At 48.6% G+C, this 64572-nt stretch overlaps 1 protein-coding gene across 3 annotated transcripts; it reads right to left on the bottom strand.

The window, feature by feature from the left end:
* Positions 1-5452: 5452 nt before the first annotated feature.
* On the bottom strand, positions 5453-64079 carry LOC144672288 (ubiquitin-conjugating enzyme E2 Q1). Of its 3 annotated transcripts, XM_078534137.1 has the most exons (13): positions 63589-64079; positions 24463-24567; positions 22859-22963; positions 21501-21551; positions 18398-18538; positions 17398-17482; positions 15139-15199; positions 13709-13799; positions 11663-11721; positions 10760-10808; positions 9103-9198; positions 7998-8064; positions 5453-5978 (listed from the first exon to the last, which is right to left on the bottom strand). In XM_078534137.1, exons 1-13 carry the CDS (start codon positions 63742-63744, stop codon positions 5947-5949), a joined length of 1098 nt encoding a protein of 365 aa, XP_078390263.1. In that variant the 5' UTR covers positions 63745-64079; the 3' UTR covers positions 5453-5946. The 3 variants fall into 3 exon arrangements, with proteins under 3 accessions (XP_078390263.1, XP_078390264.1, XP_078390265.1); XM_078534138.1 differs by lacking the exon at positions 9103-9198 and having other exon boundaries at positions 63589-63786; XM_078534139.1 differs by lacking the exon at positions 22859-22963 and having other exon boundaries at positions 63589-63786.
* Between the last annotated feature and the right edge of the window lie 493 nt (positions 64080-64572).

The following is a 64572-nucleotide window of genomic DNA, read 5'->3' as shown; positions in this document are numbered from 1 at the left end:
CAAATTCACATTACCTCCCGAACCCTGATGGGAAGGGGAAACACCGACAGCACTGAATCCAAAAAAAAAGCCAGAACAAGCACATCAAATTGACTTTTACGTTAAGAGATTCCTATCCCACCAGTCTCTATTTGCTCATGTCTCTCAAAAGACTCTCCAGTTAACCCTTTTCAATACAACTACATTTCATCGCATCGGAGGGGTGGGGAATGGAATGGCTTTCCCATCCTTAAACCACATCCAGATACGTTTGCTGCTGTTTCTTGCTCCACAAGTTTGGGGGACTTCTAGCAAAGATATTTCACCACCCAGTCCCCCACCCTCTCCAGAGTCTCGACCAGCACACGCTGGAACATTTTCAGATCTAAAGGAGAACAGCGACTCAGTCTGGTCAGAATTGGGTTTAAACTTCTTGGCCTAACTATGCAAGACATCCACTGGGGCAGCTGTACCCTTTGTCCCAAAGTGGCGGACTGAATCCCTGCTGTTTCATCCAAAACTGGAGAAAAAAATGTAGATGTGTGATGAACCTTCAAAACTGTTCAAAAATAATTTTTAAAAAGCAGCAAACTAGATGAACTGCTTCTTTAGGGAGCCAGCAGAAACATGACAGGGTGAATGGTCACCTCTTGTGCTGTAGCTATTCTGTGATAATGTAGTAAAATGTCAAGCTCCCTCCATATTATCCCATCAAACACTCCCAGGACAAGTACAGCACGGGGTTAGATACAGAGTAAAGCTCCCTTTACACTGTCCCCATCAAACACTCCCAGGACAGGTACAGCACGGGGTTAGATACAGAGTAAAGCTCCCTTTACACTGCCCCATCAAACACTCCCAGGACAGGTACAGCACAGGGTTAGATACAGAGTAAAGCTCCCTCTACACCGTCCCCATCAAACACTCCCAGGGCAGGTACAGCACGGGGTTAGATAGATGTACAGCTTCGTCTACACAGACACTGCAGTAAAGATGGAGCAAAGGGAAAATTCTAATCAGTCTTTAGAATAGTGATTGAAGAAACAGCCATTTCACAAGTGCTGAAATCAAAGCCCGTTCCCATCACTCTGCAGTTGGGGAAATGTATAAGAATGGGAGCTATAGAATTTACAGTACAAAAATGGGACATTCAGGCCAACTGCTCTGTGGAGTGATCAGCCACAGGTGCCTCCAACAAATCCCATTCCTTCCTCCCTCATGGCTATGCATTTACCCTTATAACTGTTCACCTCAACCACTCTGTGCTAGTGAGTTCCACATTCTCAGGTTGCAGAGTTTTCTCCTGAACTCCCCATTGGATTTATTAGTGAATGCCTTTTAGTTACAACCCCAAGACTTTTCACATTACCTGGTCAGCTGAATGTCTAATGCATTATATACACACACACATATTTTAACCCCCTCCTCTGCCAGTTCCCTCTTGAATTTGCTTATGCTCTATCAATAGCAATTTATTCCCAATATAACCCCCACCACTTAAAACAGTCATATTTAAAGCAGATAGTTGCTTATATGTGGGCAGAAAGTAACAACCATTATCCATTTACTTTAACATCAATGTCAAATTGTATTGTCTCAGGTATTCTGTTTATTTGGGGCAGAAGCCAGGGTTATTGCCCACCCGTGGCTCAGGGTGTAGCCCTCACCTCCGGGTCTGAAAGTCCAAACCCCACTCGAGACTTGCGCACATAATCTAGGCTACACGCCTGTGCAATACTGAAGGAGTGCTGCACTGTCGGAGATGCGTCATTCATTTGAAACGTGAAACAGAGTCCCCTCTGCCCTTTCACCACCATCTACCCTGTCAGGTGGATGCAAATGATCCCGGCCTCCTGGGGCCAGTACTCATCCCACAACCAGTATCACAAACAGATTGTCTGGCTGTTATCATGTTGCTGTGTTTCCAACATTACACAAGTGCTGATACTTCACAAAGCACTTTGGCAGCTGTAAAACGATTTGGGACATCGAGGCTGCCAAAGGCGCTATGGAAACGCAAGTCTTTCTTTCATAGCCTGACAAAATTTTCCAAGCTGCTGATACCACCCTTTCAGGCAGCGTGTTCCACATCGTAACTGTGCCATTTATCTTAAATCTGTAGCCCTCTGGCTACTGACAAGCCTGCCAGAGGAAACAGTTTCCCCTGATGTACTCTATCCAAACTCCCCAGAATTTCGAGCACCTCTGTCAACCCCTTAACCTCCTTGCTCCAAGGAAAAGCTACCCCAGCTTTTCCCCATCATTGAAGTCCCTCATCCCTGTTACCATCCAGGTAAATCTCCTCTGCACCCTCTCCAAGTCCTGCACCTGTTGCCTTTTTGTTGAGCTTCGAAATGAAGTAATTGTGAAATTTCTGCCTGTATAAACTCAAAAGAAAAAAAAAAATCACCCTACACCATTGTAGATTCTGTCTGTTTGTCTAAAGAGTAGGCCTTCAACCTCTTGAGCCAGTTCTATTTTTCATTAAATCATGGCCGTAACACCCTTCCACCTAACAAAAGTCTGTTTTAAATTCCCTATTTTTGGGGGTGGGGGGGCGGAAGAAAAGAGAAAGAATTCCATGTTTGCATTTGTCTGGTGAAATGCTTCCTGACATCACCCCTGAATAGCCTAGCTCGAATTTTAAGGTTATTTACTCCACATCCCCCCCACCCACCCACCCACCCCCCGCCGCAAAGGATATAGTGTCACTATCTACCCTATCAAATCCTTTAATCATCTTAAACCCCTCAATTAGATCAGCCTTTAATCTTCTATACTCAGGGGAATACAAGCCTAGTATGTGCAACCTGTGCTCGTATTTTAACCCTTCAAGAGTCATTCTGGCAAATCTGTGCTGCACATCCTCCAAAGCCGATATATCCTGCAGGAGGTGCGATGCCCAGGACTGAATGCAGTTACTCAAGATGGGGTCTAACTTAGAGGCTGGTACAATCGTTGTAACACTTCCACTTTATTCTTCTCCCTGGCTGCTGTCCGAGGTTGAACCAAACCATTCAGAATCTCGGGTTCTGTGTTTGACCTTGAGGAATTTCCGACCACATATCTGCTCCATCACCAAGATTGCCTACTTTGACCATCGTGACAACGCCCTGCTTTAAACTTATCTGCTGAAACCCTCACCCTGGTTACCTCCAGACTTGACTATTGCAATATTCTTCTAGCTAGCCTCCCACCCATCCATAAACCTGAGCTCAGCTAAAACTCTGCTGCCCGTATCCTAACTGGCACGAAGTCCTGTCTATACACAACACCTCCGCGCTCACTGACCTAAATCGGATCCTATTCCAGCAAAGCCTCTCAAAATTCTCATCCTCATTTTCAAATCCCTCCATGGCCTCTCCCCACCTCCAGCCTCACAAGCCTCAGAGATCTTTGCACTCCCCCAGTTCTGGCACTTGCCCAGATTTTAATTCATTCCACCACTGGTGCCTGAGACTTCAGCTGCCTAGGCTCTAAGCTCTGGAATTTTTTTCCCTCACCCTTTCTGCCCCACTGTCTTCCTGCAAGATGCTCCTTAAAAGTCTACCTCTGTCCTAATTTCATGTTCATTGGCTCAATGTCAGTTTTGGGATAACACCTGTCAAGCACCTTGGGACGATGTTACATTAAAAACACTATACAAATGCAAGCTGCCATAACTTATTAACACTGGTACATTGACCAACTGAGCCAGAGATTACATAATAGGAACACACGCAAGCCCTTTGAGCCTGCTCCACCATTCAATGAAAATCATAGGTGATCTTCAACTTCCTTTTCCCACACTATCCCCATATCCCTCAATTTCCCAAGTAGCCAAACATCAGTCGCTCTCAGCTTTGAATGGTGATCAACGACTGAGCATCCACAACTCTCTGGCATAGAGAATTCTAAAGATTCAGATCCCTCTGAGTGAAGAAATTTCCCCCTCTCTCCATATCAGCCCTCAGTGGCCGACCCCTTATCTGGAGACTGTACCCCCCCCCCCCGCCCCCGAGTTCTAGAGTCTTCGGCTAGGCCAAACAGCCTCTCGGCGTCTAGAAGCACGTCAGAATTTTATGTTTCAATGAGGTTGCCTCATCCTTTTAAACAGCAGGGAATATGATAGATTGAGTTGACTAGGCCTTTCTTCACACGACAATCCCCTCAGTCCAGAAATCCATCCAGGAAACCTATGTTGCACTCCCTCTAAAGGCCTGTATGTTCATCCTTAGGCAAGACCAAACCTGCACACAATACTCCGGCTGTAGTCTCAACGAGGCCCTGCACAATTGTAGTAAGACTAAAAAATTGCTGTGCCCTATACTCTAACCCCTTTGTTATAAAGGCTAACACACCATTTGTTTTCTGGATCTGCACGTTAATTTACATAAAAGGGGACACAAATCCCTCTCGAATATCAACAATCTCAGCCCCTCACCATTTTAAAAAGCCTGCTTTTCTATTTTTCCCTCAAGTGGAAAACTTCACACTTTTCCCACATTATATTCCACCTGCCACGTTCTTGCCCACTCAAAATCGTTGTGCAAATCCTATCGCAGCCTCCTACGTCCTCCACAGAGCTTACTTTCCCCACCTAACTTTGTATCATTAGCAAACTTGGATAAATTACACTCCGTCCCCTCATTAAGTCATTGCCGCAGACTGTAAATAGCTGAGGCCCAAGCATCAATCCTCGACGTACCCAACTAGCTATAGCTTGCTATTCTGAAAATATCCTGTTCATTCCTACTCTCTTCTGTCTATTAACTAATCCCAAGCCCATGCTATTATATTGTGGGTATAATCTCTTATGCAGCACCTTATGAAACCCTGCTGGTTTCAACCGTAAAAATCTCTCGTCAAACCAGATTCTCCTTTGACATCTCTGTCCGGCGTTCTGTTATAACCTCCTGGTTAATGGGTGCAAACGTTTTCCCCAAGTCCTGAGAGAGGTGTCTGTGTTTGCTACCTTCCAATTCACGGAGATCTTCCTGGAATTCCGGAGATACGGGAGAACCAAAAATGTGGCGGTGTGCCCTTAACGGGATCATCCCCTGTGGGAAATGACAGTAGTCGTCCAGGTGGAATCAAAGGTTGGTTTCAGCAGGTACAGAAAGACAAGCTCCAACACCGTGCGATCTCACAGCTACCCTTCAAGCTCAAAGCATCTGCCTCCAGTGCGGGAGAGGAGGAGGAGAATGTTGGCCTTGCACAGAACAGAGATGAGAATCCAGTTCGGGTTGTACGTACCACCTCCCCCCCCCCCACCTTGCTTTTTAACCGTTTGTCACCATCGATCAGGTCACCTCACGGGGCAGTTCCAGTCGCTGGTCTTCTGCAGTCAGGCCATCTGGGGCAAAGAGAGAGAGAGAGGGACACAGAAAAAAACCACTGCATGGTCTTGGCTGCCATGCTTCCCCCACCCCACCCTGGCTCTCTATGTTGCAGACACTGGCACAAGACAGACACCAGGCAGGAAACCATAGACTGCAGTCATTAATAAACTGTAATTATCAATTCAGAAAGATACACATCTTCACAAAACCAGCATACATTTTAAACAAAAAAAAAGATAAAAGGTGCATGTGAAGATAGGGAAAAATAAATTAAACGTCCACATTGATACCTAGTTAGAGTGAGGTGGGGAGGGAGGGGTGTAGGCAAAAAAAAAAAACAAAAACTAGATGCAAAATTGATCCGAATCTATTCGAAATCCAGTTTATATGAAGTGGATTTAAGAGTCTGCAGGTGCAGGATACCCAGTACATGGGGCCTGGCGAGAGAAAGGAGTTGCGGTATTTGTCCATGAGTGTACAGATGTATACTTTTATATACAGGGTTTTATTTTATAATAAGTATATGATCCAAGGTTCCGGCTGAAGCCCGTTCGTCTCTCAGGGAAAGAGGCAGCTATCGATAAAATGGAGTTTTCCCAATTGGTGCAGCTTAAGTTGGTCCTGAAGCACTTGGCACCTGGCATAGCTAGCCATCCTCTTTTGGTGGAGTATACCAACCTGCAGGCAGAAAGAACTCAAAAGTAGTAGATGGTATCAAACAGAGTCTGGAGCTAAGAACAAGACAAGGCCATGATCAATGCAATGTCATATGGAGCAGAATTTTTCTTTTCTGTTCCCATTGTATAAAATTCCCCTTGGCCTAACCTCTTCCCATTCACTCCCATTACAAACATCCTTGATAGACCTAACCCCTTCCCATTCACTCCCACTGTACACAATCCCAATGGACCCAAACCCCTTCCAATTCACTCCCACTGTACACAATCCCAATGGACCCAAACCCCTTCCCATTCACTCCCATTGTACACAATCCCAATGGATCAAACCCCTTCCCATTCACTCCCACTGTACACAATCCCAATGGACCCAAACCCCTTCCCATTCACTCCCACTGTACACAATCCCAATGGACCCAAACCCCTTCCCATTCACTCCCATTGTACACAATCCCAATGGACCCAAACCCCTTCCCCTTCACTCCCACTGTCTAGAATGCTAACGGAGTTCCCATTTCCTGAACTGAGCAACATCAAGATTCCCAATTCCTTTCTTCAATTAACTGAGGGAGCAGAATTTACAAACAGAATCCATTTTCAGCTCAAGCAGCAGGTTTGGGCTTGCTGTGTGTGATGTGCATTAGCCGATGAGTGCCCAAAACAAGGACCGAAACACTGAGCTTAAAACCACCTGACACGTTCCAGAGCAGGTGAACAAAACGGCACATCAGCTTCTGCCACATTACAAGCAGGGCTGTACAGTTGAAGCTAAGGTCACCCACAGCTGCTTATTTTACAGCCAACAGTTGGGAAAATCTGGGCTGGAATCAAAGCAGGACACAGAGGTGAAAGTACAAGTGTACTAACTCAGTGTGCCACGCAGTCTTGATAAGACTTAGCACTTAGCTATAAATCACATCTGGATCTGACAAATCAACCAACAGAATTATTGTTTCTGATCTCAATGTACTGGAACTAATGGGCAATGTGAAACAGATACAGACCCATCCCCACCAGTACTGTCCCCTAGTGTTATTCAACGATGGACCCGTCCCCACCAGCACTGTACCCCAGTGTTATACAGCGATGGACCCGTCCCCACCAGCACTGTACCCCAGTGTTATACAGTGACAGACCCGTCCCCACTAGTACTGTACCTCAATGTTATACAGCAACGGATCCGTCCCCACTAGTACTGTACCCCAGTGTTATACAGCGACGGACCCGTCCCCACTAGTACTGTACCCCAATGTTATACAGTGACAGACCCATCCCCACAATGTACTACACACCAATATTACAAGGCTCATTGTTGTTTCTCCAGGCATGATCAAGAAATATAGTGTAGGGGAAATATAGTGTAGGGTGTTACGTGCTGTTGAAACGGACACTTTGATAATGTCCTACTGTCTCAATGGAATCAGGTTATAACGCTAACATCACACCTTAATGTCAAAAATGCCTTAAAACTCTCTGCATAGTTAATTGTGTTTTTATATCAGTGATGGTTTTGCAGGGAAATTCCACGAACACCAATGTGAACAACACTTGGTAAACTCCATGCTCTGGTACAAATCCCATCCCAAGTCCCTTCCAACCCGGAGCTCCATGGGATCTCTAACATCGACAGGAATCACTGGGAGGGTCCAGCGTTTCCTCTGAGGAACAGTACCTCTGATATCGCAGCACTCCTTTAGCACCCCGCTGGAGATTCAAGCCTGGACAAAGGGCTCAATCTCTTAGCACGAGGCCCGGTCATCAGGTGAAGACAGAACAGGCTGGGGTGTGATGCCTGCCACTGTTGACTATCCCTCCAACACTCAACCGCCTAGCTTCATGCATTGTAGAAAGGCCTGTTTCTAAGAACTGGTTGAGGCAGCCTTAGGACCTGTACCCCAGTGAGAGTTATTGCCCGAAGGGTACAAACACACAGAGACTCTTTGGGGGGAAAAAAAGGGGAAATGGAGAGGGTTTACAGTTTCAAGCACGTTCAGCTTAGAGTTCTCTTGATGATTCATACCATTTTTCTCGTGAATCTGAACCAGTGATTTGTAGGACTGCTGCGCCCGGGTGAGACTGTACTGTGACTGGAAAAGAGAAGACAGTTTGTTAGGAAGGAAGACCCGAATTGTTGTAGCGCTTTTCATGGCCCCCAGGCATCCCAAAGTGGTTTACAGCCTAAGTGCTTTTTTTTTGGGAAGTGTAGTCACTGTTGTAATACAGTGAAGCAGGATAGGCAATTTAGACTCAGCAAGACCCCACAAAAAAGTACCGAGATAATGAGCTGTTGTTTTTTTTGTTAGGGACGTTGGCACAGGGATAAATATTGGCTGCAGGGAGAACTCCGCCTGCTTTTCAGGCTGTGGGATCTTTTACATCCACCTGGGGAGGGCAGCGGGGTCCAGGGTTCAGCTGATCATTCAAAAGACTGCCTGTCCAGAACTCTCTGGGCGATGCCCCTCTCAAAAGGGGAGGCGGTGGTGTAGTGGTATTGTCACTGGACTGGTAATCCGGGGACCCAGGGTAATGCTCTGGGGACCTGGGTTCGAATCCCACCACGGCAGATGGTGAAATTTAAATTCAATAAATATCTGGAATTAAAAGTCTAACGATGCCCATGAAACCATTGGTCGATTTGTTGTAAAAACCCATCTGGTTCAACTAATGTCCTTTAGGGAAGGGATGCCTAAATCCTATGAATGAATAAAAGAGAGGGGGAAAAAAAACTACGCTGCTCTCCCTGAGTGGGAGTGCCAGCTGGGATTTTCTGCTCAAATTTCTCGCATGACCTTCTGACCATTAAATGGGTGGGGCAGAGTCCAGGAGAGCTGTGAAGGAAGTAGGCTGCACAGAGCAGGAAACATGGTGGCGAGAACGATGGGATATTTAATTTACTTAAAGTGGGCTCGGGAGAGGGAGGGTGGTGTCATGATGGTACAGCAGGGCGCAAGTTCACCCCCCCCCAGAGCCCTCGTTACTGTGGGGGTCTGAAAGGAGTGCACAGGGACAGTTACTACTCTCCCAGTGACCACACAATGATACCAGGGATAACAAGTGGACACCACAGGGGGTTGGGTGAGGCGGGAGGGGTTATCCCACCATCTCTCGATGCACAGCTCCCTTACCTTATTGGCTCCAAACTGAATCCTTGCTTTGCCTTTCACCAGTGTCGCACTGATCTGCATAATGACGGACTCGATAGAGTAAGCGCTACTCCAGCCCTGGGGTGGGGAGAGAGGGTAATGACGGCATAAAGGTTAGCCTGGCATGTGTAGGGTACCGTATGCTGTGAACATGCTTATCGCAGGATTAGGCAATCATTCCTCAGATCGATACTGACAAACTAATACCACGATACTCCTTGGGACCTTCAACGTTCGCCTGGGAGAGACCCCTAGCTTTCAGTGGCTCACCTGCAGCACGGCACCTCTGAGTCAAGCCTGGATTATGAGTTGAATCTCCCAGCGTGAGGCCCCTAGTGAATGTGGGGCCATGCTGGGCTGCGTGCCCACCAGAGCTGAATACCCCTCAACCGTCAAGGCAGGTAGAGCCGCCATGGGGACCTACACCCCAGCAGGAGCCATTGCCCGTAGGATGCCAATAAACTCAATGGTCCAAGGCTATTATGATGGGTACAGTGGTCTGGTGGTCGTTTTACTAGCCATGAAAACCCATCTGGTTCACCAATATCCCTTTAAAAGGAAGGAGACCTGCTGTCCTTATCCGGTCATAGCCAATATGTGACTCCAGTGCCCACACACCAATGTGGTTGACTCTTAACTGCCATCTCAAGTAGCCCATCGAGGCACTCCGTTGTAACAAGCGGTCGCATCATTGCCAAGGAGGCCATTCAGCCCGTTGTTCCCTTGCCAGCTCTTTGAAAGAGCTATCCAATTGGTTCCACTATTCCTCCCCACCAACCACAACCCCACTCCTTCTCCCACAGCCCTGTGAATCTTTCTCCTTCAAGTGTTCATCCGGATCTGCTTTTGGAAAGTTCCTATTGAATCTGCTTCCACCGCCCTTTCGGATCACAACAACTCGCTGTGTTAAAAAAAAAAAATTCTCCTCATCTCCCCCTCTGACTCTTTGGCCGATTATCTTCAATCGGTGAACATGAGGGGTCTCGACAGAGTAGGTAGGGAGAAACTGTTCCCACTCAAGAATGGATCGAGAATGAGGGGGCACATTTAATGTAATTAAAGATGAGGGGGAACTTTTTTTAAAAAACTCAGCGAGTGGTTAAGGTCTGGAATGCACTGCCTGAGAGTATGCTTCAATTGAAGCATTCAAAGGGTAACTAGACTTATCTGAAAAGGAAGAATGTGCAGGGTCATGGGGAGAATGGCACTCAGGGAATTGTTCATTCGGAGAGCCAGTGCAGACATGATGGGCTCTGAACGGCCTCCTTCGGCGACATAACAATTCTGTGGTTACCAACCCTTCTGCCACTGGCAACAGTTGGTGCCCCCACCTCGCCACAGAGGGTTTATTAGAACGATGGAGTCATTTTCCGCAAGTGGTTACTGAACGTGGCAGTTGCACTGATTAACCATGTGAAGTTAAGAATATCGAAAGGAATAAGAAAAATGGGATTAGAGTAGGTGAGCTTCAGTAGAAAGAATAGCGTTGACACCAGCTTGCTGGGCTGAATGGGTGGGTAGAGTCAGTGATGGTGGAGGGGAACCAGCTCGATGGCCCCCCCTCTGATTCTATGCAAAGGACAGTGACATTTTTCAGCCAAGACCCGCTAAATGTTTCCCAGTTGAGTAACTTGCTCACCTGTTTCGTGAGGAGTTCCATGCAAATTGCTCCCCCTCCGAGGACATAACTGTGGAAACAAAAAGGCAGCGAGAGGTGAGGGATTGTTAAACAGAGGCATATGGCTGTAACTCTTGGGAGGCTTCAACTCTTAAAGCATCACATCACATCTCTCCGTCCTTCATGCCTTTGACGTTCGAAGACTTGTGTAGACAAACGTAAAAGCTGTTTGCTACACAGCACGATTCCACAATCTGCACAGAGGTTTAAGAAGAAAAAAAAAATGGACATTGCTGCTGTTGCCCGAGATGGGAAATGTTGATCAGGACTCTTGCCGTACGCTCCGCTCTGTTAAATCCAGAGGAAACTTCAGTATCCACCCAAACGTGGGGGTTTTGATTCAACATCTCAGCTGAAGAGCACGTGACAATGCAGCACTCCCTCTGCATCGTGCTGAAGTGCCAGACTCAATTGTGAGCTCAAGCAGGGCCACAACATACCTATTTTTTCCCTCGGGGAGAAAAACTAATGAGGGTGTGTGTGGGGACGGGGGTGGGGTGGAAATGATCAGTCATATTTAGCCTCAATTGTGATAGGCTGGAAATTTCTGGAGAGGTTAAACACCTGGTTAGGCAGGAAAGGGGATGGCTTCTGAGGAATAGTTGTCTCTGGCAGGCTTGCACTGAAACCCTTTGCCTTGAGGCTAGAGTGGGTGCAGAGGAAGACATGGAAAGCCATAGGGCTGCACTGTGCGTTTGAATCAGAGGCTGCGACTCCCAAGCACGAGCAGAAGCAAAGCAACACGTACTCAAAACACCGCCCGGCTCACAGCTCCCATTCCCTGCTAGGATCGCTGTTCCCGAATTGCTTGCGATTCCCGACATTTAAAAACCTGTCAAATCGACCAGAAATGCTACTACTCACCCTCCGGAGAGCACTGGAGATACGACCCTTACAAAGGGTGGGTCAAAAGGGAAATTATCCTAGGAGGGAAGAGAATTGTCAGATACTCAGCCTGAGCTGCATTTTCAAATTGACAAAGCACATTCACCCCATCACTCCTCCCGTAGCCATGTGTACACTTTCCCCCATCACTCCTCCCATAGCCATGTGTACACTTTCCCCCATCACTCCTCCCGTAGCCATGTGTACACTTTCCCCCATCACTCCTCCCGTAGCCATGTGTACACTTTCCCCCATCACTCCTCCCGTAGCCATGTGTACGCTTTCCCCCATCACTGACTCTACCCACCCATTAAATCCCCTCCCACATCCCCATGTACACTCTCCCCCATCACTGACTCTACCCACCCATTAAATCCCCTCCTACATTCCCATGTACACTCTCCCCCATCACTGACTCTACCCACCCATTAAATCCCCTCCTACATCCCCATGTACACTCTCCCTCATCACTGACTCTACCCACCCATTAAATCCCCTCCCACATCCCCATATACACTCTTCACTACCACTGACTCTACCCACCCATTAAATCCCCTCCCACATCCCCATGTACACTCTCCCCCATCACTGACTCTACCCACCCATTAAATCCCCATCACTGACTGTACTCACCCATTAAATCCCCTCCCCATCACTGACTCTACCCACCCATTAAATCCCCTCCCCCATCACTGACTCTACCCACCCATTAAATCCCCTCCCACATCCCCATGTACACTCTCCCCCATCACTGACTCTACCCACCCATTAAATCCCCTCCTACATTCCCATGTACACTCTCCCCCATCACTGACTCTACCCACCCATTAAATCCCCTCCTACATCCCCATGTACACTCTCCCTCATCACTGACTCTACCCACCCATTAAATCCCCTCCCACATCCCCATGTACACTCTTCACTACCACTGACTCTACCCACCCATTAAATCCCCTCCCACATCCCCATGTACACTCTCCCCCATCACTGACTCTACCCACCCATTAAATCCCCATCACTGACTGTACTCACCCATTAAATCCCCTCCCCATCACTGACTACCCACCCATTAAATCCCCTCCCCCATCACTGACTCTACCCACCCATTAAATCCCCTCCCATATCCCCATGTACACTCTCCCCATCACTGACTCTACCCACCCATTAAATCCCCTCCCCCATCACTGACTCTACCTACCCATTAAATCCCCTCCCACATCACTGACTCTACCCACCCATAAATCCCCTCCCACATCCCCATGTACACTCTCTCCTATCACTGACTCTACCCACCCATTTAATCCCTTCACACATCCCCATGTACACTCTCCCCTATCACTGACTCTACCCATCCATTTAATCCCTTCACACAGCCCCATGTACACTCTCCCCTATCACTGACTCTACCCATCCATTTAATCCCTTCACACATCCCCATATACACTCTCCCCTATCACTGACTCTACCCATCCATTTAATCCCTTCACACAGCCCCATGTACACTCTCCCCTATCACTGACTCTACCCATCCATTTAATCCCTTCACACAGCCCCATGTACACCCTCCCCTATCACTGACTCTACCCATCCATTTAATCCCTTCACACAGCCCCATGTACACTCTCCCCTCTCAGACTCTCTCCACCCATAGACCAATTCACATTCCCAATCAGGTAGCTATCCAGCCCCTTTGGGAAATGGTTAAACTAACGGCCTGGGTTATTTAGCTGGGGTCTGCTTCTTTTAACATGGCCTGTTGTCCCAAAACTTGGTTAACTGATTTGGGCAGTTGGTTTGAATCCCCTTAGCAGCTCAACGAGACACGGAGACCTGCAAATACAGGTGCTGACAAGTAGGGTCTCCATACAACGGGTGCGATTTGATGTTGTGTTCACTGGATTACTAGTCCAGTTACACAACCCCAACGCTACGGCCGCCACTGTTGGGAAAGGACACTCTCCTGGCCAGCAGCCTGTTACCCGGCACAGTTCCCTCGCTCCCCTGGGACACCCTTCTCGTACTCACTTTAAAAGAGAAATTTAACAAAATAAAGTCGACGCCTTCTTTTTCTCGGAGGATCTGGAGGTCGTTATGCAAAGCACTGTCCTGATCAACTCTGCGAGCAAAACAGCAAACATCAGTCAAGAGCACCACGACGATGCCTATACCCTCCTTCCCCTCACAGTGGTCACAGTTCACAACACCCTGAATCGCCAGGGGCAGGGGGACTTGATGCATCTGCACAAAAGGATGAATGCAGGACTCTCGATAGTTGTGACACCCCATCGCACACCCCCCACCCACACCAAACTACCCCCTCACAATAGCCTCTTTACATTCTAGTTTCCCCATTTACCAGGAACTGTGTGTGCTCTCCTGCACACTTACTCAGGGCTCACTCGGGTGTGAAGCTACGAGATTCCCCTTCTACTTCCCCAAATGAAAAGACAATCAATCACCATCCCATTATCAGATCAACTTCCCACTCAAAACGCTCCTGAGTGAACGGGATCCTCCTCTCCTTTGTCACAAGTCGAGCACGATAAGGGTTAACCCGCCTCCCCTGTCCCGACCTTGTCTACACTCGCTGACTGGCCCAGAGGGCTGCGGAGGCTCAGAGAGTTCCAAAGATTCACAACCCCCTGAGTGAAGAATTTCCCCCCCCCCCCACTTCTCAGTCCGAGATGGATGATCCCTTATCCTGAGACCATGCCCCCAAATTCTAGACGCCCCAAAGGAGGGGAAAAGCACACATCTACCCCGCCAAGCCCTTGATTAAATTTTAATTTGGGAGGTTTTAACGCAATCGCCTCTGTCTCCTAAACTCCGGAGCATCTAGGCTCATTCTACTCAATCTCGCCTCTTGGGCAACTCTCCCATCCCAGGAATCAATCTAGTGAACTCTCAACGAAACCCCCACCAAGGCAAGTATAAATTTCCTCAGGCAAGGAAACCAAAACTGTACACAATACTCCAGGTGTGATCTCGCCGAAGGCCCATATAATTGCAGCAAGACTTCCTTTACCCTTAAAGTCCAACCCCGCTGCATTAAAGGCCAACATACTATTTGTCTTCCTAATTACTCGCTGTACCCGTGTGTAACCGCCACCCCCCCCCCCCCCCCGCAGCCCTTCAGGGTGACCGCCCAGGCCACAGTTAAAATGGACAGTCAGAATTTGGGGGCCGACCTACCCTTGGACTCCACCAGTCATCAGGCGTCCTTTCAAATGACCTGTGTCCCAACATCCCAGCACCGCACCCCACCATCTTGGATTGGGCTCAAAGAGGCAATCACACTGGAACCAAATTCAAGAGGAGGGATACAGATAGTGATCACATGATAGGCAAGGGACTGTTATCACCCCTTTTTGCAGTGTTACCAGGACTTGATACGCACCTTGTGCACTTGGAATTTTAAACTTTTGAAAAGAAATCAGTCGGGGAGAGTCACTTACTTAAGGATCTTTACGTTCCAGTCATACAAGCTGTCGTTGACAAGTTCAACTGCATAGTTTCCTATTGGGCAAAGGAACAAGCCAATCAGCATCCTTTGCCAAGAGACCGTCTCCAAAAAAGTCAACACCGCCAAATGTATAGCCTTCAAATCACTTTCTCCCCCTCCAACCCTTTAACGATCGCCTCACCTGGAGATGCCAATTCTAGCTGGATCGCAGGTTCCACAGTCAAAAGCTACCCACCGGTACCCCATTCTCGGCATGTGTTTAGGCACCGACTGTTTGACTGTGGTGGGTGTCAACAGTGGACGTTGATCCTGTCTGCGTTCAATTGCCCCCCACCCCCCACTAGTAGTTGAAAGCAAGTGTGATTGTAAAGATTTGCATTTTGACAGCAACTTGCATCATCTCAGGTCATCTCAAAGCCCTCAACAGCTAGTGAAATGCTTTTGAAGTACAGTCACTGTTGTAAGGTAAGGGACGCGAAAGTTTGCGCACAGCAAGCTCTCACAAACAGCAATGTGAGAATGATGAGGTTTTAATTACATTGATTGAAGGATAAATGTTGGCCCCAGGGCACCAGGGAGGAACTCTCCTCTTCTTTGATCTTTTATATTCTTTCATGGCATGTGGGTGTCACTGACAAGGCTAGCATTTTTATTGCCCATCCCTAATTGCCCTCAAGGCAGTGGTGGTGAGCTGCCTTCTTGAACTGCTGCAGTCCACAGTGCTGTAGGGAGGGAGTCCCTGGATTTTGACCCAGCGACAGTGAAGGAACGGCTGATATATTTCCCAGTCAGGATGGTGTGTAGCTTGGCGGGAAACTTCCAGGTTGTGGTGTTCCCCATGTGTCTGCTGCCCTTGTCCTTCTAGATGGTAGAGGTCGCAGGTTTGGAAGATGCTAAGGAGCCTTGGTGAGTTGCTGCAGTGCATCTTGTAGATGGTACACACACTGCTGCTACTGTGCATTGGTGGTGGAGGGAGTGAATGTTTGTGGATGGGGTGCCAATTGAGCGGGGCTGCTTTGTCCTGGATGGTGTTGAGCTTCTTGAGTGTTGTGGGAGCTGCACTCATCCAGGCAAGTGGGGAGTATTCCATCACACTCCTGACTTGTGCCTTGTAGATGGTGGACAGGCTTTGGGGAGTCAGGAGGTGAGTTACGCGTCGCAAGATTCCTAGCTTCTCATCTGCTCTTGTAGCCACAGTATTTATATGGCTGGTCCAGTTCAGTTTCTGGTCAATGGTAACCCCCAGGATGGTGATACTGGCCTTGGAATCTTATGTCCACCTGATGGCGCCCCGGTCTCATCTGAAAGACTGAGCCCCCGACAGGATGGTGCCCCCCCGTCAGTGCTGACCCCTACCCCACCACTGGGCAGCGCCCCCTCCTGATCCTGAGAGCAAGCTACACACTTGAGCCACAGCTGACCATAGAGAGAGAGAGAGAGAGAGAGATCAGGCAAGGGAACCATGGCCACTTTTGTCCATCCTGGCTCAGGACACCGAGCTCAATTTACCACCCCTACTCAGTTATGACGAGGGACTTTAGGTGGGGAGACCAGAGAAGCTGGGATTGTTCTCTTTAAAGCAGAGAAGATTAAATGGAGCAATAAAAAGAAATTAAAATGATGAAGGATTTTAATTAGTGCAGAGAGAGCGAGCGAAACAGTTTCCAAAATCTGGAGGGTCAGTAACCAGAGGAGACACACGTGAATTAACTGGCAAAAGAAACATAGGAAATTTTATTTTCCACTCCAACGTAGAGAGTTATGACTGGGAAGGCGCTGCCTGAAAGGGGGGTGGAAGCAAATTCAACATCAACTTTCAGAAGGGGATTGGAAAATTGATGAAAATGAGAAAAATTTGCAGGGCTGTAGGGGAAAGAGACGGGTGGGGTGGGGAAGAGAGAGAGGGGGAATAATTAGATTGTTCTTTCGAAGAGCGGCACAGGCACGATTGGCACGTGCGTGGAATCAGGATCTGACTTTGCGCAGTGTCACATGGCTGAATAGCCTGTCTCTCACATACACACACACACATCCCCCGAAGCTGAGACACAGATGGCCATGAGAGACTGCAGCATCCCCCCCTCCCCCCCCTCTCACAACAAGCGCCAGTGTCTACGAGAGCGAAGGAGGGGAAATGGTCTGTATTTGTGGGGTGCACAGGGAAGGAATGAAGCTGAAATATCTGCCACTGCATTAAACCCATATGGTCCTGGGCTGGGAACAAACAATTCAATCAGCAGCATCTCCTTACCTGCTTTAAAACTCTCTGACCGGTAAATATCCCTCAGCTCTTTCATAAGTCGGTCAGTGGCCTGAACAGAACCGGACACTGCCCCCTGCAAAACAGTGAGCAGAACATCAAGATCATCGATAAAACCTTCATTCTTGTCAACGTTACCTTGGTTTAATGCCTCTGGATTTCGCCACCCACCCCCCCCTTCACTCTCAATGCTGAGTTTCCCTTTCTCAGCTCCAAGTGGGCAGCTGTTTAGCTGCAGTCTGGTGCTGGCCAGTTCTCTGACACCCCCCCTCCACAACAACTTGCATTTGTATAGCGCCTTCAGTGTGGCAGAACATCCGAGGCACCTCATTGGAGCACAAGTCAGGCAAAATTTGTAATTGAGTCGCACAGGGAGATAATTAGGGACAGGCGACCAAAAGCGCGGGTCAAATAGGTCGGTTTTAAGGAGTTTCTTAAAGGAGGAGAAAGGGAGAGGTTTAGGGAGGGAATTCCAGGGCTTAGGGCCCAGGCAGCTGAAGGCACGGCCGCCAATGGTGGAGCAATGGTTAATCGGGGGATACGCAAGAGGCCGGAATTGCAGAGATCGCATCACCTCCTCACACGAGAGGTAACTCCCCGCACAGATGGTGCTGTCCAAGATCTCCAGGCTGGGGAACAGACGGCTCTGTGACCATCTTCCCGTCCTGGCTGGGGTCTGGGAATCCACGGCCCAGTGAGCCTCGCCCCCACCCCCCCACCGCCAAGCTGCTGACCTAGCCATGGCCAGAGGAGGGCAGAGCACAGGAGGCCCGACACCACCGACCAGTCACCCAACCTCCAAACGTCACAGCAACCAGCCAGGAACGGGAACCCGGGATCTTGCTGTTGCGTTTGGCCCAGTACCGCCCCCAGTCCACGACGCCGTGGCATCTAAAGACTTCACACGCACCAGTAACGGAGCCCAAATGAAGATCGCACAGTAGAAGTCACACAGTAACTCAGGTAGTTCAAGTCCCCTACAGACACGTACATTTAGATAATCTTGCCTCTGGTTCTTCTTTATCTTCTCCAAGATGGCCAGGTTCTCCTTCCCGATCCCTTCATCCTCGGACTTCTTGCCCTCTGCTGGCTCTTCCTCCTTCATTTCGTAATGATCCAGGTCCTCATTGTCCTGAAGGAGCAGACCAAGAGCGGTGAGGCCACAGGAGGCACTGGCAGGGTCAGTACAATACCTTCCAGGCACAGGCAGAAACAAGTGGGGTGCTGGACCCCTCAATGCACCTCCTCCCTTTCCTCCCCTCCACCATCTTGTCTGTTCACCCCAAATCCCCAGCAAACCCACACAGCCAACATTACACAATATTCCCCGACAGGCCACTCGGCCCCTCTGCTCTGTGCTGGTGTTTCTGCTCCACACTAGCCTGTCCCCCCCACCCCAACCACCATATCCTTCTATTCCTTTCTCCCTCGTGTGTTTATCCAGCTTCCCCCTTCAACGCGTCTCTGCTATTCTCCTTGACCACTCCCGGTGGGAGCAACTTCCACAGTCTTTGGGTAAAGAGCTTTCTCCTGAATTCCCCATCAGATTTATTCCTGGCCATCTTATATTTTGAGGACCGCCCTCCCACCCCCCCTGTGTTCCAGGCTCCCCAACAAGTGGAAACATCATCTCTATGTCTAAATTAATCACTATTCTCAAGACTAGCTTGGGTGCAACCCAAATGCTCACGCACAGTGTAAACTTGGAGAGGGGGGCCCAGGGAAGTCAGGAGGGAGGGTTGGAGTTCAATGGGGTTAGAGTTCGATGGGTTAGCACCAACTTTCTCTCCCAGCAGCACCCCCCACCCCGATTTACAGGGAATCTCAAGCACAGCAGAGTCTCATGATCAGCTCAGTGGCCAGTGACTAGTCAAGGCTTGTATTCCCTGAAGTATGGAAGATAAGGAGATGATCTAATTGCAGTGTTTGAGATGACTAAAGGATACGGTAGGGTTGACAGAGAGAAACCATTTCCTCTGGGGCAGGGAATCAAGAACACCACAACAAAAATGAGCAGGAGTAGACCACACAGCCTGTTGAGCCTGTTCCGCCTTTCAATACGATCATGGATGATATTGGGCTTCAACTCCACTTTCCCTCCTGCTCCCCATATCCCTTAATTCCCTGAGACACCAAAAATCTGTCTATCCCCAGCCTTAAATGTATTCAGCGATGGAGCATCCACAACCCTCTGGGGTAGAGAATTCCAAAGATTCACAACCCTTTGAGTGAAGTAATTTCTCCTCCTCTCAGTCCCTAAACGATCGGCCCCTTATCCTGAAACTGTGCAGCCCCGTGTTTTAGATTCTCCTACCAGCGGAAACAATCTCTCAGCGTCCACCCTGTCAAACCCCTTCAGAATCTTGTAGGTTTCAATCAGATCACCTCTCATTCTTCTAAACTCCAGAGAAAATAAAGCCCAGCCTCTCATCATCAGACACACCCCCCTCATCCCAGGGACCAATTGAGTGAACCTTCTCTGTACCGCCTCCAATGCACGTATATCCTTTCTTAAACGTGGAGACCAAAACTGCGCGCAGTGTTCCAGATGTGGTCTCACCAAAACCCTGTACAACAGCAGCAAGACCTCTTTGCTCTTGCACTCCAGTCCCATTGTAATAAAAAGGCCAACATGCCGTTTGCCTCCCTAACTGCTTGCTGTACAAGGACGTGGAACCCTAAGAGCCAGGCCATTCAGGGTGGAGGTGGAGAAGCACTTCTTCACACAAAGGGGAGTGGAAATCCAGAAACCCACACCCACCCCTCCCTCCCTTCCCCGCCCCCCCAACCCCAACCACAAAAAGCCGTTGAGCCAGGGCTACCCGTGTTTTAGATTCCCCGACCAATTGAAAACGTTGAAAGTCATTTTTGTTGAGTAAAGGTACTAAAAAGTTATGGAGCCAAGCCGGATGGAGTTACAATACAGGGATCAGCCAGGAATCAGCTGAATGGCAAAACGGCTGAGACTAGAAGTCGAGGCAACGAAACCAGTCGTCATAATTTAACCCTATCCTCCTCGTGAATCTCTGGTGTACCCCCCCTTCCCAAGCCAATATGTCTTTCCCGAGGTGCTGTACTCCAGATGGGGGGGTCTAACCAGAGTTTCATACAACTAACATAACTTCCATCTGTGGATACATGGAATCCCTCAATCTATCTGTTGCGAGCTTCCCACCGTTTCGAAAATGTTCTGATCTATCCCTCTTAGGTCCAAAGTGGATAGATTTTCACGAGCAACCGACGAGAGAAGGGGGGGGGTGGGAAAAGAGAGAGACAGAGGTTCAGTCTGTTGTCACTGTTGTGCTACAACACCTGTACAGGGCCTTGGTGAGACCACATCTGGAGTAGTATGGGCAGCTTTAGCCTTGTTTCAGAAAAAAACAATTTATTTAGAAAGAGTTCAGAGTAAGTTCACTGGACACATTCCTGTGATAAGACCATAAGACGTAGGAGCAGAAATTAGGCCATTCGTCCCATCGAGTCTGCTCCGCCATTCAATCATGGCTGATAAGTTTCTCAACCCCATTCTCCCGCCTTCTCCCCGTAACCTTTGATCCCCTTACCAATCAAGAACCTATCTATCTTGGTCTTAAATACACTCAATGACCTGGCCTCCACAGCCTTCTGTGGCAATGATGAAGGGCTTTCTTATGAGAGAAGGGTTAGAACAGATTAGGCCTATACCCATTGGAGTTTAAAAGAACGAGAGGTGATCTTATTGAAACACAAGATCCTGAGGGGGCTTGACAGGGTGGATGCCCAGAGGATGTTGTGGGGGAGACTATAATTAGGGGACACAGTTTAAAAATAAGAAGTCTCCCTTTCAAGGGAGATGAGAAACTTTTTCTCCCAAAGGGTTGTTGGGTGTGTGGAATTCTCTTCCCTGGAAAGTAGTGGAGGCCGGGCCTTTGAATTTTCCCCGAGGCCGAGTTAGATAGATTTTTGTTAGGCAAGGGAGTCGAGGGTGATGTCCTGCACACTACCACTTGTGACATCAAGGGAAAAAGTGGTGGGAGCACAAGGGAGACCTCTGAGCCAAAAAAGGCACCTGCACCCCAATAGTGGGGATAAGGCCTGGGTCGAAGCAGCCTCACCTCTGCCATCTCCTCGTCCTCCTCCTCAGATGTCACATCATCCCGTGTGCTCTGCAAGTGAAGAGACAGAGAAAACCTCAAACTCAACACTCGGAAACAGCAGCATTGGCGCATAGATAGCATCACAAGTCAACACATGACAGGTGTTTCACATATTGGTGGCATGGTTGCTGGCTTATGGTAGGTGTGGCCTGTCTTACCTAGAGAGACTGTAGCCTTACTCTTGGCAGTTACTTCAAACTGGTACACTCTGTACAAAGATAGGTTGCAGAGTAGGTATGTCTCTCATGAGTAGAGTGTTCAAACTCTCCCCTGAGAGTCTAGCACATGACTGCTGATGTCACTGTTACCTCATGTTCTGCATCGCTCATCCCTATAATTATTCTATTAACCCATTACACCACGCCAGGCACATCTTGGTGCCAAGTAGTGCGGGAGTGCTGCACTGTCAGAAGCGCTGTCTTCAGATGAGACATTAAACTGAGGCCCCGTCTGCCCTCTCAGGTGGGTGTAAAAGATCCAAGGGCACTATTTAGAAGAGCAGGGAGTGTTCTCCCTCGTGTCCAGGGACCAGTATTCATCCCTCAACCAACATCACTAAAATCAACACAGCAAGTGCCCAACCTTGGTCAAACCAGTGCCGTGTACAAAGCAGCATTACTGCTCACCCCAAGACCTTAGTGGACTAATCAGTTAGAAATTGAGACATGACACATTGGAAGGGAAGGGATTAGCAAAAAGAGAACATTTTTCCTCTTTACCTCTTGTACGTGTCATGTGGGTAAAGCTCCTTGTGACAGGCCTCACATTGATAAGACCACCACACATCCCGCCAAAGCAATACCTCCACAATCCTGCAGCCTCCTGCTTTAACCCAGCAACCATGGCCCAGCGAGTAGCTCTCTCTCTCTCGCCTCCATTTCAAGGTTGTGGGTTCGAGTCCCACTCCCAGTGCCAGTGCCAGTGCCGAGGCGGCACTGCATTATTTGCCTTTTGGATGAGACATTAAACCAAGGCCCCCACCCACCCTCTCGGGCGGACATAAAGGATCCCAGGGCCATAGTTCTGAACAAGAGCAGGGGGCAGGTGTGTCCTGAAGCTGATATTTATCCCTCAGCCAACATCATAAAAATCATTATCTGATAATTATCATACTGTTGTTTGTGGGACCATGCCATGTGCAAATTGGCAAAGCGCTTCAGGAGTCCCACGAAAGACGCTAGAGGGATGCAAGTCCACAGGCCAAGCCTCTCTTTGCATGCCCCCCTTCCACCCCCTGCTCACTCACGCCCGCCTACCCCCTCCCACCCTCCCCACTCGCGCCTGCACTCCTCCCGCCCTCTCCCCTCCCGCGCTACCTGTTCTGTTGGTAGTGGCTGATCCAACATTTCCACATCCGGATGTTGTGGGAGGTTGTAAAGTTTGCACAGGTCAGAGATTATTCGCTTTAAGTGTTGAAGAAGCTGCAGAGGGAGAAAAAGAGAGAGAGGGAGAGACAGAGAGAGAATCAGTACAAGGATAGTGTCCGGCCTACGGAGGGGGTCATTCAGCCCAGCCACTCCATCCACCTAATCATGGGCCTCCCCTCTCCTCTCCTCCTCCCCCCCGACTTGCACATCGCTGTCTCCTGGGTTGATCTTAAGAGCATGTCCAAGTCTATCAGCGAAGGAACTAGAGGAAAAGGACATTCAACCCCACCAGATCCTAAAGTCTCTCTAAAGGATGGATCTACATTCTTCCAGAGTTTCTGTTCTGTATTCCCCCCACCCCACCCACCCAACCAGAGCAGTTTCTCTCCGTCGATTAGATCGACCGTCAATCTCCTAAACTTTAAGGAATGTAAATCTAATCTGTGCAACCAGCCCTTGTAAATTTAACCCTTTTAGCCTTGGTATCATTCGGATGAATCTGCCCTGCACTCTTTTTCCTCCATACCTCTGCTAAAGCCGATATAACATCCCTGTTGTGGTGCCCAGCCCCAAACGCAGTGGTCAAGATGTTCAATTGATATTCTCCTCCCCCCCACCCACCCAAATCTAGTAGTTACTCTGACAGGAACCCGCCTATGACTCCTGGAGCAACTCCATCGACCACAGCAACAAGCACAAATTCAAGCCTTCACCTCAGTCCGAGCAACTGTCCACGATTTGCAAGAGGCCTGAAGCCCAAGCGACTGGGTCCTTCCTCATTGTGCTCACACTTCGTGTTCACCAAGTTGTTTAATTTCCTTGGACTGGGACGTTTAGAAAAAGACAGTTCTTGATGCTATTACCTCAAGTAGTGAAGGAAGCCCCTAAAACGTTTTGGCTACCTAGGAATATCGATCGATTCCTGGGGGGGGGGACAGGAAGATTGTCCTGCACGTTGAGATCGAGTAGGACGGGGTCTATAATTCTCTGCCGTTCAGGAGAATGAGGCGTCACCTCGTTGAAACAGACACGACTCTGAGAGGGTTTGGCAGGGTCGGTGCTAAGAGGCAGTCTCCCCTCTCCTGGCCGGGAAAGTCTAGTATTGAGCGGGGTTGGGGGGGGGCGGGAAGAGAGACGGGGATGGTAACAGCCTCAGGACAAGGGGTCAGCCGTTATGGACGGAGACGAGGAGAGATTGCTTCACTCAGAGGGTTGTGAGCCTTTGGAATTCTCTACCCCAGAGAGCTGTGGATGCTCCATCGTAGAGTATATTCGAGATCGAGAGATTTTCGAGCACTTTGGGGGTGTTGGGTTGGGGGGGGGGGGGGGCGGGAACGGGGCAGGGAAGTGGGCTTGAGGTCAAAGGCCGGCCACGATCTTACTGAAGGGGTGGAGCAGACTGGAGGGCCTCTTGTATATCCCTTTAAAAAGGTCCTTATTCGTCAAGGTGGGTCAGCGATCATTGATGAATAGGGTGTATAGGCAAGGTCTCCCCGCCCACCAGAAGACCCCTCGCCGCCCCCCCCCACCCACCCTCCTTCCCCCAAACTCACCAGCGTGCTGCCTTTCTTTATATCTGCGAGGCGCTCCAAAACTGCAGCCAGGTTCGGGTCATCTGACTCCACAAACCATATAGGTGGCACTGAGGGATAGGATTCCTGGAAAGACAGGAGCATCGGGAAAAAAAAAGTGTGGTCAGCGCAGTGATGACCTCAACCGATCCAAAACCCCCTGCCTCCCCCACTTCCCATTTCCCCACTGTCGCCTCATATCCCTTCCCCTCCCCCCTCGCAGGACATCCCTCCAGTCACCTTGGCTCCCATCCGTTCGCCAACCCTCCCCCCCCACCTCGAATCTCCCCGGAAGGTCCAAACGGCGGCAAACCGGGGTTCATACATGACACAGGACCGGCTGAGACCTCCCCCACCCCCCGACCCCAACGCAATCAATCAGTTCGGCGGGCAGTGGTCACCAATGAGCCAGGGAGGGGTGGATGGTCAGGATCAGAACACCCTGCACCCACCCCACCCAATAAATTATTTTCAAAAACGCCCTCGAGCCGAAGACCTATGGTTTATGAGGAAGTCACTGGCAACCACTCAAATCCCAAAATCCCATTATTGTTCCTTTTTAAAAGTCACCAGGCTCCAGAGAGATGGAAGTTATAACTCCCCCCCCCGGGGATACGAGGGTTAAATGTGCAACAATGGAGTGTTCCAGCCCTGCTCTGTGGCAAGTCATGGCTTACGGGTCACAATTGGGCTGGTCGTCTATTGGGTGGGGGTGTGTGAGGTGTGAATAACTAACAGGGCTCCTGCTGCTCACCACTACCCAGGTAACCTCTGCCACAAAGCACAGGTATAAGGCTCGGGCTCAGCTCCTCCAGCCGAATAGCCCATGGAGCTCCCGGCCCGGCCCGGCATTGGGGAAGCCGCTCGAGGGCGCCTGGAACGGTGTGTCCCAGGAAACCTCTGCTGGGGGCAAGGTACCGAGGGTGGAGGCTGCCTCCACAAGCATGAGCCTGGACTAGCCACGGGGCTTTTACAGAGGAAGTCATCGCAGCTGAACCTGACCAAGCCCTCACCCGACACAGAGATCAGGGTCACCGGATGGCGATCAGGTCTTGGATTCTCTCAAGATTAATAGTCAACTTTAAGTCAGAGTTTTGTTAACTAAAGGTATTAAAGGGATATTGGGGGGCGGGGGGGGAAGGTGGCTAGGCATATGGAGTTGGAGCAGCCATGGTCTCACTGAATGGAAGGACAGGATCAAGGGGCAGAATGGCCTCCTCATGTTCCCATGTCCTGCACATCCCAGAGAGCAAGACCCGTATTCAGCACACAAGCTGGGCAATCGCCTACCAAGTCCGCTGGATGGGTGTAGGAGCAAGAGAAACTGTCACGAGAGACACCATGCACACCTGACTAGTGAGGCAATTGCAAAATGCAAACAATTGGAATTTTGTTGAGCAATACCCCCTTTCCCACACCCCCCCTCCCTTCCCCTCGTTGCTAGGTTCAAGCAACGTAATGAGTTAGACAAGACAACGTAACTGTAAATTCACCAGACTGATACCAGGAGCTAAACGGGTTACAAGAATGGGGCTGCATAGACTAGGCTTGTCTTCCCTAGAGAATGGAGGATTAAAGGGCTGATCTAATTGAGGTGTTTAAGATGATTAAATACGCAATACTCTCCCCCAGTTGCTATCGTCGAGGCTGGGGGTTGGGGGTTCAATTGGAAATTTCAAAACTTGAGACTGACGAATTTTTGTTGGTTAGGAATAACAATGTTGGGATTTTGAGCCAAGATGGGCAAATGGAGTTGAGAGAGAGACAGCCATGATATAACAGAGTCATGGAACAGGCTCAACGGACTGAATGGCCTCCTCCCATTCCTATGTAGCAGGCACAAGGGGCTGAATGGCCTCTGTCATGATAACAGTCGATTGTGGTAGTGGATTCCAGTATTAGATTCTATACGGTACTCTAATATATTGTCATGAAGCTATTAATGTATATAATACTTTGGAAAATATCTTTCTTTTAAAATAGAGGTTTAGTCTGTAGGTGTGTCTTAACTGGATTAAAGCCAACTAGTCTGCGTGCTTTGATATGTACTAGTTTTGATATGCAAGAGAGAGATAGCGTGCACTCGCATTTTTTGAATAGAGCATTCAAGAAGTGGGGTGAAAACTTTGTGTCTTTCTAGCAGGTACCAAGCAATATGTTTATATTACTAATAAAATTGGTACAATTGATGGGGTTTCATTGTTAAAAAGGTAAAGTTCAAAGAGACTGGTGAGACAATGAGAATTTGAATTCAATCAGTGGTGGTAGGTATAACTTCAGTAGTTTTCGGGTATGCAGGCAGAGACATTGAGAGATCAAAAGGTAGCTGTAAGCCTCCAACTGGCTCTGCAGTATAAAAAGAACCTCATTTTGAATTTGTAAGGTGAAAATGCTTTGCCTGGTGTTTGGTTAAGTCTACGGGTTGCTGTTGCCTTAATGGAGATTAGTTTGGGAAGTTGTTAAAAGTTATGATAGTAGCAATTTGTAGCCATGTGTATATATATTTTAACCTGTGTAAATTAAACTAAATGAAACATTTTATTAATGTAAAACCTCAAGAACTCTGATTCCTGAGTCCGGAGTTGCATCTCAAACATAACACTTAAAATTATTGGTTATGACAGTTGTTTAAAAGTTTCCCTCTGGGATTTTTTAAAAAAACTCCGCTTCACCAACTGCATCGGTCATAACAATTGGGGGCTGTGCCTGGGATAAATTATATTTCTAATTCCTCGACTGGCTAGGAATTGGTGAATCTTAAGCTTACGAGTACGAGAGGCTCTTTGAATTCAGGAATGGGTGAGGTTATAGTTGGAGTGGTGGAAAAAATTGCCCATTGCAGGGGTTCAATTTATTCTGGATAATGACATAGCTGGATTGCAAATGTGGGTGATGCCTATGGTAGTTGAGCAGCCTGTAGAAGTGTTTTCAGTGGAAGTGCTACAGAAGGAACATCCTGGATTGTTTCTGGATTGTGTTATAATGAGATCGAAGGCCCACCAGGAAGAACAAAATAAACAAGATAAGCAGGCAGTTCAAAGGTAAGAAGGTGGTGTTGAAATCCAATTAGCTGGCACTATATTCGATAACATTGTTCAGGAGGGAGGGATGCAGGACAGTTCCAGTTAAAGCGTTTAACTCAAAAGAGGTTAGTGGAGTTACAGAAGAACGATTTGCAATTAAAACACTTATATCAGAAAGCTTATTTGGAAACCGAAGGAAAATATATTCCAGTATGTTATTATCTTCAAGGGAATATATTAATGAGAAAGTGGAGGTCGGATCATGTCTCAGCAAATGAAAGCTGGAGGGGGGTGCATCAGATTGTTATCCCATTAGGGTATAGAAATGAGATTCTGAGGATTGCTCATGAAGTTCCAATGTTGGGGGCATTTAGGAATTAGGAAAACACGGGAAAAGATAGAGGTTTATTTTTTTGGCCAGGATTGTGCAGGGATGTAGTCAAATTCTGTAGAACCTGTCATCTATGTCAAATAACAGGAAAACCACAAGCAGTGATTAAGCCGGTGCCTTTAATTCCAATACCAGCATTTGAAGAACCTTTTACCAGGGCCATGATTGATTGTGTAAGACCCCGCCCCGAGACTAAAAGTGGGAATCAGTATTTATTGACAATAATGGATGTGTCTACTTGGTTTCCTGAGGCGATACCTTTAAGAAATACTACAACTAAGATGATTGTGGAAGAGTTAATTAAATGTTTTACAAGATACGGTTTACCTAAAGAAATACACTCCGATCAGGGGTCAAATATCACGTCACAGCTGTTTAAAGGAAGTAATGAACAGCTTGGAGATAAACTGTTTTATCTCCAAACTGTTCTAAGTCAACAGCTTATCACCCGGAGTCACAAGGAGCTTTGGAATGATGGCCACAAACTTTAAAAACTATGATAAGAGCATACTATCTTGATAATGCACAGGATTGGGATACGGGAATTCCATTTTTGTTATTTGCTATTGGCGATACTCCTAATGCATCAACTGGTTTTTAGCCCTTTTGAACTAGTTTATGGTCATGAGGTAAGGGGACCACTGAAATTGATGGGTCAAAATTCAGAAACTACTCTCCTGGATTATGTATCAAATTTCAGGGAAAGATTGAACAGAGCATGAGAGTTGGCTGGGGAACATTTAAAGATCTCACAGCAAGTGATGAAAGTGAAAGCAGATAAGGCAGCTAACATTCACAGCTTTGTTTTGGGAGAGCAAGTATTAGTTTTGTTACCAGTACTAGGGGATTCATTAAATGCAAGATTTAGTGGGCCTCACAGGATTGAAAAGAAATTGAGTGAAGTAAATTATTTAATAAATACTCCAGATGGAAGAAAGAAGCAGAGGGTGTGCCATGTAAATATGCTTAAAAAGTACTTTGACAGGGAAGAGGAACAAAAAGAGATATTAGTGATGGTGGGTGATGAGAAAGAAGTGCAGGACTCTGTAATTGATTTACACAAATTGGATAATGAGGGAGTGCTTGAAAATTTAAATGAGATAGGAGTTCCTTCCAAGCAAGTGTCAAGTGTGATTTGGAAAAGCTATTGCAGTCACACAAACCTATTTGTGGAATTAGGTTGGGAAAGACACATTTAGCTTTACATGTATAGGAATATCAGCTTCAGTGAGGCAACAACCTTTTGATTTCATGCTTCAACATGATACCATTGAGTCTAGTTGCAGTAACTGCAGTTTGCCTGTTGTATTGGCACCGAAACCAGATGGAACACAGACTGTGCGTGGACTATCAAAAGGTGAATGCTGTGACAAAAGCAGATTCATATCCCTTACCACGGTTGGAAGATTGCATTGAGAAAGTGGGACAATCGAAATTTATCACAAAGATCGACTGGCTAAAAAGATATTGGCAGGTACCATTGTTGGAGGGGGCAAAGGAGATATCAGCTTCCGTAATGCCAAGTGGACTATATCAGTTTCAAGTCATGCCATTTGGTATGAAGAATGCACCTGTGACATTTCAAAGACTGACAAAAGTAATTGTGGGTCTAAGCAATTGTGCTTTTTATACTGATGATCTAATAGTTTTCAGTCAGATGTGGGAGGACCATTTACAGCATCTGGAAGAATTATTTACTCAACTACAAGAAGCTAATTTGGTGATGAACTTGGTTAAAAAGTGAATTTGCAAAAGCGCAAGTTACGTATCTAAGCCATACCATTGGACATGGTAAGGTGGCTCTGAGAGATGTGAAAGTAAAGGCTATCATGGATTTCCCAGTGCCGACAACAAAACGAGAAGCTTTGAGATTTCTGGGCATGAGTGGGTTTTACCGGAAATTTGTACCTAACCTTTAGCCAAGTGGTTGCTCCACTGACTGAACTATTAAAAAAGATCAAGAAGTTTCAATGGACACTGGAGTGTCAGAAGTCATTCGATAGTCTGAAAACCGTATTAACTACGACACCAGCGTTGGCAGTACCCAATTATGCCGTGCAATTCAAGTTGACCATTGACGCAAGCGATATAGGCGTTGGGGCTGTACTGTTACAAGATGATGACACTGGAATTGAAAAACCGATAGGGTATTTTTCACGGAAACTGAATGTACAACAGAGAAGATATTCGTCGATCGAGAAAGAGACTAAGGTTTGGTGTTAGCATTGCAGCATTTTGAAATTTCTGTTGCAAACAATTCATCAGAAACAATCGTTTATACAGACCATAATCCTTTGAAGTTTTTGGACAAATTTTGCAAGGCTTTTCAGATAGTCTATTGCCACAACCACTTAATCTACGTATTATGCATCTGGTAGCGTAACAGTGTAATAAGTATAGGAGATAGTGTGAGATGGGTTATTAAAATGAAGCCGTCTTTTAGAATTATGACGGTTCATTTTTCGATAAGGAGGGGGATGTCATGAAGGTGTGTCTAATATTTTGGAAAATATTTTTCTTTTAAAATAGAGGTTTAGTCTGCAGGTGTGTCTTAATTGGATTAAAGCCAGCTAGTCTGGGTGCTTTGATGTGTACTAGTTTTGATATGCAAGAGAGATAGCGTGCATTTGCATTTTTTGAATAGAGCATTCAAGAAGTGGGATGCAAACGGTGTGTCTGTCTAACAGCTACCAAGCAATATGTTTATATTACTAATAAAATTGGTATAATGAATGGGGTTTCATTGTTAAAAAGGTAAAGTTCAAAGAGACTGGTGAGACAATGAGAATTTGAATTTAATCAGTGGTGGTAGGTATAACTTCAGTAGTTGTCGGGTGTGCCGGTAGAGGCAATGTAAGATCAAAAGGTAGCTGTAAGCCTCCAACTGGCTCCACAGTGAAAAGAGCCTCATTTTGAATTTGTACGGTGAAAATGCTTTGCCTGGTGTTTGGTTAAGTCTATGGGTTGCTGTTGCCTTAAATGGAGATTAGTTTGGGAATTTTTTAAAAGTTATGATAGTAGTATTTTATAGCCATGTGTATATATATTTTAAACTGTGTAAATTAATAAAATGTTTCCTTTAGTTTAATGTAAAACCTTGAGAACTAGTGGTCTGATTCCTGAGTCTAGAGTTGCATCTCAAACATAACACTTAAAATTATTGGTTATGACAGTTGTTTAAAGTTTCCCTCTGGGATTTTTAAAATTATTGGTTATGACAGTTCTTTAAAGTTTCCCTCCGGGATTTTTAAAAATAACTCCGCTTTACCAACTGGATCGGTCATAACATATATATGGGGTCACCTGACCTGGGGGGGTTGAGTGTCAGAAAGCACACATTGGAGCCTGTCTTGATAGAGTTCAGACACTGCAGATATATGTGTTAGGAAAATGTGTTATCGATAAAGTTAGCTTAGCTACTATGTCGACAGCCTGTGTGCATCATTAAAAAAAAAGACATGGTATCAGAAATACACTAAAGGAAACAATGGAGGTTCTGAAACCACCGACAGAGCTCAGTTTGGGGCGGCAATCTCGCCGAAAACTGGAGGTGGTTCTGATGAGAAACAAAATTACTTTAAAGAAATAATGGAAAAATCCAAAGCCTACTGCAGCCCTAAGAAAAGCATCACATATGAAAGATACTGATTTTTTTGCTTTATATGCACACAAGGCAGTGACAACATTAGTCAGTACATAACTGAGCTGAGAAAACAAGCTAAATCGTGTGAATTTGGAGAGCTTGAAGAATCACTCATCCGAGATAGAACAATTTGCGGGATCGCAAACGACTCTCTGAGAGAACGGCTTTTGAGAGAAGTTGATCTCACGCTTGAGAAAGTGATAAATAGCTGCAGAGCAGCAGAGACAACGAAAGGCCAGGTCAAAACAGAATACAGAAGGCAAACCGCTCACAGTCAAGCAGTTTGATGCAGTTAAACAGAAACAGCCCCAGGAAAAAGAACAAATAGACAGCTTGAAGGTAAAAAAGGACAAAACTGCTATTAAAACATTTAAACGTAGCCGATGTGGAACAGAGCATTTATCACATAGTTGTCCAACCTATGGAAAGCAGTGTTAAAATCTGTGATAAACTAAATCACTTCGCCAAGATGTGTAAATCGGAGAAAGTGCACACGATTGACACAGACACTGAAACGGAACTTTTCGTTGGTGCAGTAACAAATTCCAAAGATGATGAATGGAAGGTTGATCTCAAAATTGCCAACATGATGGTGAATTTCAAGCTTGACACAGGTGCACAAACAAATGTCATTCCCATAAGTCTGAATTGCAAGATAAGCAAAGAAGAACAGCTAACTAAAACAAAAGTGAAGCCGTCTACTTATACAGGTTAAAAAATTGCTGTAAGGCCCATAAGACATAGGAGAAGTAGGCCATTCGGTCCATCGAGTCTGCTCCACCAATGAGATCATGGCTGATCTGATAATCCTCAACTCCACTTTCCTGCCTTTTCCCCATAACCCTTGATTCCCTTACTGATTAAAAACCTGTCTACCTTGAATACACTTAACAACCCAGCCTCTACAGCCCTCTGTGGAAAAGAATTCCACGGATTGACCTCCCTCAGAAGAAATTCCTCATCCTCTGTCTTAAATGGGCAACTCCTTGCTGTGAGATTATGCCCTCTGGCCCTAGACTCTCCCACAAGGAGAGAGTCTATCAGAGTTGAAGATGGAAACCTGTGTGTAGATGCAGAGGCTGTGGGAAGGGTTTTAAATGAATATTTTGTCTCCGTGTTTACAAAGGAAAGGGAAGATGTAGATGATGTAGTCTAGTCAAAAAGAAGGGAGGGGGGGGGAGTACTCGAAGGGTTGAAATCCTTGAAAGTGGATAAGCCACCAGGGCCAGATGGATTGTTTCCGAGGCTGCTGAAGGAAGTCAGGGAGGAGATAGCAGATGCTCTGAGGATGATTTTCCAATCTTCACTAGATACAGGGGAGGTACCGGGGGACTGGAGAAATGCAAACGTAGTTCCATTGTTTAAAAAGGGATCAAAGGAAATGCCAAACAATTATAGGCCAGTTAGTCTTGCATCAGTGGTGAGCAAATTAGTAGAATCAATCCTGAGAGATAGGATTAACTGTCATGTGAAAAGGCATGGACTAGTCAGGGATGGTCAGCATGGATTTGTTAAAGGAAGGTCTTGCCTCACAAATTTGATTGAATTCTTTGAGGAAGTGACAAGAAGGGTTGATGAAGGTAGTGCAGTGGATGTTGTGTACATGGATTTTAGCAAGGCATTTGACAAGGTCCCACATGGCAGATTGGTCAGGAAAGTAAAAGCCCATGGGATTCAGGGTAATGTGCCAAACTGGATAAAAGGTTGGCTTTGTAACAGGAAACAAAGGGTAATGGTCGATGGATGCCCTTGTGAATGGAAAGTTGTCTCAAGTGATGTTCCACAGGGACCCTTGCTGTTTGTGTTATATATTAACGATTTGGACGTGAACGTGGGGGACACGATTGGGAAACTTGCAGATGACACAAAGATTGGCCGAGTAGTGGATAGTGTAGAGGATAGCCATAATCTCCAAAACGATATAGATGGGTTGGTGGAGTGGGTGGTAAAGTGGCAGATGGATTTGAACATAGAGAAGTGTGAAGTCATACATTTAGGGAGGTCAAACAGTTACAGGGATTATACAATAAATGGGAATATACTAAGAGGGGTAGATGAAGTGAAAGATCTTAGCATACAAGTACACAGGTCCCTGAAGGCAGCAGTTCAAGTAGACAAGGTTGTAAAGAAGGCATATGGAATACTGTCCTTCATTGGCAGAGGTATAGAATATAAAAGTAAGGATATAATGTTGGAATTGTATAAAACACTGGTGAGGCCACAACTGGAGTATTGTGTGCAGTTCTGGTCACCACATTACAGGAAAGATGTAATAGCTCTGGAGAGGGTGCAGAGGAGGTTTACAAGAATGTTGCCAGGGTTAGAAAAGTGTAGCTACGAGGAGAGATTGGATAGGTTGGGGTTATTTTCCTTAGAACAAAGAAGGCTGAGAGGTGACTTTATTGAGGTGTACAAAATTATGAGGGGAATAGATGGAGTGGACAGGATAAAATTCTTTCCCTTGGTGGAGAATGCTAGAACTAGGGGACATAGATTCAAGATAAGTGGCAGAAGGTGTAGGGGGGACATGAGGAAGAACTCTTTTACGCAGATGGTAGTGGGTGTCTGGAATTTGCTGCCCAAGTTGGTGGTAGAGGCAGAAACTCTAAACTCTTTTTAAAAAGTACCTGGATCTGCACCTGAAGTGCTGTAAGCTGCAGGGCTATGGGCCGGGTGCAGGAAGGTGGGATTAGAAAGGGCACCTGGGTGTCCTCAGGCTGGCATGGACAAGATGGGCCGAATGGCCTCCTTCTGTGCTGTAACTTTTCTATGGTTCTAAGGGGAAACAAGCACTCAAAATCTACCCTTGTCAAACCCCCTAAGAATCTTGTGTTTCAATAAGGTCGCCCCTCATTTTTCTAAACTCCAATGAGCACAGGCCCAACCTACTCAACCTCTCCTCACAAGAAAATACCTTCATACCCAGGATCAACCCAGTGAACCTTCTCTGGACTTAAATCTTTCCTTAGATAAGGGGGCCAAAACTGTCCACAGTATTCTAGGTGTGGTCTAACTATTGCCTTGTACAGTTTTAGCAAGACTCCCCTATTTTTATAGTCCATTCCCTTTGAAATAAAAGACTAACATTCTATTTACCTTCCCTATTAGCAAAAAACACAGAGTCTCAAGCACTTCCATTCATAGTGGTGAAAACTGATGCAAAACCCATTCTTGGGATCAAAGCTTGTGGAAAATCTAAAGCTAATTAAGAGAATATTGACCGTCACCACCAATGACATCCTGCGTGCAAGTATAAAGATGTGTCCCAGGGGATTGGCTGCCCAAAGGGAGAACGCACCAACGAAACCGAGACACCCAAAACACACCTGCCCGGGAAAATACCAGGAATGCTGAGACACCGACTCGAAAGCAGAGTCGGACAGAACGGAGAAACTTCCCATCATTTAGGAAAATTGAAGAACCGACGGCTGGGCTAATCCAATTGTAATTGTCGAGAAAAAAAATCAGATGGGAATCGGAGAGTCTGGATCCCAGAGACCTAACCAGGCGGCACAAAAGAGAGCATTACCAGCTGCTCACAGTAGAAGAGATCATGTGTAAGCTAGCTGATGCTAAATACTATTCCGCCTTGGATACCAATTCAGGTGTCTGGCAGGCCAAGCTGGATGAACACAGTTCCTATCCCTGTACCTTCAACACGCCATACAGATGATATAGGTCGTTAACGTTTACCTTTTGCTATTAATTCAGCTCCGGAGGTGTTCCACAGCACAGTGGAGGGTTAGAGGGTGTGGAAACCTATATCGATGATGTGCCTAGGTCTAGGGTGCCTCACGAGAAGAAAACAACCACAGACCGAGGCAGGTGCTGGCCCAGAGCTAGAGAAAGGAACCTCCAGTTGAAGGAGGAAAAGTACAAAGTAGTTCTTCGTGAAACCAAGTACTTGGGACGTGTGCTGACAAACGAGGGACTGAAGCCAGACCCGAGTAAAATCAAAGCAGCCGTGAACAGGCCACCCCCCCTCCCCCCCCCCCAAGAATGTAAGAAAGACTTGGAGGGGTTTTTTGGGACAGGTGACCTATCTTGGAAAATTCATTCCGAATTTGTCAGACCTGACAGCACCTCTGGGAGAACTTCTACAAGACGATGTGGAACGGCACTGGGAACTAAGTGGCCAGGAAGCTTTGACCAGTCTGGAGAGAGCACTGACCCAGGCGCCAGTGTTAAAAGTGTTACGATGTCAGCCAGCCAGCCAGCCAGTCAAGATCTCAGTGGACGCTTCAAAGACTGGCCTGGGAGCTGTCCTCTTGCAAAGTGAGGCACCAGTGGCATACGCTTTTAAAGGCAATGACTGAATCACAGCAGCGATATGCCCAAATAGAGAAAGAAATGCTCGTAATTGTGTTTGGCCTAGAACATTTCCACCAGTTTGTCAGTGGCAAAGATGTGGAGGTTGAGTCTGATCATGAGACTTAGGAAGCTATACTTAAAAAGCCCTTGAACTGTGCACCAAGAATCCAAAGATTACTTATTAATGCATCTGCAGAAGTACCAGGTCAGAGTTCAATACAAACCGGGCAAGGAAATGTGCATCGCCGACGCGCTGTCACGACCCAACTCGGAGGAAGAGGATAAAAGAAACGGAAGCATAGGTTCACATGCCGACAGAGAGCTTACCCGTGGCTGTAACCGAACGGGATGAGATCAGGGAAGCGACCAAGAGCGACGCCCCCCCAACCCCTGAGAAAAGTGCAGCAGGTTGTGTGGGCCAGCCGGTTTGCACAGCGGAGCGGAGCCCCTTCCGTTGTGCAAGGGTACTGGAACTTGCGTGAGGAACCTCACGTAGCAGAAGGGATACTTTTCAAAAGGAGAAAAGATCATAATTCCTGCAGCACCGAGGAGAGAAATGCCGCAGCGCAGAGGTGAAAGTCACCTCGGCGTAGAAACGTGCAGGAGAGGAGCTCGAGATGTAACGCACTGGCGTGGAACGGCTGCACAAATCGGGGAAACGGTGAATGCGTGTGCCAAAAGTACAGTAAATCACAACAGGAAGAATGACTTCAACCACACAGTGTTCCAGAGAGGCCCTGGCAGAAAATTGGAGTGGACTTGTTCACATTTGATAACAGTGAGTACCTACCAGCAGCAGATTATTACTCCGTTTTTTTTTTGAGTCTGTGCTGCTGAGAAATGATAGTAAGAGCATCACTGAAATAAATCAGTTTTTGCTCACCACGGGATACCTGAAGTGCTCATCTCAGATAACAATTCCACAATTCTCAGGCACTGAGTTTCATAAATTTGCACAGGACTGGGAGTTTTGCCACACTACATCAAGTCTCAAATATCCACAATCCAACAGGATGGTGGAACGTACAGTGCAGACCTGAAACACACCTGTTGAAGGCGTTGGCAAAGACAGACAAACAGAAGAGCCCCACACCTGACTCTGCTGTATTTTGGGAATACTCCATTGGAGGGCATTGGATCATCTCCAGCACAGCCCCTGATGGGGAGGAGACTAAGAACTCAGCTTCCAACTGCACCCCAGCTGTTACTTCCACAGCCAGTGAACTACAGCGTGCGGGACCCGCTCAAACTGAGGCAGCAGAAGCAGAAGCAGTACTTTGATCGAGGCGCCCAACCTCTGCCTGGCCTGAACGTGGGAGAGACAGGGAGGATTCAGCATGAGGGGGATCTGGAATCCTGCTGCTGTCACAGGAGAACCAAGATCTTACACAGTGCAGACTCAAAATGGACAACAATACAGGAGAAACCGGGAACTCTTACAGAAAACAAATGAAACGCAACCCTGCTCTGAAGCAGAAAGTGTAGCTGAAAATCGAAAACCGGAGTGCACCAGTGAAGCAACAGGTAACCAGACAAAGCCTGAGAGTCCTGAAAACTATCCAAGGGGTGATAGTGACAGAGAGCTGGAGAAGGCCCCTTGTCCTTCAAAATCACCTCTGTCACCATTCAGAACATCCAATGGAAAAAATGTGGGAAAAAACCACAGATACAGAGATGAGTAAAAGAGAAAACAGACTGATCAAAACAGAGTGAGGAAGAATAGATGAGAGACTTTGTGTACTTCAGTGGTATAAAAGTTTTTAATTTAAAAAGAGAAATGTCATGATAATAGCTGATTGCGGTTGTGGACTTCAGTATTAGACACTGTGCAGTACTCTGTAATCTATACAGGGTCCTGACCAGGGGGGGTTGAAGGGGTCAGATACCACAAATGGTGGAGCCCGTCTTGATAGAGTTCAGACACTGTAGATGAATGTGTTAGGAAAACGCGTTGTCAATAAAGCTAGCCCGGCGACGACGTCTATGGCCTGTGTGTGTGCATCGCTTAAAAAAAAACACCAACGTGAAACAGGGACAGTCTCCTCCTGTTCCTGTGAGGCAGGCCAGAGGGGCTGAATGGCCGCCTCCCTGTTCCTGTGTAACTGAGCGCGTGGAGCCAACAACCAGGTGAGACACTGACTCATCCTGTTTACATTACAGAGGGGAAATTCTGCAAATATAATTCCTATCGAGTCAGACACCCAAAGGCAGCGATGTTGGACTGCAAAACACTAATATTAAACATGAACACCCAAGTGAGCCGTCATTTACTTGCAGGGCTCAGGTGGGGTGTACATGCCAATAACCTAGTTCTAGAACAGGGCTACAGAAGGTACAATGGTGAACCTGGGCCTCGATCGTGTGTACGTCGCTTCCCATAGCTGGCCATCAGGGGCCAGACCTGTAAAAGATCGAGGGGCACCTTCAGTCAACAGGTTACTTAACAGAACAGGTCGGTGATACGGACTTGAAACGTTAACTCTGTTTCTCGCTCCACATCTGCTGCCAGACCCGAGTTTTCCAGCATTTTTTTGTTTTTATTTCAGATTGCCGACATCCGCAGCATTTTGCTTTTATTGAACGGGTTCGCTTATTAGGGTAAAAGCCAAATACCGCGGATGCTGGAAATCTAGGACTAAAACAAAAATACCTGGAAAAACTCAGCAGGTCTGACAGCATCTGCGGAGAGGGATACAGTTGACGTTTCGAGTCCGTATGACCCTTCATCAGAACTAAGACATAGAGAAACGAGATGAAATATAAGCTGGTAGAAGGGGGTGGGACAGGAGGAGCTCGATAGGGGGCCAGTGATAGGTGGAGGCCAAGAAGAGACTGCCAAAGATGTCATAGACAAAAGGACAAAGAGGTGTTGACGGTGGTGATATTATCTAAAGGATGTGCTAATGGGGACATTAAGGGTAGAAAGCAGGACGAGCAAGTGGCAGATGTCCCTAGTGGGAGTGAGGGGAAGAGATTGAAATGGGCTAAAAGGTGGAGATGAAACAATAGATCAAAATAAATTTTAAAAAAGAGGGAAAGAAAAATTTGTTTAAAAAATTTTTTAAATTATTGGAAAAAGGGGGATCGGAAAGGGGGTGGGGATGGAGGAGAGAGTTCATGATCTGAAATTGTTGAACTCAATATTCAGTCTGGAAGGCTGTAAAGTGCCTAGTCGGAAGATGAGATGCTGTTCCTCCAGTTTGCGTTGAGCTTCACTGGAACAATGCAGCAAGCCAAGGAGGAACATGTGGGCATGAGAGCAGAGTGGTGTGGTGAAATGGCAAGCGACAGGGAGGCCTGGGTCATGCTCGCGGACAGACCGAAGGTGTGATAATATCACCACCGTCAACACCCCTTTGTCCTTTGGTCTATGACATCTTTGGCAGTCTCTTCTTGGCCTCCACCTATCACTGGCCCCCTATCGAGCTCTACCTGTCCCACCCACGCGCCCCCCCACCAGCTTATATTTCATCTCATTTCTATATGTCTTAGTTCTGATGAAGAGTCATACAGACTCGAAACGTTAACTGTATCCCTCTCCGCAGATGCTGTCGGACCTGCTGAGTTTTTCCAGGTATTTTTGTTCTAGCTTATTAGGGTAATTCATGTGGCCCTTCAAGCTTACTCCGCCATTCGATAAGGTCATGGATGAACTGACTGTGGCCTCAACTCCACTTTCCCGTCTGCACCCACCCCCAATAACCCTGGGTTCCCTTGTCAGTCAAAAATCTGTCCAACTCAGCCTTGAATATATTCAACAGCCCAGTTTCCACTGCTCTCTGAGGAATTCCATAGCCTAACCACCCTCAGAAGAAATTCCTCCTCATCCCTCAAACTGTGTCCCCTGGTTCTAGATTCCCCCATGAGGAGGAAACATCCTCTCAACATCCACCTCATCAATTCCCTTCAGGATCTTATATGTTTTAATAAGATCACACCTCATTCTTCTAAACCCCCAACCTGTTCAACATTTCATCATAAGACAAAACCCTTCATCCCACGAATCAGCCTAATGAATGTTCTCTGAACTGCTTCCAATACAGGTATGCCCCTCAAGTAAGGAGACCAAAGCTATACACAGTACTCCAAGTGTGGATTGACCAATGCCCTGTACCAGTTGTAGCAAGACAACAAGACTTCCCTACTTTTATACCCCATCCCCCTTGCAATAAAGGCCAACACTCCATTTACCGTCCTAATCACATTCACTGCATGCTAACTTCTTCTGATTCATAGCATTATTGGACCCAAAATCCAAATAATTGGCAACCTCATTCAGTGGTGGACTGGTGAAATGAGAAGAGATGGTCACAATATAGTGTCCACTGTCCTTCAGATTGAAACAATTCTACTGGCTTTACTCTGTATCTAACCCCGTGCTGTACCTGTCCTGGGAGTGTTTGATGGGGACGGTGTAGAGGGAGCTTTACTCTGTATCTAACCCTGTGCTGTACCTGCCCTGGGAGTGTTTGATGGGGTCAGTGTAGAGGGAGCTTTACTCTGTATCTAACCCCGTGCTGTACCTGCCCTGGGAGTGTTTGATGGGGACAATGTAGAGGGAGCTTTACTCTGTATCTAACCCTGTGCTGTACCTGCCCTGGGAGTGTTTGATGGGGTCAGTGTAGAGGGAGCTTTACTCTGTATCTAACCCCGTGCTGTACCTGTCCTGGGAGTGTTTGATGGGGACAGTGTAGAGGGAGCTATCCCCACCAGTACTGTAGCCCAGGTGTCATACAGTGACAGACCTGTCTCCACCAGTACTGTATCCTAGTGTTGTACAATGAGACCTGTACCCAGCAGCACTGTACCCCAGTGAGAAACCTGTTCCCAGAACATCCCGAGTCCATGAAATGCATCACATAACGCAAGATTTTCTTTTAGGTACAGTCCACATGCAGACGCTCGGGCGTCCGCACAACAGTCGACGGGCTGAGGCGCTGATGGGTGACGGGGGTCCCCCAGCCAGGGGTGTGGGTAGGGAAGTCTGGTTGGAAACAAAGCCAGCTCAAAATCAAGAGGAAGCTGCTACACCCCACCCACACTCGGCAGAGGGAGCAGAGAAGCAGGACATATCCCAGGTAGGCCCACCTTCAATAAACATTAACTCAAATCAGAAACTGAAGTAATCATCATTGAAACGCCTCTCTCGCTCTCTCTCTCTCTCTCTCTCTGGGAAAGGCCACTGTGCACTCCAGTCCCACTCACCACAGCTCTGCTCTTTCGTGGAGACTGTTCTGTTCTTGGATTATTGTTGTGCTTAGAGCAGACCTGATAGGGAGTGTGTGTTCAAAAATGAGAATATAAAAAGAACAGCAGGAGGCCATTCAGTCCCTTTAGCCTGTTCTGCCATTCTATGTGACACTGGCTGATCTGCACCCTCAACCCCATTAACTCAACTTTGATCTTGGTAGATTTTTGTTGGGTAAAGTTTATCCGTCTCAGTTTTGGACGTGCCAATTGACCCCCCCGCCCCACCCCAACCCCCCACCCCTTCACAGACGGGAGTGAACAGGGTAGGAGGAGTGGTCGCATGAGAAAGATTTCCAGATTACTACGTTGAGAAAATCCAGCTCCTTTCATCAACGCCGGGGTTTGATAAAATAAAGGAGAAACTGTTCCCACTGGCAGGAGGGTCGGTAACCAGAGGGGGGCAGAGACTGAAGGTAGGGAAATAAGAACATAGGAGCAGGAGTAGGCCATTCAGCCCTTCCAGCCTTCTCTGCCATTCAATAAGATCATGGCTGATCCAGTTGTGGTCTCAGCTCTCCCACAACCCTCAGATCCCTTGTCGATCAAAAAATCTGTCCAATTCAGCCTTGAATAAATTCAAATGACCCAGCCTCACTGCTTACTGTGGAAGAGAATTCCACACTCCAGTGACCCTCCAAAAAGACATCTCCGTCCGGTGAATGGTCGACCTCTTATTCTTGAACTGCATCCCCTGGTTCTAGTCTGTCCCACAAGGGGAAACGTCCTTTCAGTATCCACTCTTATCGAATCCCCTCAGGATCTTATATCTATTTCAATAAGATCACTTCTGATTATTCTAAACTCCAATGGGTACAGGCCCAACCCGTTTAACCTTTCTCTTTCAGATAAGTCCCTCATCCCAGGAGTGAGTCAAGTGAGCCTTCTCTGAACTGCGAGTTGGCAAAGGAAGCAGAGGGGATGGGGGTGAGGTGATTTATTTATTTTTTAAAAACGCAGCGAGTTGTGGTGATCTGGAAGGCGCTGCCTGAAAGGGTGGCGGAAGCAGATTCAACAGGAACTTTCAAAAAAGGGGGAACTGGATCAACAGAAGGATCAAACAGAATCTGTCCAATTCGGTCTTGAATATATTCAATGACCCGGCCTCCACTACTCTCTGGGGAAGAGAATTCCACAGACCAATGACCCTCAGAGAGAAGAAATTCCTCCTCTTCTCCGTCTCAAACGGGAGGCCCCTTATTTTTGAACTGTGCCCCCTAGTTCTAGTCTCTCCCACAAGGGAGAAACACCCCCTCAGCATCCACCCTGTCAAGTCCCCTCAGGATCTTATAGGTTGAGGCGGCGTCGTCTTAATGTCTGGTCTAGGGCAGAGTCTGGGACCCCGGGAAGGGCATTGAGAGAAAGTGGGGGGTGCACTGTTGGGATTGCGCTCGCTACTCAATGCTCGAATCGACCCGTCTTTCCTGTCACACGGGATGGGCTGTTCATTGTTTGTCGCGCCGTCTGGGTTTCTCCCCCGCCCTTCCCCGCCCAAAATGTTTGAATTAAAAACTTTGAGCTGAATATCTGAAACATAATCTGCACCACCCCACCCCTACATCACTCATCAGATTAGAGGCACCGCTTCTGAACTGCAACCATAGAACCATAGAACACTACAGCACAGAAGTCAGGCCATTCGGCCCTTCTAGTCTGTGCCGAAATATTATTCCACTAGTCCCATTGACCTGCACCTAGTGTTGAACCTCTCACCATTGGCAGGAAACGCCCTCCATACATACACACACACACACACACACATACATACACACACACACACACATACACACACACACACACACACACACACACATACACACATACACACACACACATACACACACACACATACATACACACACACACACACATACACACACACACACGTGGAAAAAGAGGGACAGGCGCACACAGATTTGGACACAATACCCCAGCTGAGGCCTACCGTGATTTGGCAAGGATTAGCGAGACTTCTTTGCTTTAGTACTCCACACACCTACAAAGTACATGATCCTAGATGCCTTTAAAAGGTAAACAGCTCATCCACCTGTTCTGCCACGTTCAAAGATTTCTTTACACGTATCCCCTTTTTAAGATTACACCATTTAGTTTTGATTGCCTTTCCTCATTCTTTCTACCAAAGTGCCTCGCTTTGCACTTCCTATATCATAACGCAGGGGTGAAGGAGGGGAAATCAGGTCCCCATGCTGCATGTTAATTCCAATCATTGTATGTTGAGGAAGAGAGAGAGAGAGTCTGAAACTAGCCTGTGCCTTAAAACAGGTTTATTTCCAAGACAGCAGAGTCAAGTCACAGGCTCTCCCAGTTTTGGCACCGGACAGAGAGCCGGGGTAATGCTCTGGGGACCCGGGTTCGATTCCCACCAGGGTAGATGGTGGAAATTTGTATTCGATAATTAAAAAAAAACCTGGAATTAAAAGTCTTGACGATGACCATGAAACCATTGTCAATCGTCATAAAAAACCCATCGGGTTCCCCTCTAGGGAAGGAAACCTGCCGTCCTTACCCGGTCTGGCCTACATGTGACTCCAGGCCTACAGCAATGCAGCGGACTCTTAAACGCCCTTTGAAGTGGCCGAGCAAGCCACTCGGTTCTCAGTGGGGACGGACAATAAATGCTGGCCGAACGAATGAACGAGTTTAAAAACAAAACACAAAGTTCCTCCCAGACGTCGAGTGAACTGGTTTATACACTCTTGCTGGGATTCCCTAATTCTTCCTCAATTGGGGACGTCTGTGCTTCGTTGCCAAGTTAAAGCGTGTTTTCAATTGCCGAACAATTTCAACGTGAAAATCGCATTCAGTTCTGAACCATTTCCACTGGGAAATGGTGTTTCAACACCCGACTACTTTGGCTGTATATTCTTTCTGCTTTTGTGTCATGGTGAATGACAGGAACAGAATCCAAGCCAGTTAACAGTACAAAAGGCAAACTCACTTTTATAACAGCATAGGGATAGGAAAAGGCGGCCATTCAGCCCCTCGAGCCTGCTGCGCCATTCAATATGGTGAATCTATGGAATTCATTGCCACAGAAGGCTGTGGAGGCCAGGTCATTGAGTGTATTTAAGACCGAGATAGATAGGTTCTTGATTGGTAAGGGGATCAAAGGTTACGGGGAGAAGGCGGGAGAATGGGGTTGAGAAACTTATCAGCCATGATTGAATGGCGGAGCAGACTCGATGGGCCGAATGGCCTAATTTCTGCTCCTATGTCTTATGATCATGGCTGATCGTCTGCCTCAGCTTCACTTTCCCGCCCAAAATCATCAAAAAATCTACCCCCCTCTCTCAGTTGTGAACATACTCAATGGCTGAGCAACCACAGCTCTCTGGGGTAGAGCATTCCAAAGATTGGCAACTCTCAACCCCCGTGAGAGTGAAGAAATTTCTCACCACCGCCCTAAACGTGAGAACCTGACTCTCCCCTGCAGCCACACTTCCACCCCCCCCCCACCCCCACCCCCCAAGAGAATGTGACCCTCCCCCCAGAGAACATGTGGCGGAAGGACGGGCAGATGTTCACTGGCGCACTGGCTGTTCGTCTTCTCTATTATGCCGAGGGATCCTCAACACCTGCCCAAACTGGGGGGGGGGTTCTTGGTTTGTTCGCCCTTTCCCGAAAACCTAACAGAAGCAAGGTTTAGACGAGTCGCAAAGGTTCCCCATTTAAAAACTCGTAACTATGAAACATGACAGTTGTTTAAGCAACAGCAGATATTTAATTTAAATAAATATGTAATATATTTTCGAGTTCTGACCGAAATGCTAGCTCTGCCAACACTCGGGCCTAGTTAAGCCTGGGACTCAATTTATGAGCAAGACCAGGTTCTCAGTTGCTGAAGCCCACAATTTTTTTTTTAAAAAAACATATTCCGTCAGCACGACTGGAGATTAACAAATAATAAACATTAGCTCATGCCCTGGTTGATACACTGTTTGGCGACCAGATCTCACTACTACTGATCTCGTGCCCTGTAATTGAAAAGTGTCTCCTCTCAAAAAAGTACACCATGCTCATCACAAACATTGTAAAATATCTGTCTGCATTATCCCAGTAACAGTACAGCTAATATGCATACAGAACTGTTATATCCGTAACACAGTGTCCCATAATGTACAGGGGTGTTACAGCCAGTAAACATATTATATATCATAGAATTCTTACAACAGTTCTCATTTATATAGCACCTTTAACTTGGTAAAACGACCCAAAGTTCTTACACGAGCATTAACCAACCAAATTCGACACTGGGCCACATAAGGAGATTTTGGGACAGGTGGTTAAAAGCTCGAGAGAGAGAGAGGGGGAACGAGGGGGAACGAGGGGGAACGAGGGGGAACGAGGGGGAACGAGGGGGGACGAGGGGGGACGAGGGGGGACGAGGGGGGACGAGGGGGGACGAGGGGGGACGAGGGGGGACGAGGGGGAACGAGGGGGACGAGGGGACGAGGGGACGAGGGGACGAGGGGGACGAGGGGACGAGGGGGACGAGGGGGGACGAGGGGGGACGAGGGGGAACGAGGGAACGAGGGGGAACGAGGGAACGAGGGGAACGAGGGGGAACGAGGGAACGAGGGGGAACGAGGGAACGAGGGGGAACGAGGGAACGAGGGGGAGAGGGAACGAGGGGGAGAGGGAACGAGGGGGAGAGGGAACGAGGGGGAGAGGGAACGAGGGGGAGAGGGAACGAGGGGGAGAGGGAACGAGGGGGAGAGGGAACGAGGGGGAGAGGGAACGAGGGGGAGAGGGAACGAGGGGGAGAGGGAACGAGGGGGAGAGGGAACGAGGGGGAGAGGGAACGAGGGGGAGAGGGAACGAGGGGGAGAGGGAACGAGGGGGAGAGGGAACGAGGGGGAGAGGGAACGAGGGGGAGAGGGAACGAGGGGGAGAGGGAACGAGGGGGAGAGGGAACGAGGGGGAGAGGGAACGAGGGGGAGAGGGAACGAGGGGGAGAGGGAACGAGGGGGAGAGGGAACGAGGGGGAGAGGGAACGAGGGGGAGAGGGAACGAGGGGGAGAGGGAACGAGGGGGAGAGGGAACGAGGGGGAGAGGGAACGAGGGGGAGAGGGAACGAGGGGGAGAGGGAACGAGGGGGAGAGGGAACGAGGGGGAGAGGGAACGAGGGGGAGAGGGAACGAGGGGGAGAGGGAACGAGGGGGAGAGGGAACGAGGGGGAGAGGGAACGAGGGGGAGAGGGAACGAGGGGGAGAGGGAACGAGGGGGAGAGGGAACGAGGGGGAGAGGGAACGAGGGGGAGAGGGAACGAGGGGGAGAGGGAACGAGGGGGAGAGGGAACGAGGGGGAGAGGGAACGAGGGGGAGAGGGAACGAGGGGGAGAGGGAACGAGGGGGAGAGGGAACGAGGGGGAGAGGGAACGAGGGGGAGAGGGAACGAGGGGGAGAGGGAACGAGGGGGAGAGGGAACGAGGGGGAGAGGGAACGAGGGGGAGAGGGAACGAGGGGGAGAGGGAACGAGGGGGAGAGGGAACGAGGGGGAGAGGGAACGAGGGGGAGAGGGAACGAGGGGGAGAGGGAACGAGGGGGAGAGGGAACGAGGGGGAGAGGGAACGAGGGGGAGAGGGAACGAGGGGGAGAGGGAACGAGGGGGAGAGGGAACGAGGGGGAGAGGGAACGAGGGGAGAGGGAACGAGGGGGAGAGGGAACGAGGGGGAGAGGGAACGAGGGGGAGAGGGAACGAGGGGGAGAGGGAACGAGGGGGAGAGGGAACGAGGGGGAGAGGGAACGAGGGGGAGAGGGAACGAGGGGGAGAGGGAACGAGGGGGAGAGGGAACGAGGGGGAGAGGGAACGAGGGGGAGAGGGAACGAGGGGGAGAGGGAACGAGGGGGAGAGGGAACGAGGGGGAGAGGGAACGAGGGGGAGAGGGAACGAGGGGGAGAGGGAACGAGGGGGGGAGAGAACGAGGGGAGAGGGGGAGAGAAGAAAGAGGGAGAGGGGGAGAGAGAAAGAGGGAGAGGGGGAGAGAGAAAGAGGGAGAGGGGGAGAGAGAAAGAGGGAGAGGGGAGAGAGAAAGAGGGAGAGGGGGAGAGAGAAAGAGGGAGAGGGGGAGAGAGAAAGAGGGAGAGGGGGAGAGAGAAAGAGGGAGAGGGGGAGAGAGAAAGAGGGAGAGGGGGAGAGAGAGAGAGAGAAAGAGGGAGAGGGGGAGAGAGAGAGAGAGAAAGAGGGAGAGGGGGAGAGAGAGAGAGAGAAAGAGGGAGAGGGGGAGAGAGAGAGAGAAAGAGGGAGAGGGGGAGAGAGAAAGAGGGAGAGGGGGAGAGAGAGAGAGAGAGAAAGAGGGAGAGGGGGAGAGAGAGAGAGAGAAAGAGGGAGAGGGGGAGAGAGAGAGAGAGAGAGAAAGAGGGAGGGGGAGAGAGAGAGAGAGAAAGAGGGAGAGGGGGAGAGAGAGAGAGAGAAAGAGGGAGAGGGGGAGAGAGAGAGAGAGAAAGAGGGAGAGGGGGAGAGAGAGAGAGAAAGAGGGAGAGGGGGAGAGAGAAAGAGGGAGAGGGGGAGAGAGAAAGAGGGAGAGGGGGAGAGAGAAAGAGGGAGAGGGGGAGAGAGAAAGAGGGAGAGGGGGAGAGAGAAAGAGGGAGAGGGGGAGAGAGAAAGAGGGAGAGGGGGAGAGAGAAAGAGGGAGAGGGGGAGAGAGAAAGAGGGAGAGGGGGAGAGAGAAAGAGGGAGAGGGGGAGAGAGAAAGAGGGAGAGGGGGAGAGAGAAAGAGGGAGAGGGGGAGAGAGAAAGAGGGAGAGGGGGAGAGAGAAAGAGGGAGAGGGGGAGAGAGAAAGAGGGAGAGGGGGAGAGAGAAAGAGGGAGAGGGGGAGAGAGAAAGAGGGAGAGGGGGAGAGAGAAAGAGGGAGAGGGGGAGAGAGAAAGAGGGAGAGGGGGAGAGAGAAAGAGGGAGAGGGGGAGAGAGAAAGAGGGAGAGGGGGAGAGAGAAAGAGGGAGAGGGGGAGAGAGAAGAGGGAGAGGGGGAGAGAGAAAGAGGGAGAGGGGGAGAGAGAAAGAGGGAGAGGGGGAGAGAGAAAGAGGGAGAGGGGGAGAGAGAAAGAGGGAGAGGGGGAGAGAGAAAGAGGGAGAGGGGGAGAGAGAAAGAGGGAGAGGGGGAGAGAGAAAGAGGGAGAGGGGGAGAGAGAAAGAGGGAGAGGGGGAGAGAGAAAGAGGGAGAGGGGGAGAGAGAGAAAAGGAGAGAGAGAGAGAGAGAAAAGGAGAGAGAGAGAGAGAGAAAAGGAGAGAGAGAGAGAAAAGGAGAGAGAGAGAGAGAGAAAAGGAGAGAGAGAGAGAGAAAAGGAGAGAGAGAGAGAAAAGGAAAGAGAGAGAGAGAAAAGGAAAGAGAGAGAGAAAAGGAAAGAGAGAGAGAAAAGGAAAGAGAGAGAGAAAAGGAAAGAGAGGGAGAGAAAAGGAAAGAGAGGGAGAGAAAAGGAAAGAGAGGGAGAGAAAAGGAAAGAGAGGGAGAGAAAAGGAAAGAGAGGGAGAGAAAAGGAAAGAGAGGGAGAGAAAAGGAAAGAGAGGGAGAGAAAAGGAAAGAGAGGGAGAGAAAAGGAAAGAGAGGGAGAGAAAAGGAAAGAGAGGGAGAGAAAAGGAAAGAGAGGGAGAGAAAAGGAAAGAGAGAGAGAGAAAAGGAAAGAGAGAGAGAGAGAAAGGAAAGAGAGAGAGAGAAAAGGAAAGAGAAAAAAAAGAGAGACAGAGAGGGGCGGAGAGGTTTAGGGAGGAAATTCCAGGGTGTAGGGCCCCAGGCAGCTGAAGGCACGGCCGCCAATGGTGGAGCGATGGGAATCGGGGGATGCGCGAGAGGACGGAATTGGAGGAGGTCAGAGATCTGAGGGTGGTACGTGCTGGAGGAGGTTACAGAGATAGGGAGGGGTGTAGGGACTGGAGAGGGTTACAGAGATCGGGAGGGGGTGTAGGGGCTGGAGGAGGTTACAGAGATGGGGAGGGTTGTAGGGGCTGGAGGAGGTTACAGAGATAGGGAGGGGTGTAGGGGCTGGAGGAGGTTACAGAGATAGGGAGGGGTGTAGGGGCTGGAGGAGGTTACAGAGATAGGGAGGGGTGTAGGTGCTGGAGGAGGTTACAGAGATGGGGAGGGTTGTAGGGGCTGGAGGAGGTTACAGAGATAGGGAGGGGTGTAGGGGCTGGAGGAGGTTACAGAGATAGGGAGGGGTGTAGGGGCTGGAGGAGGTTACAGAGATAGGGAGGGGTGTAGGTGCTGGAGGAGGTTACAGAGATAGGGAGGGGTGTAGGGGCTGGAGGAGGTTACAGAGATAGGGAGGGGTGTAGGGGCTGGAGGAGGTTACAGAGATAGGGAGGGGTGTAGGGGCTGGAGGAGGTTACAGAGATAGGGAGGGGTGTAGGGGCTGGAGGAGGTTACAGAGATAGGGAGGGGGTGTAGGGGCTGGAGGAGGTTACAGAGATAGGGAGGGGTGTAGGGGCTGGAGGAGGTTACAGAGATGGGGAGGGGTGTAGGGGCTGGAGGAGGTTACAGAGATAGGGAGGGGGTGTAGGGGCTGGAGGAGGTTACAGAGATGGGGAGGGTTGTAGGGGCTGGAGGAGGTTACAGAGATAGGGAGGGGTGTAGGGGCTGGAGGAGGTTACAGAGATAGGGAGGGGTGTAGGGGCTGGAGGAGGTTACAGAGATAGGGAGGGGAGTAGGGACTGGAGGAAGTTACAGAGATAGGGAGGGGATAAGGGCCATGGAGGGATTTGAAAACAGTGATGGGAATTTTAAGGTGTTGACTGACTGGGAGCCAACGTAGGTCAGTGAGCATAGCGGGTGATGGATGGAATGGGACTCAGTGAGAGTTAAGGCATGGGCAGCAGAGGGTCTGGAGGGTTGAACATAGGAGTGGTGCCCGGCCAGAAATGTGTCAGAATAGTCAAGTCTATATGTAATAAAGGCATGGGTGAGGGTTCCAGCGGCAGGTGAGCTGAGGCAGGGATGGAGTCCAGCAAGGTCAAATGGATGGAAATAGGTGGTCTTAATACTGGTTCAAAGCTGTGGTCAGAAGCTGATCTGGAGTCCAATAGCACACCGCGCTTACAAACAGACTGGTTAAATCTCAGACAGCTGCCAGGGACAGAGATGGGGCTACAGATATTGTATAGGGATGATGTAAGCTGCAGTGTTCCACCTCAATGGGAGTGTAATATATACAGTGTTCCACCCAGTCACACAGTGTTAGCATATAAATGTACAAAGGAGATTATACCCAGTAAACAGAATCATCATCTAGTATATAGTCTTTCATGCAGTGTGATCCATACAATGTGTTATATAATATATAGGATGTGGGCATCACTGGCTAGGCCAGCATTTATTGCCCATCCCTAGTTGCCATTAAGAAGGTGGCGGTGAACTGCCTTCTTGAGCCGCTGCAGTCCCTGTGGTGTAGGTACACCCACAGTGCTGTTAGGGAGGGAGTTCCAGGATTTTGACCCAACGACAGTGGTATATTTCCAAGTTAGGATGGCGATTGGCTTAGATGGGAACTCCCAGGTGGTGGTGTTCCCCCCCCCCATGTGTCTGCTGCCCTTGTCCTTCTAGATGGTAATAGTTGTGGGTTTGGAAGGTGCTGTCAAAGGAGCCTTGGTGAATTCCTGCAGTGCATCTTGCTGCTGCTACTGTGCGTCGGTGGTGGATGGGGTGCCAATTATCCTAGACAGTGTCAAGCTTCTTGAGTGTTGTGGGAGCTGCACTCATCTCGGCAGGTGGGGAGTATTCCATCACACTCCTGACTTGTGCCTTGTAGATGGTGGACAGGCTTTGGGGAGTCAGGAGGTGAGTCACTCACTGCAGGATTCCCAGCCTCTGACCTGCTCTTGTAGCCACAGTATTTATATGGCTGGACCAGTTCAGTTTCTGGTCAATGGTAACCCCCAGGATGTTAATAATGGGGGATTCAATGATGGTAATGCCATTGAACATCAGGGGGCGATGGTTAGATTCTCTCTTTTTGGAGATGGTCATTGCCTGGCACTTGTGAGACACAAATGTTACTCGTCACTTGTCAGCCCAAGCCTGGATGTTGCCCATGTCTTGCTGCATTTGGACAGCAGATGGTGGAACTTGAATTTAATAAAAATATGGAATTAAAAGTCTAATGATGGCCATGAAACCATTGTGGGGCTGTTGTAAAAACGAATGCCCTTTAGGGAAAGAAATCTGCTGTCCTCACCCGGTCTGGCCTCCACGTGGTTGACTCTTAAAATACCTTCGGAAATGGCCTAGCAAACCGCTCGGTTGTATCAAACCACTAAAAAGCCAAAAAAAAAAGGAATGAAACCGGATGGACCATCCGGCATCGACTTGTCACCGAAAACGATAACATCAATCTCAGCCCTGTCGGCCCTGCAAAGTCCTCCTTACTAATCCCTGGGAGCTTGTGCCAAAATTGGGAGAGCTGTCTCACAGACTAGTCAAGCAACAGCCTGACATAGTCATCCTCACGGAATCATACATTACAGATAATGTCCCAGACACCACCATCACCATCCCTGGGTATGTCCTGTCCCACCGGCAGGACAGACTCAGCAGAGGTGGTGCCACAGTGGTATACAGTCAGAAGAGAGTTGCCCTGGGAGTCCTCAACATCGACTCCAGACCCCATGAAGTCTCATGGCATCAGGTCAAACATGGGCAAGGAAACTTCCTGCTGATTACCATGTACCGCCCTCCCTCAGCTAATGAATCAGTGCTCCTCCATGTTGAACACCACTTGGAGGATGCACTGAGGGTGGCAAAGGTACAGACTGTACTCTGGATGGGGGACTTCAATGTCCATCACCAAGAGTGGCTCGGTAGCAGTACTACTGACCGAGCTGGCCAAGTCCTAAAGAACATAGCTGCTAGACTGGGTCTGCGGCAGGTGGTGAGGGAGCCAACAAGGGGGAAAAACATACTTAACCTCATCCTCACCAAACTGCCTGTTGCAGATGCATCTGTCCATGGCAGTATCGGCAGGAGTGAGCACTGCACAGTCATTGTGGAGACAAAGTCCCACCTTCGCATTGAGGATACCCGCCATCATGTTGTGTGGCACTACCACTGTGCTAGATGGGATAGATTTCGAACAGATCTAGCAACTCAAGACTGGGCATCCATGAGGCGCTGTGGGCCATCAGCAGCAGCAGAATTGTACTCGAACACAATCTGTAACCTCATGGCCCAGCATATCCCCCACTCTACCATTACCATCAAGCCAGGGGATCAACACTGGTTCAATGAAGAGTGCAGGAGGGCATGCCAGGAGCAGCATCTCGCATGCTTAAGACTGAGTTGTCAACCTGGTGAAGCTATAACACAGCACTACTTGCTACTTATGCTGTTTGGCACACAAGCGATAGACAAGAGCTAAGCAATTCCACAACCAACAGGTTAGATGTGAGCTCTGCAGTCCTGCCACATCCAGTTGTGAATGGTGATGGACAATTAAACAACTCACTGGAGGAGGAGGCTCCTCAAATATCCCCATCCTCAATGGAGGAGCCCAGCACAGCAGTCTAAAAATTATGGCTGAAGTATTTGCTACAAATTTCAGCCAGAAGTGCCAAATGGATAATCTATCCCAGCCTCCCCAGAGGTCCCCAGCATCATAGATACCAGTCTTCAGCCAATTCGATTCACTCCACGTGATCTCAAGAAACGACTGAAGGCACTGGACGCTGCAAAGGCTATGGGCCCTGACAATGTTCCAGCAACAGTACTGAAGACTTGTGCTCCAGAGGTGAAGCAGCTGAAGATGGTTGGGCCTAGGACACTACCCCGAGGAACTCCTACAGTGATGTCCTGGAACTGACAAGATTGACCTCCAACAACTACAATAATCTTCGTTTGTGTTAGGTATGACTCCAACCAGTGGAGTGTCTTCCCCCCAACCCGATTCCCATGCTAGGGCTCCTTGATGCCACACTGTCAAATGCAGCCTTGATGTCAAGGGCAGTCACTCTCACCTCACGAGTTCAGTTCTTTTGCCCATGTTTGCAATGAGGTCAGGAGCTGAGTGGCCCTGGCGGAACCCACACAGAGCATCAGTGAGCAAGTTATTGCTAAGCAAGTGCTGCTTGATCGCACTGTTGCTGACCCCTTCCATCACTTTAACGATCAAAAGTAGACTGATGGCCGGCTTGGATTTGTCGTGATTTGCGTACACGAAACATACCTGGGCAATTTTCCACATTGCCGGGTAGATGCCAGTGTTGTAGCTGTACTGGAACAGCTTGGCTAGGGGCGCGGCAAGTTCTGGAACACAAGTCTTCAGTACTGTTGCCGGAATATTGTCAGGGCCCATAGCCTTTGCAGTATCCAGTGCCTTCAGCTGTTTCTTGATATCACATGGAGTGAATCAAATTGGCTGCAGACTGCTAGCTGTGATGCTGGGGACCTCTGGAGGAGGCAGAGATGGATCATCCACTCGGCACTTCTGGCTGAAGATTGTTGCGAATACTTCAGCCTTGTCTTATGCACTGATGTGCTGGGCTCCTCCATCAATGAGGATGGGGGTATTTGTGGAACCTCCTCCTCCAGTGAGTTGTTTAATCGTTCACGTCCATTCACAACTGGATGTGGCGGGGCTGCAGAGCTTAGATCGGATCCATTGGTTGTAGGATCGCTTAGCTCTGTCTGTCTATCACTTGCTGCTTATGCTGTTTGTCCTGTGTTATAGCTTCACCAGGTTGACACCTCATGTTTAGGTATGCCTGGTGCTGCTCCTGACATGCCCTCCTGCACTCTTCATTGAACCAGGGGTTGATCCCCTGGCTTGATGGTAATGGTAGAGTGGGGGATATGCCGGACCATGAAGTTACAGATTGTGTTCGAGTACAATTCTGCTGCTGGCCCACAGCGCCTCATGGATGCCCAGACTTGAGTTGCTAGATTTGTTTGAAATCTGTCGCATTTAGCACGGTGGTAGTGTCACTCGACATGATGGAGGGTATCCTCAATGTGAAGGTGGGACTGCATCCCCACAAGGGCTGAGCGATGGTCACTCCTACTGATATTGTCATGGACAGATATATCTGCGGCAGGCAGGTTGGTGAGGATGAGATCGATGCTTGTTGGTTCCCTCACCGCCTGCTGCAGACCCAGTCTAGCAGCTATGTCCTTTAGCCAGTAGTCGTGCTACCGAGCCACTCTTGCCCCACCCAGAGTACAATCTGCACCCTTGCCACCTCCAAGCAGCGTTCAACATGGAGGAGCACTGACTCATCAGCTGAGGGGTGCGGTGTGTGGTAATCCTTGCCTGTGTTTGACCTGTGAGATGTCACGGGGTCCGGAGTCGATGTAGAGGACTCCCTCCCGACTGTATACCGCTGTCCCCCCCCACCTCTGCTGGGTCTGTCTGGTGGGACAGGACATACCCAGGGATGGCGACGGTGGTGTCTGGGACATTGTAAGGTACGATTCCGTGAGAATGGCCATGTCAGGCTGGTGCTTGACTAGTCTGTGAGACAGCTCTCCCAACTTTTGCACAAGGAGAGCTGGCTTTCCAGTACCTAGGCTGATGCCAAGGGTTCTGTCCGGTTTCATTCCTTTTAGACTCTGTAGTGGTTCGGGCTGGCCATTTCAGCTGGCCATTTCAGACGGCATTTAAGAGTCACATGTCGGCCAGACCAGGGTGTCAGTGAATGCGACACTTACAGGTCATCATCAGACTTTTAATTCTGGGTTTTTATTTAATTCAAATTCCACCATTTGCTGTAATTGGGATCGAACCCAGGTCATTACCCTGGGCCTCTGGACTACTGGTCCAGTGACAATACCACTACGCCATTGCTGTTATACCTGGTATGTATATATACCCAGTAACATGCAGTGTGAAGTTAGATAATGCCCAGTGACAGTGTGTTATATATAGTGTTACAGCCAGTGACAGTGTGTTATATATAGTGTTACAGCCAGTGACAGCATGTTATATATAGTGTTACAGCCAGTGACAGCATATTATATATAGTGTTACAGCCAGTGACAGCATATTTTATATATATAGTGTTACACCCAGTGTCAGCATATTTTATATATATAGTGTTACACCCAGTGTCAGCATATTTTATATATATAGTGTTACACCCAGTGTCAGCATATTATATATATATAGTGTTACACCCAGTGACAGCATATTATATATATATAGTGTTACACCCAGTGACAGCATATTATATATAGTGTTACAGCCAGTGACAGCATATTATATATAGTGTTACAGCCAGTGGCAGCATATTATATATAGTGTTACAGCCAGTGACAGCATATTATATATAGTGTTACAGCCAGTGACAGCATATTCTATATAGTGTTACACCCAGTGACAGCATATTCTATATAGTGTTACACCCAGTGACAGCATATTATATATAGTGTTAAACCCAGTGACAGCATATTATATATAGTGTTACACCCAGTGACAGCGTATTATATATAGTGTTACACCCAGTGACAGCGTATTATATATAGTGTTACACCCAGTGACAGCATATTATATATAGTGTTACACCCAGTGACAGCATATTATATATAGTGTTACACCCAGTGACAGCGTATTATATATAGTGTTACACCCAGTGTCAGCATATTATATATAGTGTTACAGCCAGTGACAGCATATTATATATATGTATAGTGTTATACCCAGTGTCAGCATATTATATATAATGTTACAGCCAGTGACAGCATATTATATATATAGTGTTACACCCAGTGTCAGCATATTATATATAGTGTTACACCCAGTGTCAGCATATTATATATAGTGTTACAGCCAGTGACAGCATATTATATATATAGTGTTACACCCAGTGTCAGCATATTATATATAGTGTTACAGCCAGTGACAGCATATTATATATATAGTGTTACACCCAGTGTCAGCATATTATATATAGTGTTACAGCCAGTGACAGCATATTATATATAGTGTTACACCCAGTGACAGCATATTATATATAGTGTTACACCCAGTGACAGCATATTATATATAGTGTTACACCCAGTGGCAGCATATTATATATAGTGTTACAGCCAGTGACAGTGTATTAGATAATGTACAGTGTTAGACCTAGTGAGGCAGTGTGAAATTGGATAATCATAGAATCTCTCAGTGCAGAAGAAGCCCTTCGGCCCATCGAGTCTGCACTGACACGTGAGAAACACCTGACCTACCTACCTAATCCAATTTACCAGCACTTGGCCCATAGCCTTGAACGTTATGAGGTGCCAAGTGCTCCTCCAGGTACTTTTTAAAGGATGTGAGGCAACCTGCCTCCACCTCCCTCCCAGGCAGCGCATTCCAGACCGTCACCACCCTCTGGGTAAAAAAGTTTTTCCTCACATCCCCCCTAAACCTCCTGCCCCTCACCTTGAACTTGTGTACCCTCATGACTGACCCTTCAACTAAGGGGAACAGCTGCTCCCGAACCACCCTGTCCATGCCCCTCATAACCTTGTACACCTCGATCAGGTCGCCCGAGTCTTCTCTGCTCCAATGAAATGTACAGTATTAGACCCAGTGAGGCAGTGTATTAGATAATGTACAGTGTTAGACCCAGTGAGGCAGTGCATTAGATAATGTAGTGTTAGACACAGAGAGACAGTATATTGGATAATGTACAGTGTTAGACCCAGTGAGGCAGTGCATTGGATAATGTACAGTGTTAGACCCAGTGAGGCAGTGTATTGGATAATCTACAGAGTTAGACCCAGTGAGGCAATGCATGAGATAATATACAGTGTTAGACCCAGTGAGACAGTGTATTGGATAATGTACAGTGTTAGACCCAGTGAGACAGTGCATTGGATAATGTACAGTGTTAGACCCAGTGAGACAGTGCATTGGATAATGTACAGCATTAGACCCAGTAAAGCAGTGTATTAGATATAGTGTTACACCCAGGGTGCTCTATAATTTAGTGTTATACCCAGTGACAGCATGTTATATGATATTCAGTGTTACACCCAGTGGCAGCATATTATATATAGTGTTACACTGTCACCGGATATGACATTATTATCTAACACACCCAGTGACACAGTGTATTAGATAATATATATGTTACACCCAGGGTGTTATAATATAATGTTACACTCAGGTCACAGCGTATTATATATTGTGTCATACCCAGGGATACAGTGCATTAGATAATATATAGTGTCCTGCCCAGGACACAGTGTATTAGATAACATGGTGTTACACCCAGGGATACAGTGCATTAGATAATATATAGTGTCCCACCCAGGGATACAGTGCATTAGATAATATATAGTGTCCCACCCAGGGACACAGTGCATTAGATAATATATAGTGTCCCACCCAGGGACACAGTGCATTAGATAATATATAGTGTCCCACCCAGGGATACAGTGCATTAGATAATATATAGTGTCCCACCCAGGGACACAATGTATTAGATAATATATAGTGTCCCACCCAGGGACACAATGTATTAGATAATATATAGTGTCCCACCCAGGAACACAGTGCATTAGATAATATATAGTGTCCCACCCAGGGATACAGTGCATTAGATAACATGGTGTTACACCCAGGGATACAGTGCATTAGATAATATATAGTGTCCCACCCAGGGATGCAGTGCATTAGATAATATATAGTGTCCCACCCAGGGATACAGTGCATTAGATAATAGTGTTACACCCAGGGATACAGTGCATTAGATAATAGTGTTACACCCAGGGGATACAGTGCATTAGATAATAGTGTTACACCCAGGGGATACAGCGCATTAGATAATAGTGTTACACCCAGGGGATACAGTGCATTAGATAATAGTGTTACACCCAGGGGATACAGTGCATTAGATAATAGTGTTACACCCAGGGATACAGTGCATTAGATAATAGTGTTACACCCAGGGGATACAGTGCATTAGATAATAGTGTTACACCCAGGGATACAGTGCATTAGATAATAGTGTTACACCCAGGGACACAGTGCATTAGATAATAGTGTTACACCCAGGGGATACAGTGCATTAGATAATAGTGTTACACCCAGGGATACAGTGCATTAGATAATAGTGTTACACCCAGGGACACAGTGCATTAGATAATAGTGTTACACCCAGGGGATACAGTGCATTAGATAATAGTGTTACACCCAAGGGATACAGTGCATTAGATAATAGTGTTACACCCAGGGGATACAGTGCATTAGATAATAGTGTTACACCCAGGGACACAGTGCATTAGATAATAGTGTTACACCCAGGGGATACAGTGCATTAGATAATAGTGTTACACCCAGGGATACAGTGCATTAGATAATAGTGTTACACCCAGGGACACAGTGCATTAGATAATATGGTGTTACACCCAGTAACACTATTAGATAATATATACTGGAGTGTTATGGCCAGTAAATTATTATTGATGCGTTGCTCAAAGTAACAATATTTCCCTAATTTTCATAATAAAGTCCCCCACTCCACCACATGTTATCCACAAAGAGTAACCTGGATATTACAGTAATGAGGGATGAGGAGGAGGAGTCAAGGAAAAACTCCCCAATAAATCTGACAACTCCTCCCTCTCCCCCCAACTTTGCTATAATATTTTGAATATTCAAGATCAGACTCTCAGGATCCAGGTGAGGAGTAAACCACAAGAAACGCCATCTACTTTTTTTTTTGTGGTTTGTTAACATCAACTCAAACAGCGTCAATCAGCCCAAGCGCGGCCGCCATAACATCTCTCCAGACCCCCGGGTAGGACGGTGAAAGACTGTGGCCCAGGCCTTGCAGCATCCAGAACCCCACTCCCAAAACTTCCCCTCTGCTCCTGTCCAGACTCTGTCATTGGCGCGGGGGGGGGGGAGGCCAAACCCACCTCCCCTTTTTCCCCCAAACTCACCAACAACTTGCAATTAGATAGCACCTTAAACATAGTAAGATGTCCCAAGGTGCTTCACAGGAGCGTTATCAGACAGAATCTGACCTCGAGCCACGCAAGGAGATATTAGGGACAGGCGACCAAAGGGTCGGTTTTAAGCAGCATCTTAAAGGAAGAGAGAAAGAGAGAGAGAGAGAGAGAGGGAGGCGCAGAGGTTTAGGGAGGGAATTCCAAAGCTCAGGGTCCCCCCCAGGCAGCTGAAGGCACGGCCGCCAATGGTGGAGCGATGGGAATCGGGGGATGCGCAAGAGGCCGGAATTGGAGGTGCGCAGAGATCTCGGAGGGGTGTAGGGGCTCGAGGAGGTTACAGAGATAGGGAGGGGTGTAGGGGCTGGAGGGGGGGTTACAGAGATAGGGAGGGGTGTAGGTGCTGGAGGAGGTTACAGAGATAGGGAGGGGTGTAGGTGCTGGAGGAGGTTACAGAGATAGGGAGGGGTGTAGGTGCTGGAGGAGGTTACAGAGATAGGGAGGGGTGTAGGGGCTGGAGGGGGGGGGTTACAGAGATAGGGAGGGGTGTAGGGGCTGGAGGGGGGGTTACAGAGATAGGGAGGGGTGTAGGGGCTGGGGGGGGGGGGTTACAGAGATAGGGAGGGGTGTAGGGGCTGGAGGGGGGGTTACAGAGATAGGGAGGGGTGTAGGGGCTGGAGGGGGGGGGTTACAGAGATAGGGAGGGGTGTAGGGGCTGGAGGGGGGGGGGGGTTACAGAGATAGGGAGGGGTGTAGGGGCTGGAGGGGGGTTACAGAGATAGGGAGGGGTGTAGGGGCTGGAGGAGGGGGTTACAGAGATAGGGAGGGGTGTAGGGGCTGGAGGGGGGGGTTACAGAGATAGGGAGGGGTGTAGGGGCTGGAGGGGGGGGTGTAGGGGCTGGAGGGGGGGGTGTAGGGGCTGGAGGGGGGGTTACAGAGATAGGGAGGGGTGTAGGGGCTGGAGGGGGCGTTACAGAGATAGGGAGGGGTGTAGGGGCTGGAGGGGGGGGTTACAGAGATAGGGAGGGGTGTAGGGGCTGGAGGGGGGGTTACAGAGATAGGGAGGGGTGTAGGGGCTGGAGGGGGGGTTACAGAGATAGGGAGGGGTGTAGGGGCTGGAGGGGGGGTGTAGGGGCTGGAGGGGGGGTTACAGAGATAGGGAGGGGTGTAGGGGCTGGAGGGGGGGGTTACAGAGATAGGGAGGGGTGTAGGGGCTGGAGGGGGGGTTACAGAGATAGGGAGGGGTGTAGGGGCTGGAGGGGGGGTGTAGGGGCTGGAGGGGGGGTTACAGAGATAGGGAGGGGTGTGGGGGCTGGTGGAAATTGAAAAGGAGGATGGGGATTTTTAAAACGAAGGCATTGCTGGACCAGGAGCCAGTGTAGGTCAGTGAGCACAGCAGGTGATGGGTGAATGGGACTCGGTGGGAGTTGGGACACGGGGGCAGCAGCAGAATCTCGGATGAGCTGAAGTTTGATGGTTGGGGTGGCATTTCAGCAAGAGACCCGAATCTGGCTTCTGGGACAGGGGTGGGTTGCACCAGAGTCTGGCCCACACACACACACACACACACACACGCGCGAGTGTCAGCTGGTGGTGCGCAGCAGGATTTCCTCCCTATGTGTCTCGTTTCCCCATACCCAAATCCAGGGGAGGGGGTCCAAATCTGACCACACCACCTCCCCGGCCCAGATATCAGTCCACACAGATCACAAGAAAAACTGGAGAAGCTGAAGTCCTCAGTACCACAGCGGCTGCTGCACTGGCTAGCTCAGTCTACTTCATAATATCAATTATTCTTACGATTCATCACTCTAGGCTACAAAGTGAAGGCCTTGCCTCAGCTGATATCAAGATAACAAGCGGAGATGTCCGCTCTGTTTACAAGCACCAGAACTGGGCCCAATGTAAACTCCCCAAAGCCTCCTCCTCAGACTCTCAGCATTCAACAGAGACATTTTCTAAACCGATCAAATGTGTGCACCACTGATTCTTGGCTACAGCCTTAAGAAAACAGCAATTCCGTCCCCTCTCGCTCTCCAGGAACCAGTTTCCTCCCACTGCTCTGCTCCAATTCAGCACAGAAACTTTTAGGCCTCGCCTCGTTTTTTTCTCTCTCTTTGAGGCTTGTTATGCACACACTCTCTCACACACACATACACAGAGAGAGACACACACACACACACACACAGAGACAGAGAGATAGACAGAGACACACACACACAGACACACACACAGACACAGAGACTCACACAGACACAGAGACTCACACAGAGACACAGAGACTCACACACAGACACAGAGACTCACACACAGACACAGAGACTCACACACAGACACAGAGACTCACACACAGACACAGAGACTCACACACAGACACAGAGAGACACACACAGACACAGACACAGAGAGACACAGAGACAGAGACACACACACACACAGAGACAGAGACACACACACACACAGAGACAGAGAGACACACACACACAGAGACAGAGAGACACACACACACAGAGACAGAGAGACACACACACACAGAGACAGAGAGACACACACACACAGAGACAGAGAGACACACACACAGAGACAGAGAGACACACACAGAGACACAGAGAGACACACACACAGAGACACAGAGAGACACACACACAGAGACACAGAGAGACACACACAGAGACACAGAGAGACACACACAGAGACACAGAGAGACACACACACAGACACAGAGAGACAGACAGATACAGACACAGAGAGACACACACAGACACAGACACAGAGAGACACACACAGACACAGACACAGAGAGACACACACAGACACAGACACAGAGAGACACACAGACAGAGACACACAGACAGAGACACACAGACAGAGACACAGAGAGACACACAGACACAGAGAGACACACAGACACAGAGAGACACACAGACACAGAGAGACACACAGACACAGAGAGAGACACAGACACAGAGAGAGACACACAGACACAGAGAGAGACACACAGACACAGAGAGAGACACACAGACACAGAGAGACACACACAGACACAGAGAGACACACACAGACACAGAGAGACACACACAGACACAGAGAGACACACACAGACACAGAGAGAGACACACAGACACACACACAGACACAGAGAGAGACACACAGACACAGAGAGAGACACACACAGACACAGAGAGAGACACACACACAGACACAGAGAGACACACACACAGACACAGAGAGACACACACACAGACACAGAGAGACACACACACAGACACAGAGAGACACACACACAGACACAGAGAGACACACACACACAGACACAGAGAGACACACACACAGACACAGAGAGACACACACACACAGACACAGAGAGAGACACACACAGACACAGAGAGAGACACACACACAGACACAGAGAGAGACACACACAGACACAGAGACACACACAGACACAGAGAGACACACACAGACACAGAGAGACACACACAGACACAGAGAGAGACACACACAGACACAGAGAGAGACACACACAGACACAGAGAGAGACACACACACAGACACAGAGAGAGACACACACACAGACACAGAGAGAGACACACACAGACACAGAGAGAGACACACACAGACACAGAGAGAGACACACACAGACACAGAGAGAGACACACACACAGACACAGAGAGAGACACACACACAGACACAGAGAGAGACACACACACAGACACAGAGAGAGACACACACACAGACACAGAGAGACAGACACACACAGACACAGAGAGACAGACACACACAGACACAGAGAGACAGACACACACAGACACAGAGAGACAGACACAGAGAGACAGACACACAGACACAGAGAGACACACACACACACAGACACACACACACACACACACAGAGACACAAAGAGACACACACAGACACAAAGAGACACACACACACACAGACACACAGAGACACACACACACAGAGACACACACACACAGAGACACACACACACACAGACAATGCAAAGCCTCGCTTGCAGAAGCGATTCGCAAACAGGAAAAAGCCTCTTCTCCGAGGCCGAATGGGCAACAACAAATTGCACACGAGAGACAGAGAGAGAGAATAAATAAATAAAGGATGCACGGTTTTTTAGTCATTAACCCTCCTGGCTGTAAAGGATGCCGAGTGACGGTGAAGGAGGGATTTGTTAGGACATGAACAGAAAAGGGGGAAATCTGGGGAGACGTCGGGGTTTATTGTTCTGAGGGTTACTGTTGTCGGATACAATGTTACCATTCGCGCCCCACGGAGGCACAATATCGCTGTGTTTCCAGATACAATGTTGCCGTTTCCAGATACAATGTTGCCGTTTTGCTGGCTACGTTGTAGCTGACCCACTGGTTACTTTCCGAGGCTGCCTGCGTGTGTGTGGCGAGTGTGTGTGTGTGTTTTTGTGTTCATTTATAGCCTCCCCGGTCTCTGGGTTAGCCTCACACCGCCTCTCTCTCTCTCTCCCTCTCCCTCGGTGTTAGCTCTACCACCCCCCCGGCGCTAGTTAAGTTTCACCCGTCAGTTTCACCCACCACCACCACCTTCCCCCCTTTTTTTCTCTTTGGGGGTAAAACTCACCGTGATGTTACAGTGAATGACCAGGACCTGCTCCTGGGTGACGAACTGACAGCTGATCTCGTCCAGGCAGCCGGACACGATGCGGAATCTCTCGTGTCTCTGGTGAAAGATCGACTCCAGTAATTTGAGCTCTTGTTTCAGCGCAGAGCCCGACATTTTCTCACCATTTCCGACGGCGGAAATTATTTTTTAAATTAAAAAAAACCCCAAAAATTCAATGTTCTCTCCCCCCCACCCCCCCCACCCCCAACAACTCCAGAGAAAAAAAATACTTGGCTTTCCTCCCTCTCCTTTCTATATATATTCAGGCACAAAGCATGTAATGGAGACCAGGAAGGAGTGAGAGAGATAGACCCGACTGGGGAGGAAGGGGTGAAAGGAGGGGAGGAAGGGGTGAAAGGAGGGGAGGGAGGGTGAAAGGAGGGGAGGGAGGGTGAAAGGAGGGGAGGGAGGGAGAAAGGAGGGGAGGGAGGGAGGGTGAAAGGAGGGGAGGGAGGGAGGGTGAAAGGAGGGGAGGGAGGGAGGGTGAAAGGAGGGGAGGGAGGGAGGGTGAAAGGAGGAGAGGGAGGGAGGGTGAAAGGAGGGGAGGGAGGGAGGGTGAAAGGAGGGGAGGGAGGGAGGGTGAAAGGAGGGGAGGGAGGGAGGGTGAAAGGAGGGGAGGGAGGGAGGGTGAAAGGAGGGGAGGGAGGGAGGGTGAAAGGAGGGGAGGGAGGGAGGGTGAAAGGAGGGGAGGGAGGGAGGGTGAAAGGAGGGGAGGGAGGGAGGGTGAAAGGAGGGGAGGGAGGGAGGGTGAAAGGAGGGAGGAAAGGAGGGTGAAAGGAGGGAGGAAAGGAAGGAGGGAAGGAGGGAGGGGGGAAGGAGGGAGGGGGGAAGAGGGAGGGGGGTAGGGACAGGGGGATTGAAGGGGGGGTGGGTAAGAAAGAGGAGAAGGGGGAGGGAGGAAAAAGGGAACCAACTTCTACAGAAGGGCAGCCAGAAGGAGAG

This window comes from Cetorhinus maximus, chromosome 36 (genome assembly GCF_964194155.1).
Source record: "Cetorhinus maximus chromosome 36, sCetMax3.hap1.1, whole genome shotgun sequence".
NCBI classification, from domain to species: domain Eukaryota; kingdom Metazoa; phylum Chordata; class Chondrichthyes; order Lamniformes; family Cetorhinidae; genus Cetorhinus; species Cetorhinus maximus.
The sequence above is the reverse complement of the archived record's forward strand: the minus strand, read 5'-3'. Positions and strand labels throughout refer to the sequence as shown.

Bases quoted from the DNA above. Each gene is read 5' to 3' on its own strand.
- LOC144672288 (XM_078534137.1), bottom strand. From the start codon at position 63,744: ATGTCGGGCTCTGCGCTGAAACAAGAGCTCAAATTACTGGAGTCGATC. The intron at 22,964-24,462 runs GTGAGTTTGGGG...CTCCCTCTGCAG, and splicing joins TAAAGAAAGGCAGCACGCTG to CTTCTTCAACACTTAAAGCG. The intron at 9,199-10,759 runs GTGAGCAAGTTA...TCCCCACCCCAG, and splicing joins TGGAACTCCTCACGAAACAG to GGCTGGAGTAGCGCTTACTC.